This window comes from Monodelphis domestica, chromosome 3 (assembly GCF_027887165.1).
Source record: "Monodelphis domestica isolate mMonDom1 chromosome 3, mMonDom1.pri, whole genome shotgun sequence".
Lineage (NCBI taxonomy): Eukaryota > Metazoa > Chordata > Mammalia > Didelphimorphia > Didelphidae > Monodelphis > Monodelphis domestica.
In genome coordinates, this window is record NC_077229.1 from 167,395,905 (window position 1) to 167,467,993 (window position 72,089).

At 37.2% G+C, this 72,089-nt stretch overlaps 1 protein-coding gene across 2 annotated transcripts; it reads right to left on the reverse strand.

Moving 5' to 3' along the window:
• Positions 1-26,646: 26,646 nt before the first annotated feature.
• On the reverse strand, positions 26,647-48,585 carry ODF1 (outer dense fiber of sperm tails 1). Of its 2 annotated transcripts, none has more exons than XM_007488174.3 (2): positions 48,228-48,585; positions 26,647-27,674 (listed from the first exon to the last, which is right to left on the reverse strand). In XM_007488174.3, the coding sequence occupies exons 1-2, from the start codon at positions 48,419-48,421 to the stop codon at positions 27,182-27,184; spliced, it is 687 nt and encodes a 228-aa protein (XP_007488236.1). In that variant the 5' UTR covers positions 48,422-48,585; the 3' UTR covers positions 26,647-27,181. The 2 variants fall into 2 exon arrangements, with proteins under 2 accessions (XP_007488236.1, XP_001380297.1); XM_001380260.4 differs by lacking the exon at positions 48,228-48,585 and adding an exon at positions 47,610-48,052.
• Positions 48,586-72,089: the final 23,504 nt, after the last annotated feature.

The following is a 72,089-nucleotide window of genomic DNA, read 5'->3' on the forward strand; positions in this document are numbered from 1 at the left end:
TGGATAATGGTTTTTCTCGTAGATTCCTCCAAGTTGTTCAGGATCACTGCATTGCCACTAATGGAAAAGTCCATTACATTCGATTGCATCACAGTGTATCAGTCTCTGTGAACAATGTTCTCCTGGTTCTGCTCCTTTCACTCTGCATCAATTCCTGGAGGTCTTTCCAGTTCACATGGAATTCCTCCAGTTCATTATTCCTTTGAGCACAATAGTATTCCATCACCAACATATACCACAGTTTGTTCAGCCATTCCCCAATTGAAGGGCATCCCCTCATTTTTCAATTTTTTGCCACCACAAAGAGCATGGCTATAAATATTTTTATATAAATCTTTTTCCTTATTATCTCTTTGGTGTACAAACCCAGCAGTGCTAGGGCTGGATCAAAGGGCAGACAGTCTTTTAGCACCTTTTGGGCAGAGTTCCAAATTGCCCTCCAGATTCTCCAGAATGGTTGGATTAATTCACAACCCCACCAGCAATGCATTAATGTCCCAACTTTGCCGCATCGCCTCCAGCATTCATTACTTTCCATAGCTGTCATGTTAGCCAATCTGCTAGGTGTGAGGTGATATCTCAGAGTTGTTTTGATTTGCATTTCTCTGATTATAAGAGATTTAGAACACTTTTTCATGTACTTAGTAATAGTTTTGATTTCTTTAACTGAAAAATGCCTATTCATGTCTCTTGCCCATTTATCAATTGGAGAATAGCTTGATTTTTTGTACAATTGATTCAGCTCTTTATAAATTTGAGTAATTAGACCTTTCTCAGAGGTTATTGTTATGAAGATTATTTCCCAATTTGTTACTTCCCTTCTAATTTTGGTTGTATTTGCTTTATCTGTATAAAACCTTTTTAATTTAATGTAATAAAAATTATTTTATATTTTGTGATTGTTTCTAACTGTTGTTTGTTCTTAAAATCTTTCCTTTTCCAAAGATCTGGCATGTATAATATTCTGTGTTCACCTAATTTATTTATAGTTTCCTTCTTTATATTCAGGTCATTAACCCATTTTGACTTTATCTTGGTGTAAGGTGTGAGATCCAACCTCAATCTCTTCCATACTGCCTTTCATTTTTTCAGCAATTTTTATCAAATAGTGGATTATGGTCCCCAAAACTGGGATCTTTGGGTTTATCATAGACTGTCTTGCTGAGGTCACTTACCCCGAGTCTATTCCACTGGTCTTCCTTTCTGTCTCTTAGCCAGTGCCATATTTTTTTGATGACCACTGCTTTATAGTATAGTTTGAGATCTGGGACTGCAAGGCCCCCTTCAAAAAGTTTTTTTCTTCAGATAAAATTATTTTTCTAGCTTATACATGTATTATCATATGAAGTTTTATATTTCCTTATTACTCATTTTTGTAAATAAATAATTCTTATAAAACCAAAACCTGAAATCACATGCCCAAATAATCAGGATAAATTATATGTTTTCATCTGCATTTCTACTCCCACAGTTCTTTCTCTGGAGGTGAAGAACATTCTTTCTCCTAAATCCCTCAGAATTGTCCTGGCTCATAAAATTTCAAATAGCACAAACTTAAAAGTAACTACTTTATGAACCTCTCTTCCTTTATCCAATTTCTTTCCCCTGTCCCACTGTCCCTTCTGTCTCTCCTTCAGGTGATTAATAATAGTCAGCACTTATAAAGCTCATTAAGATCAGCAAAGCACTTTACATTGTTGCATATGTTATATGTAACTTAACCCTTATCACAACCCTGGGAAGTAGATGCTATTATTATCCCCATTTTACAGATGAAGAAACTGAGTTGAAAAAGTTTGGTGACTTGTCTTGGGTCACATTAATAAGTATCTGATGCAGGATTTGAACCTAGTCAGGTCTTTATGAATCTAAGTCCAAGCTCTATCTACCAAAGATATCTGGTGATCCTTATCATCTTGTATCACTTAAAGTTTTTCTGGGCTGATTCTTCTTAGGGTTCTGGCTCCATTTGTCATGCCTCCTCTAGAACTAAGATAGTTTATGCTTTAAAGTTTTGTTGTTGTTATTTTTAACATTTTTTCTTAACATCTAACACTGGAGAGGGGCAATAGAATGAGTTTCACTTTGGGAGTTGGAGCTGAAGTCAGAGAACCTGGCTTCAAATCCTGGCTTCAGTTTTTACTTTTTATTGTTTTTGTTCAGTTATTTCAGTTGTGTTTGACTCTTTGTGACCTCATTTGGAACTTTCTTCACCAAGAAACTGCAGTGCTTTGCCAGTTCCTTCTCCAGTTCATTTGACAGATGAGGAAACTGAGGCAAACAGGGTAAAGTATCTTTACCAGAGTCACACAGCTAGTAAGTATCTGAGACCAGATTTAAACTCAGGAAAATGAATCTTCCTGACTTCAGAGTTACCCATTGACCCAGCAGTCTATCCAGTGCATCACCTAGCTGTTCCCACTATTTACTAGCTGTGTGACATTTGACAAATCAATTAAACCCTCTGTGGCCCCCAAAGGATCATGGTTTTAAAACTAGAAGGGACCTCAGAACCTACCTAATACAAGTGTTCTAACCCAGGGGTCCATGAACCATGTTTTAAAAACATATTTCAATGAAATTAATTTCCTTTGTAATCTTATATATTTTACATTTTTTTTACATTTTAATTTTATATATTTACATACATATATTATGTTTTACATATAATTTTACATTGTATATTTTACATTATTTATACAAAAATATTATTCTAGGAAGGAGTTCATAGACTTCACCAGATTCTCAAAGGGATCCAGGACATAAAAAAGGTGAAGAATCTTAGGTCAACTCTAAGACCTTTATTTTATCAGTGAGGAAGCTGAGTATCAGGGAGGCTAAGTGACTTGCCCAAGGTCGCACAAGTAGCACTCATCAGATGTGGCATTCAAACTCTAAAACCAGTTCTCTTTCCACCACACCATTTCTTCATTTATAAAATGAAGGGATTGACTGAAATGTTCTCTATAGTCCCATCCACCTCTAAAGCTGTGCTCTGGGGTTTCAGCTTCATCACTGAACCAGATATTATTCCACTATGTATAGATGTGTTTTCTGGCAATCAGGACCATAACACAGCCGGCCACTAGATGGGGGCTGAAAACTTCCAATGTTTCTCCAGACTGCAGCTCCAGAACAGTCGCTCCAGGGCCACCGTAGCCCAAGGTGACTAAGAAGCCCAACCCCTGGATGAAAGCTAGCCCAGGTCATGCAACATTTATGAGAAAAGTTAATGTGAAACATATTTTACATTTATGTCCAAATAACAGGACTGCGATGAAGTAAAATGTTCATATGCACATCAGTGCCTCAAACCGAAAACAGCCAAAAAGAGCAGCCATCCATTTGGAGTCCTTCATAGCATATTATATATTAATAAATTTATGATAATGTATTTTAGGGATCCCAATGATTCCACAACCAGGCAAGTTCATACCATTTTCCCCCTCTAAATGAAACAGTGCTAAAACCTACAATTAAAATTGTTCTATCACTTTTGATGCCAGGTAAGAGATTTTATTATTGATATTTGTCCCATGACTAAAAACTGTATTTAAAAGTGCTGGCTGAAATGTAATCTATGCACCAGTTTAGTCTCTGGAAATTTGCTACTGTCTCTTCAACCTATTCCAAGGGAAACCTTAAGAATTCCATCTTAGTGTTTCTGTTCATAAAAAGCACATGCCACCTAGTGGTGGAATTCTTATGGGTTGGCAGAACTGGCAAAAGTCACTGTCCTTGCACACCGACACTTCTTTAATTTGCCACTTTAAAGATCTGACACACCTCTGCAAGGGTGTACCCTCTTCTGACAATAATAGTAGCTCTTCTGTATATTAGGAGGTGGTCGTTGGGTGTTAGTATGTCAGAAAAAATGAATTACTTGGTGGAAAATTTCCAGTGATGAGCCTCTACAAACTTAGACTTTTGTCTTCAGACTACATAAGGTCCTGAGTTTAAATCCTCCTTCTGTCATTTACTACCTTTTCCACCTTGGGTAAGTTACTTAACTTCCCTGGGCCTCAGTTTCCCCATCTCTAAAAGAAAGGGAGTAAACTAGATGGCCTTTAAGGGTCCTTCCAGGTCTAGACCCAGGCTTTTAGGATATAGCCATTATTGGGACCCCCTAAGAAGCTTCTCTAATTCTTTGTAGATGTACGTGTGAATTGGTCCAAACATTCTGGAAAAGAAAAAATTTGGAACTAAGCAAAGAAATTGGCTAAAATTATCTGTCCTTTAATCTATGAGATTCCTAAATTAGGGGTCATAATCCAAAAAAAAAAAATCAAGTATAGAATCACCCTATCTCCACCAAAACATTTACAGCAACACCTTTCATAGTAGCAAAGAACTAGAAAATAAGAGGATGCTGTCAATTGGGGAATGACTAAATAAGTTGTGGTATGTCAGCTAGGTGTTGAAGCAGAAAGAGTACCAGGATGGAGTCCGAGAGACCACAAGTAAAATCCTGCCTCAGACACTTACTAGTTGTGTGACCCTGAGCAAGTCACTTAACCCTATTTGCCTCCGTTTCCTCCTCATCTGTAAAATTAACTGGAGAAGGAAATAGTAAATCACTCCAGGATTTTTGCCAAGTAAACCCCAAATAGGGTCCTGAAGAATCAGAAATGACTGAAAAACAACATAAATGTAATGGAATATTACTGTAAGAAATGAAGAATGTGGTGACTACAAGAGAAGCTTAGGAAGACTCAGATGAACTGAGGTCAAGTAAAGTAAATAGAATCAGGAAAACAATATATACAATAATCAAAGATAAAGAAAAAAAAAGGAAGAAAAAGGTGAGAAAGAAAAGATAGTCTCAAATTTGTCAGCCAATAGGAATGACCTTCAGGAATTTAAGGCCACTTCCAGGCCATGCTGAGGAATCACAGTAGGACTGGAAAACCTCCAAAGGAATTTTTCTTTTCAGTTTTAGTCTTTCCATTTCACAGCTTTAACTTGTTTACTTGTATCTTTTTCCATGCCCATATTTAACAATGTTGAATATGGGGAAAGACAGATACTTAATAGCTGTGTGACATGGTGTGAGTCATTTAATTTCTGTCTGCTTCAGTTCCCTCATGTGTAAAGGGGAGATAATAATAGTACCTACCACCAAGGGTTGTTGTGAGGATCAAATGAGATGATATTTATAAAGCATTTTGCAAACCTTAAAGGGCTATATAAATACAGCCAATTCTCAGCTTTCATGGGAATAACATTGCTAGAAAACAGCACAAAATCCCAAAACATGAATGTTGATACACTGAACCTATAGAAAATAGAAAGTTAGGTTCCTGTGACCACTAAAATTTATAATCTTTCACTGATTACTGAAAATGTTTTTACATATGATTTTTATAACAAATCATGAATCCCAGTTTCCCTAACACACTAACATGAAATAATCCATACCATGCAATACGTAAAGTAAAATTGGTAACATACAGAACATTTTTTCCTCTAGTAATTCCCTAGAATTCTGTGACCTGCTGTCCTGGTATTGCAATTAAAAAAAAAAATTCTGATTTCTAGGGGCAGGTTGTCTCAAAATCTTCCACAAAATCTTCTTGAGTGGATCAGATATCTTTTTAGCATGCACTTTATGCAACGTGACTTATGTATAATACATTAGTTTCTAAAAGGACTTATGTTTGGGGGAAATAACTTTGAAAATGTTTATTAATGGAGGCAGCTGGGTGGCTCAGTAGATTGAAAACCAGGCCTAGAAATAGGAGATCCTGGGTTCAAATTTGGCCTCAGACACTTCCTAGTTGTGTGACTCTGGGCAAGTCACTAAATCCCCATTGCCTAGCCTTTACCACTCTTCTGCCTTGGAACCAGTACACAGTATTGACTCAAAGACAGAAGGTAAGAGTTTAGTTTTTTAAAATCTCTATTAATAAAAAGATAAAATAGAGAAAGAACAGATTGATGTATTAGATATATAATTTTAAAAATTAGAAAAAAAAGAACAAATTTAAAATCCCCAATTAAATACTAAATTGAAAATTCTAAAAATTAAAGGTAAGATGAGCAAAAATTGAATGTTATAAAAACATTGAATTAATTAATAACACCTAGAGTTGGCTTTATGAAAAAAAATAGATAAATCATTGGTTAATATGATTTTTAAAAATAGAGAAGAAAACCAAATCACCAGCATCAAAAATGAAAAGGAATTTATCATTAATGAAAATGAAATCAAAACAACTATTAGGAGTTATTTTGTCCAATTATTTACTAATAAATTTAATAATTTACATGAAAATGGATAAACACATACAAAAATATGAATTGCCCTAGACTAAAAGGGGAGAAAATAGGATATTTAAATAAACCTATTTTAGAAAAAGAAAAGTTTTGAACAAGCTATAAAAGAACAAGAAGAGTACAACAATATATCAGAAAGATTATACATTATGATCAAATAGAACTTATACCAGGTATGTAGGGATGATTTAATATAAGGAAAGCTATTAACATAATTTATTACATGAAGAACAAAAATAAGAAAATCATAAAATCATATCAATAAATGCAGAAAAAGATTTTTTACAAAATACAACATTCATTGCTATTAAAAACACTTGAAAAATTATTTGTAATGGAGATCAGTTAGAAGCTTTCCCTATAAGATCAGTAATAAAACCAGGATATTCATTATGAATATTATTTAATACTGTTCTAGAAATGCTAGCAATAGCAATAAAAGAAAAAGAAGTTGAAGGTTTAAGAATGGGCAAAGAGGACATAAAACTATGCCTCTTTTTACAAATGATTTGATTATATAGAAAATTCTAGAGATTCAACTAAAATTAGTTGAAGCTATCAATAATTTTAGCAAAGTAGAAGGACATAAAATAAACTCAATAAACCATCAGTATTTCTCTCTATCACTAACAATGGCCTGTAAGAAGAGATAGTGAGAGATGACACATTTGAATTACACATAGATAGAAAAATACCTAGAAGTATATTTTTCAAAACAAATCAAGAAACATAATTATAGAACTTTTTATACAAATAAAGTCACATTTAGATAAATGGAGATATACTAATTGTTCATGGGTAGTCAGAGTTCCAATATAATTAAAATGACAACTCTACCTAAGTAATCTAATTATTTAATGCTATCCTGATTTGATTACCAAAAAAATATTTTACCAAACTAGAAAAAAAAAACTAAATTCATTTGGAAAAATAAAATGTCAGGAATATCAAAGGAAATAAAGAGAAAAAATGTTAAGGAAGGAGGTCTAACAGTACCAGATTTAAAACTATATTATAAAGGACTAATTAATTGTCAAAACTATCTGGTACTGTCTAAGAAATAGAAAAATATATCAGTGGAACAGAATAGACATATAATAAACAGTCATAAAAGATTATAGTAATCTTGTGTTTGAAAAAGGTAAAGTTCTAAATTTTTGCAATAAGAATTCACTATTTGATAAAAATTATTGGAAAAAAAAATTATTGGAAAAACTAGAAAGCAATTTGGCAGAAACTAGGTATAGACCAACATCTTACAACACTTACCAAGATAAGATCAAAATGTATTCATGACCTAGATATTAATGTAGATATCATTTTTAAAAAATTAGATGAACAGGGAACACATTACCTATGAGATTTATGGATAGGAGAATTTATGAATAAACAAGATATAAAATGCATCGTGAAATGTAAAATAGGTAATTTAAAATACATTAAATTGAATTGTATAAATAAAACTAATGTAGTCAATATTAGAAGGAAAGTAATAAGTTGAAGAAAAATTTTATTGCCAGTTTCTCAGATAGAGGTCTCATCTCTAAAATATATAGAGAATTTTGTCAAATACATGAGAATATGTACCATTCTCTAATTGATAAATGGTCAAGAGATAAGAAGTTTCCAGATGAAGAAATCAAAACTAAATATAATGATATGAAAATTGCTTTAAATCATTATTAATAAAAGACATGCAAATCAAAACAACTCTTAGATAACATCTCATACCTATCAGATTGACTAAAGTAATAAAGGGGCAAAATGGCAAATCCTTGAGGGGATATGTAAAAATAGGAGTACTAATACATTGTTGGGGGAACTATGACCTGGCCCAATCATTTTGAAGAGCAATCTGGAATTAAACTTAAAGTTACAAAACTGTGTATACCTTTTGACTCAGTAATACCACTATTAGATTTATTTCTTAAGATGATCAAGGATAAAGGTAAATAACCTATATAGTCTAAAAAGATTTATAGCAGTTCTTTTTATGGTGGCAAATAACTGGAAACTGAAGGGATCTATATCATTTGGGGAATAGCTGTACAAGTTGTGGTGTAAGTTTGTTATGCAACACTATTGTGCCACAAGTAATGAAAAACAAGATAATCACAAAAAACCTTAGAAAGATTTCTATGTGGTAATTCAAAGTGAAGTGAGCAGAATCAGGAGAAGACTTGTACACAGTAAAATAATAATATATGATGATCAACTGTGAATGACAACTATTATCAACAAGGCAAGGATTCAGGACAGCTCCAAAGAACGCATGATGAAAAAGGCTATCTACTGCTATAGAAGGAACAGATGGAGTCTGAATGCAAATCACTATACATACCATTCTTCACTTGATTTCCTCCAGGAATTTTTCTCTAGTGTAAACAATATATATCTTCTTTCACAACATGATGAACAGGGAAATAAATATGTATTATATGATAATATATGAATTTGGAAGATTGGAGGGGGAGGAAGAAGAGAAGTGGAAGGAATGGGAAAAAAAGAATGAGACAGATTTTAGGACATAACTAATGTGATCATTTGTTTTTCTAGGATACGCATATTTATTATAATTTATTACACATTAAAATATATATTATTGTTATGTTTCATATTATATATAAAAATAAAAATGAATGATAAAAAAAACACCTCACTGATTCCATTTTGTTGTTTTCAAAATAACTTCTTGTAAAAATTGGATATGAGGGAAGGGAAGTGGCTCACTAGATTGAGAGCCAGGCATAGAGATGGGAGGGTCTGGGTTCAAATCTGTTCTCAGACCCTTCCTAACTGTGTGAGCTTATTGTTCTTTTGCCTTGGAACTAATACATAGTATTGATTCTAAGACAGAAGATAAAATAGTTATTTTTTTAAAAGAAAGAAAAAAGTTGGATTTAGTGCCTTGGAGATTTAACAATGCAAACATTTTCATGTGATTGACAACATATACTTAGTTATTTACTGTAAAGTATAGCATTTTACTAATTAAAAAATTTACTAATTAAAATTTTTTTTAAAAACTAAAAAAAATTCTTTCTTTCTTTCTTCCTTCCTTCCTTCCTTCCTTCCTTCCTTCCTTCCTTCCTTCCTTCCTTCCTTCCTTCCTTCCTTCCTTCCTTCCTTCCTTCCTTCCTTCCTTCCTTTCTTCCTTTCTTCCTTTCTTTCTTTCTTTCTTTCTTTCTTTCTTTCTTTCTTTCTTTCTTTCTTTCTTTCTTTCTTTCTTTCTTTCTTTCTTTCTTCCTTTCTGTCTTTCTTTCTTTCTTCCTTTCTTCCTTCCTTTCTTTCTTTCTTTCTTTCTTCCTTCCTTCCTTCCTTCCTTTCTTCCTTTCTTCCTTTCTTCCTTTCTTTCTTCCTTCCTTCCTTCCTTCCTTCCTTCCTTTCTTTCTTTCTTTCTTTCTTTCTTTCTTTCTTTCTTTCTTTCTTTCTTTCTTTCTTTCTTTCTTTCTTTCTTTCTTTCTTTCTTTCTTTCTTTCTTTCTTTCTTTCTTTCTTTCTTTCTTTCTTTCTTCCTTTTTTTTCTTTTTGGCAATTTTAACCATTCTCAAGGTGCTAACTATCTCCTCTTCATAAATAACTCTCAAACCTTTGACTCCAGCTCCAACCTGCCTAGTATGCGCTCTATTCTTGCGTTTTCAATTGAATGTTGGACAGCTCCACTGACTTTTCCAACAACTTAAATTTTAAAATTCCCAAACAGAACTAATTGCATTTAGAAACTGCCTCTCTCTCTTTCATTTTTCTATTTCTATCATCCTCCCAATCCTTTATGACTTTTTCCTTCTTCACATTTTATGTCCTATCAATTATTAACTTTGTCAATTCTCCTTGCAAGGTAGCTTGTGTATGTGTCTTCTCTTTTCATTCCTACTGCAACCACTCTAGTTCAGACCCTAATCTCTTCTTACATGTACACTTGAAATAACAATACTCCTAAGTGAATTTTCTGCCTCTAGGCTATTTCCACTCTCCAATTCATCCTTTGCACTTGAGTATGAAATAAACTTCTTAACTCAGTCCTCATATCATATCATTCCTCTATTCAAAAAGCTTTAATGACTTCCCCATTACCTAGTAAACAAAGTATAACTTTCAACATGGCCACTCAAGGGTCTGTTCTATATAAGTTCCAGCTTTGACCTTTATCTCATGTCCCTCCTTTTACAGAAGGCATGATAGTACAGTAAGAAAAGTCTAAATTCTGAAGTCAGAAGGTGTAGCCCCCAGTCATGAGAGTAGGTTCCAATAAAATCAGAGCCATCAGCTAGCTAGAGCCAGACACACATGATCTCACACTTGAAAAGTTCTTGGCTGTTCTTGGCTGTCCTTATTCTACCCACTGAAGCCAAACATTTCCCTGCAAAACGGGACTAGATGGTTACACATTGGCATATTGATTTAATATACTATAGAAAACTCTGTCTAAGTTTCAGTGAGGTAAACTAAGTCATTGTACTAAGATTGTAAATCATTACTCACCATTGCCCATGTAAAAAGTTTACCTAATCCCTTAGCTTATGTCACTTTCTCTATAAAATACTAGCTGTGATCAATAAACTTTGCCCCTCATTGCTACCAGCTTCATTGGCCCTCCTGATGCGTGTCATCCTCCTCACCATGTTTCATTCTCCTCGCCCCTTCGGGACCCCAAATGTTTGTCAGTAATCTGACAAGAAGGCTTTTGTTCAGGCTTTACTTTTGATGTTTAAGTAACCCCTTTTGCCCATAAGCCATCATGGGGCAAGTGCCTAAACACATAACTCCCTGGGAGGTGTAGTTTTCCTCTCCTTCTTAACTTGGGAGAAGATGAAGAAAATATTACACAGGATTTGGGATTGGGCAACATAAGATCTTCCAGCATGCTGGATGAGTTGAGGCAATCCTAGGAGAGACTGGAAAAATGGTGAGCTTTTCTTCAGGGGAAAGAACTATGGTCTTGTCTCTGAGACAGTGGCAGCTGTTCAGGAGAGCTAGAGGATGAAAAGTGAACTGAGACAGGATTGTGACACTCACCCAGCACAGAGCACAGTCAGAAGTTCACTTACTGGAGGAGGCAGCAGCAGCAGTGACTACATTAGGAAGTCAGTCTCCCAGGCATCAGAATCTAGGAGCAAGTATTATACTCATTGTGTGAAGTGAGAAATTAGTGTGTTGTTCTCAATATAATAGTTATTAGTATATCCACAATGAATATGCCTACGACCCCAGTAAAACTGATTTCTCCTAGGATTGCCCCAACCCACCCAGCATACAAAGATGAGACAGAAACAACTTATGTCTTTACTATTCTATACAAAGTATTTTTGGGAATGTGGAATGTGTCCTTCAAGTTGATACTTTAAGATGTTAATAAGTTTGTGCTTTCTGTCAGTTTCTGTAGACCCCCCACAGACCCCCCCCATATATCTATCTGCATTCTGAGTGAATATGCAGATTAGAACTTCTAACCAAATCCTGACTGGAGTGTTCCAACAGAATCTGTGTGGTTATGTAAAGTAGAACCTCTAACTGACAAGAGAGTGTTCTAATGGAATTTTGTGGGAGTTGGAGAGAGAGTTCCAATGGAGTAGGTAGCAGGTCAAGGATGTGAGGGACTTTCCCCCAGGTTTTTCTCTCTTTCTCTCTCAGTAAACAACTGCATTATAGTTGATGGCTTCCAGATCTCTTGAGTAGTGGCTAGACCACCACTGCACACATTCATTATTCCACTTTATCTGTTAGTTTGGCGGAGCTTTAAAAAAATATTAATATTTCTAATTTTCCTATTCCCTACTAGCCTACTAGTAGTTTGTTAAGTTTGTAAGTTCCCTACTAGTAGTTTGTAAGCCTGATTCTGTTTTAATAAATGTGTTTCCTCCCATTGTCTTATCTGAGAGCATGTTATTACTTGTAATCAGCATGGGTTTGGGGGGTCACCATTGTAAAGGTTAAATTTAATGGTTGGACTTGAATTATATAAAATAACGTGGTTGCTGAAATTATTATATCTCAAGTCAGAAATCTATTCACCAAAATAGAGGTGAAACAATAAAGTAGAGAAATGTGAAAGAGGTTAGAGAAAATATCTATACTAGCCCTCAGCCAAGAGGGCCAGTAATGAGTAACCATGCAGCCTTCTCCAAGATGGAAGCTATTCTCTTCAGAAATTAGGAAAGGAGTCAGCCTTTCACTCACCCAATGAAGTAGTTTAGGAGTCAGTCTAAGTTAAAGCTGAGTTCTAAGCCCATGATCCAAACCACAGTCTCTAGAGAAACTCCCTCTTCTCAGTCAGAAGACTATCTCCAGAAGACAATCTCTTCAGATTATTTTCTCAAAGACAATCTGCCTCAAACTCAAGGATTTTGTGGCTTTTATGGTGGTCTCCTCTGCTTTTCACAGGGGCCAGCCACAGTTTCCAAATTGTCTAGCACTGCCTAGGGGGGCAGTATCTGTGGGTTTGCCTTCTCACCTTCTGAAGGTTAAGTTCTCATCTAAGGGTGTGAATTTTCTAAAATCTACTTTCTGGAGAGGTGAATACTCATCCTGGCTGATTGAGTTTCTGAGGGTGTGAATTCACTAAATGGCTTGCAGAGCTCCTTCACCTAATTCAAGCTTGTGTTGATTCAATCAAAAAGTAGACAAAGGAGAGTTAATCCTGTCTTCACAATCCAGTGAGGTACTTAAATTAGTGTTAGCTCAGGATAGATAATAGAGTAAAGAATTCTCTTTCACACCAAGAAGGGTTATTTATATTTCCTATTGTATATAAGTAGAATATTCCAGATCTGGCTCTGTAAAGGTGGGAGTAAAAGATATTCACTCTTCTATCAAACTAAAATTTAGTTTTGTAAATAATTCTATAACCTTCCCCATATACATAATCATAAAAGTTTAAATTGAGGTTTCCTTGAATTCCACCTGGATAAAAGAATTAATTGCTTGTCATTGAGTGTGTCTCACGAGAACAACAAAGGCTGTGAGGGCTTCTGGGGCTAAGTCCAAGTCTCCTCCTTCACTCTGACACAATAGAAATGAGGGGAAGCTAAGAGAGACAAGAAGAAAAGACCTTGTTTCTGAAATGGCACAGCAGGTCTTCTGATGAATTCAATTGCACCCCTCTTTCTTGTTGGAAGGGGAATGTGAAGAAAATCCAGATCCCTTACCCTCCACAGCAACCCTTGGCTTTGCTACCTGTGTGAACTTGGCCAAGCCAATCCTTATATTACTACTTATAACCCTATAACCTAAAGGAAGTCATTTAACTTTTGGCAGTCAGTTTCCTAAAGCTTAAAAATGGAGGAAAAGGGTAGCTAGAAAGCTCAGTGGATAGTGTACCAGGCCTGGGAGGTCCCAGGTTCACCTGGCTCTGTGACCCTGGGCAAGTCACTTAACCCCCATTTCCTAGACCTTACCACTCTTCTGACTTGGAACCAATACTTAAGATGGATTCCAAAACAGAAAGTATTTTTTTTTATTGAGGGGAAAGGACAGAGAAAAGAAGGCTGGGTTTGAAGTTAGAGGGGTTGGGTTTGAGACCTGGTTTATCCACTTAATTGTGTGATCTTGAACAACTCTGGTCCTCACTTTTATCTATTAAACGAGGGAGCTGGACTAGAAGATCACTAAGAGCTAAACCAATAACTGTTGTATGTGTATTTCTAAGAGCTTTAACATTGAATGGTTTCTGGGAAAAGTCACCTTCTCAGGAGATTTTGTAGGAGTGTTCTGGATGTAGCCAATACAGTTGATTAAATCTAATTGTTAATTTATCAATGTAAACATTTATACCCTGAAAAATGGCCAAATGATACAAACCAGGGCTTATTTTATTCATCATCTAGACTTAATGATGGAGAAAATGTTAATTGATGCATATCAAAACTAAAAGTGTGCCTTGCATATGCAGTTTTATTCCCCAAAGAGCTTGTGGTTAAATGTCTACCAGCATATTGCTAGGTGTCTATATTTTGAAAGTGGTCAAATTTGTTTATTTTATTTCATTTTTTGTTTTCTTATTTATTTGTTTTGTTCCCACTGAAATCAGAGTTCAGTAAAGATATTAGGACTGAATTTATGGATTTGTGAATCTATTGAAAGACATATTTGAATCCATAATAGGATAACCAGCATAAAATATACCTGTAGAGAATATGAACTAGAGAATCCCTAAACCCTACTATAGAATGTTTGTAAATAAATTAAGTTAACCTTACACTAAGGTGCACTGAGTGGATGGTCAATTGTATCAACATCAGTGAAGTAGAGAGCAACACTAGGTTCTCTCCAAATAGGAAAACTTAGAAGACTTTACAAAGGGAGTTTCTTGTTGTTTTTGCTCTTGACCTTGTATTTGTTCACTGTTACGATTTTTACTACTACTACTACTAGCTAGCACTTATATATCACTTTAAGTATTACAAAGTTAGTTATGAACTTCACAGTCTAGGAAATTAGGTACTATTATTATCACCATTTTGTAGGTGATGAAACTGAGTCATGCCAAAGTGTTGGATGTATAGCTCACGATCACATAGTTAGGAAGCCAGGTGTAAGTAAGTAAGCCATAGGCTACTAGAAGAATGTTGGTTTCAAAGTCAGGCCTTTTTTCCTATCATTTCAGCCTCCAGAAGGGTATTGGCTCCTTCCAAAAACCTTTCTATTTGCCTACCGTATTATTTGTTCTCAAAATTCCTCTGTTCCTTAGGTCCTCAATCAATCAGATTGGGCATGACTGGCATCTGTGGTGTTAATGGTGTCTAAAAGCCTTTCTTCTTGTTCTGTGACGTGGAACTAAAAATAATTTAATCAAATATTTAAGGCCCTGAACATAGACAACCAGAAGGTAGGTTTAATCACTTGTCTTAACAGAGCATTGTGCTAAGAGCACTATAAATCAGAGTGTAAAGGATGTGGTGCCTGCTGGCTAGGATTTGACAATCTGGTAGAGATTTCTTGACTGTCCTCAGAAAACTATGCTTATATATCACAGCTAGCATTTACGTAAAGCTTTAAAGTTTGCAAAGCACTTTGCGAGTGGTATCTCATTTGATCCTCATAACCCCTAGAAGGTAGGTCTTATTATTATCCCCATTTTACAGATAAAGAAATGGAAGCTGAGAAATTAAATAGTAAAAGGTCTTGCCCAAGCTATAAACATATTTTTTGGCTTCATGGATCCCTCTGCAGTCTGGAGGAGCCTATGAACCCTTCTGAGAATAATATTTTTAAATTAATAAAATAAAATATGTAGAATTAGAAAGAAACCAGTTAAATTGAAATAATAGGGTTTTTTTTTCTCATTTAAATTCACAAGTCCCCTTTAATCTATCTAGGAACTACTTAGGAAGTCTATGCATCCCTTTGTTAACCACTCCAGGTATAAGGGATATTTAAACTCAAGTTTTCTTGACATCAACTCAAATACTCTATCTACTACATCACATAGCTACTATTAAGTACTATTCAGTGCTCAATGCTTAATTTAGAATTCAAAACTATTTGAAAGTGGATCAATGGATAGAGAGCTGGCCCTAAAGTTGAGAGGAACAGAGTTCAAATCTGGCTCCAGACACTTACTTACTAGATATGTAACCCAGGGCAAGTCACTTAACCCTGTTTTGTCTCAGTTTCCTTATCTGAAAAATGAACTGGAGAAGGAAATGGAAAACTACCTAGTATCTTTGCCAAGAAGACCCCAAACAGGGTCACAAAGAATCAGACAATGCCTGAAACAAACAACAAAGCCATACAGATAATAAACACTAGATAGTAGATTCGAACCTAGATTGAGACTGGAGGAGGCAGTGGGCTCCCATTTCTGGAGACCTTAGAGTGGATCTGGATGACACTTACAGAGAATTCTTTTCAGGTACAGAATGTACAAGGGAATGAGGTCCCATCCAACCTTGTGATTGGGAAAGTAGAGGGATTGGATGTCATGATAAGAGTTAACTACAATATAGCAGGAATGAGGGAGTGGGATAGATGGAAGGATAGGGACATGAGACGTTCCAAATAATGATGAGAAAAGCCTAATGAGTCATAGGACTAGGAAGCTTGAACCTGTTTGGTTTTTTGGTCTTTAGTCTTCTTTAGGGAACTGATTCAGAGACCAAGAATTGGTGGGTTGGGTAAGGAAGAAGAGTACTCCCTTCAGCTCATTTAATTTTATGCTGCCATTATTTACCTAGGGACCTAGGAAGGGGAGGCTTTGTGTGAACTGAGAGTTTGATATATAAAAAGCACTTTAACTGTTTATATTTATAAGTAAGACTGGAAAGGCAAGTAGCTCCAGCGTCTTTAAAAAGTTGCTTCATGAGGTCACTTTCATGAATAAACAAGTCAATTCCAAGATGCTACACCATAGGACTCACTGGAGAGCTATTGGGCAATATAATATGATGATGGTTTTAAAACCCCAGAGTCTAAGTGTGTCTCCTTCTCTAGCTTCAAATTCCCACCGCCATGATGCAAGCTTACCTGGTACTGGGTTTAAAATGCCCCCACTAAGCGTAAGACTTGAGTCCAAAGCTTTAAGCTAAGCCATCGTGCTCTATAGCACAGAGGAAAGGTCCAAAAGGCTAAAGTAAAGGAGAGAATATTGGGTTACGTAAGCCTTTAAAATTCTTTACCAGACCTGAAGAAAACAAAGCATGGATAAATTATTCTTGAGAACAAAAATTACTACATTTGCAGTTGTCATAATTCAGGACAAATATATTCATAGAAAGGCAATTTGGTAGAGTAGCTAAGGGGTTGATCTTAAAGAATCAGGTGGATCTGAGGTCAAGTCCTCCCTCTGACTCACATGGACTGTGTGACCAGGTTGGGTCAGTGAGCTCTTTAGTAACCTGGGACAACTCCCTAAGACCATAAATGGCATCTGAGTTGTTTGTCTGCGTCAGGGAGGGAGTTCCCTCCTCATCACTGATGAAATCACAGGCTTGGACCAAACCTATTTATATGCACACTGGAACTGTATTATATCTGTGTATTTCTATCTCTGTCTCCAGCTATGCTGATAGGTGTCAACATGGAAATCTAGAGATCCCCAGTTTATTTAGTTTGAGTGTAGAAACCCCAGGTTTTGACCTTGTCACAGGAGAGTTTCCCCCTGAGGGAAGGTCCCTCTTCACCAGACAGTGAACTTCCTGGTAGTCTGGGTGGGAACAGCTAATCCCATCCAATATTGAACATCCCTTTTGTCCCAATGGTTTCTTCCCCCTAGGCTATGGTCCATGACCAAGGTGACCCAGCCCTAGGCTGAGTCTTTCCCTTTTGAGTCCATTGTAGGGCCCCAGCCCCTCACTATTATTCCTGTCTGGAGCTCCTCATTTTCCTTTCTTACCATTGTAAAGTCAATCAACTGTCCCTCTAATCCTAAAGCCCCCAGGTCACCTAGAGTGGTATATAGGTTCCCCAAGTTCTTTTGTTCCTCGGAGTCCATCCTGAGTCAGGTGGCTCTCCCAGGGGCTGGTGACCAGTGCTTGACTCTGTGCAGTCTTGGAAAGCAGCTCTGTTGTCGTATTAGTAGCGCTAACCCCTTTTCCCTTGATTAAAGAGTGATTTTTGACTATTTAATAGTTCTGTGTTTTTTCTAGTTGACATAGGTGTAGCATAAACGTGTATAAAAGTTATGGGGATAGGGGATGGGGTGACATAGAGATATGGGTGGACAGCTAGCCTTAGATCTGGGAAGACCTACATTGAAGTTTCACCTCTAATACAGACACTGTGGGACAACTGGGCAAGTCACTTGACTTCCCAGAGTTAAGAATAAAGAGTTAACTTCTCCCTGAAACTTTAACTTGCCAGTGACAATCTGCTTTGGTGGAGGGACTTCCCTCAGCAGGAGTTCCCTAAACCTATATCTGTGATCTCTGTACCATATCTGTGATCTAGTTCAAAATATGTGCATATATGTACAAGTGTATGTATGCATAATTTACTGTTCCATGATTCCTTTTTTTTTTTAAAACCTTAGTGATAACTCTAAGACAGAAGGGCAAGGTTTAGACAAATGGGGTTAAGTGACTTGTTCAGGGTCACACAGCTAGGAAGTGTTTGAGGCCTCTTTTGAATGCTGGTTTTTCTAAATCCAATCCTGGTGCTTTATCCACTGAGCCACCTAGCTGCCCCTTGTGCCATGATTATTTTTTTAAACTCTTACCTTTTGTCTTAGAATCAATATTAAAAGTTCCAGAACAACAAGGGATAAGCAATTGGGGTCAAGTAGATTGCTCAGGGTCACAGTATTAGGAAGTTTCCAAGGTCAGATTTGAATCTAGAACCTCCCATCTCCAGACCTGGCTCTCTATCCACTGAGCCACCTCCCTGGCTCCATGATTGTATTTTTTAAAAGAGGTTTGAATTTTATTTTTATTGTCATGCAAAACACACTTCCATATTGGTCATTGTTATAATTGCTCCAGGATTCTTAAGGAATTGGACTGTAAGTTCCTTGAGAGCAGCGCACTAATATATTTATTGCCTTTCTTTATCCCTAGCACTTTGCAAAATGCCTAGCACAATGTAGGCACTTAATAAGTGTTTGTTGACTGACTGAAAAAAGAAAACAAACATAATCCTTCCTAACTACTGAGTGTTGGTATTGATTCAGCCCATTTCTAAAAGAGAAATTTTCAGCTCATGATACCATTAATTAAATAGCTCTTAAACACTAGAACATATTCAATATTCATAGAGTTGTGTGATTAACCTCCTTTCCCTCCTTAATTCTATAATATTTACCCAGCATGTTTATTAGTCAGGGTGTAGTTACTTAATTTGCATTTACATTCATTAGATTTATTCTACAACCAAGTCAAAGACTGTTTAATTTGTCTGAAATGAGGCAAAACCACCTCCCCTCCCTAAGACAATGTGAATGAACAGACCCTTAAAAGGAAGCCGAGCTCTCATATATGGAGATGGGGAAGGGGAAGGAAACACCCAAGGACACTAAGATAGTGGTAATGAAATCCTTTCTCTTACCTTTCAGCTTTGTGGGCAACTACTCGGTCAGAATATTAAATGCATTGTTAGACCCCGGCTCTGAATTGAATTTGTTTGTTTTTCTTTGTTTCAAGGGAAACTTCAATCTGAAGGGAGGTTGGTGGGAAATAACTGGTGCAAAGGCAAAAAATATCAGTAAAACATATATATGAATATATATACAAACCCTTAATGTAGCAATAACAAATCAGAATCACAAGAGCAGGTCAAATGGGATTGAGTGACTTGTCCAAGGTCACATGGATATAAAAGGTCTGAGGCTGGATTTGAACTCAAGTCCTCTTGACTCCAGGCCTGGAGGTCTATGTGGTATGTGTGGTTCTATATGTATGGATGTATATATGTGATGTATGTGTGTGTTATCTATATCTACACATCCATAAAACCTTTGCCTTCTGTTTTAGAATCAATGATGTGTATTGGTTCCAAAACAGAAGAGCAGCAAGGGCTAGGCAATGGGGGTTAAGTGATTTGTCCAGGATCACACGGCTAGGAATTATTTGAGGTCAAATTTGAACCCTGGACCTATCATCTCCAGGCCTGGTTCTCTATGTACTGATCTACCTAGCTACTCTTAAAACATATATTTTTTGAAATCCAGTCCAGTCTTTGCCTTTAATTCCAGTGGTTGTGGAAATCAACATTGCGAAGTAAGAGATATGTCTTCAAAGTCCTTCACCACCTTTTTTGACTCATTTATCCTCCTTACCTCCCATTTCCCATCATCTGCTGTCTTCATTCCACCAATTCCAACTCCTTCCCAAGCCCATCCTTTCTTTGCGGTGATTCAGAGTCCAAAATAATGCATTCTCTGCCTGTTCCTAACACACAGATTCACATTATTGCAATGCCTTCATTTTAGGTAAGTGTAGTATATGAAAATAGAATTATTAATTCACACAATGGTTGATGAACTCTTAAAAGTACTATCCACCCCCGCCCCCAAGTATTTGCTTTTTAGAGGAACACTCTGGGAAAAATCAACTTGAGCCAAAGGAATGAATCCAAGAGCTGAATTTCAGGCCACATACCAAATCAGTCAATGAGGGTGGGAAGAAGACATGATATTTAGGGGTAGGGAGAAATAAATATATGAGGTCAGGTCTGAATAAGGTGCACAGTGATTCCTCTAGAAAACTCTTTGATATACCAGGGATAAACCCCAGGAGTTGCTATATTCTCTTGGAAATTAGCAGAGCTTATTACCATGAATCGTGAAATGGTCCTCAAGAATCTGCATGAGCTTATTTGCTGTTACTGGACAATCTCCCAGGTGAAGGCTATTGCTTATGAGGCTCAGGGGTTGAAGGAGAGGGGAAAACCAATTAATCTAGTCTCTGAAATGATTCTTGAATATATCAATAACTATTTATTGAATATCTACTCTTTGCTCAGCACTATTCTGGGTTCTATAGGGAAATAGAAAAAGGATGACAAGTCTCACTTTTAAGCCTTCTAATCTATTTAGGGGAGACTAAACACCTTTGCATGTAAAATAATCAGTGGGCACGAAGTCATAGATAAGTGAAGGAGCTGTGATTTCACTGATGAAACTATAAATAAACCAGAGAGATGCCACAGGCACAAAAATTAAGGGACTCACCAATGGCCACAGAGGCCAATTTTAAATCAATATTCCTCACTCTTAAGTCCATCTATCCCCTTGATTATACTTCCTCTCGCACTATTGTATAATGATGAAATAAAGCATAGAGGAATCAGAACGAGTTATCAATGTGAGGTAGAGTTAGAGATGGCCTGGAGCCAGGCAATACCATTTCAGAAGAGCCAAATTGATAAACTTTTAGTGTAAGCATTTATGCCCTGGAAATCAGTAAACACTACAAATCAGGGCTTGATTTATTTTTTTGTTGATTAATTTGACTTCAGAAAATGATGGGGGAAATGGTAACCATGTTAATTAAACTTAAGAGTATGTCCTGTAGACATTTTTTTCTCTAGGAAATAATTTTTAAACATCTACTAGCTCACTGTTGGGTGGCATCACCAGGATAGACTGAATGGGGTACATGACATTTACAGAGACCCTTGTAGAAAGGGTGGGGTAGGGAGCAATGTGCTCTTGGGGGGTCTGGAGAGGGTAGGGAGAGAAGAAGACAGTGAGGGAAGGTAGTTCTTTAAAGACAAGATAGAATGCGAAAACCAGAAGCCAAGGAAGGTTTTGAAATGAGATGCTGTCATTATTATTACTACCCCAAATGCAGCTACTACCATTTATTACTACAATTACGTTGAGGGGGAAAGGAATATCCTTGTTTACTGAAAACAAAATCTCTAGTGAGTCAGAATCATGAAAGCAACAAAACTCCAGATGCCAAATAGGCTCTGGTATCAGATAAGGGAGGGCTATATAATTTGTTGTGAAATTGATTGCTGATTAATAGTTACAAATTTTAGTAATCACAGCAATAACCATTGTAACCAATTTCTAAAGGCTCAAGATTCAGAACTCTTTTGTACAGACCTTGTTAGTGTGGTACTTGATAGGAGACTGACTGTTCGTGCAGTTCTTGAGGCAGATAAAGATGAATGGAGGATAATTCGACCTGGTCAGAAGATGTCTTTCCTAGCACTCAGGCTCTCTGGTATAGGAAGTGGGTAGGTGGGGGAATAATCTGTCATGGGGCTTTCTAGCAAATATATGTTCACTTTGTATTTTCTGTTACTGTGGAATCTAGAAACCATGCTCTTACAAATCAGTGTAATTAGAAACCAATCAGTCTTAGTTTAGCTTGATTTTATGTAACCACCAAACTGTATAAAAAATTGCCCCGATTGTAAACTATATCTCTGGCCATTGATCGTTGGTCATTGAAGGGTCATTGATCTCTATTATTAGTAATTGCTAGCCTTGCCAACAAATATACTGTGCTCAGAACTTTTGTGCCTCAGTTTTTTACCAAAGTTAAAAAAAACAAAAAAACCTTCACCTTCTGTCTTAGAATCAATGATGTGTATTGGTTCCAAGGCAGAAGAGTGGTAAGGGCTAGGCAATGGTGGTTCAGTGACTTGCCCAGGGTCACACAGCTGGGAAGTGTCTGAGGCCAGATTTGAACCTAGGGCCTCCCATCTCTGGGCTTGACTCTCAATCCACTGAGCTACCCAGCTGCTCCCTATAGGAACCTTTTTTTGTAAACAAGATTGACTTTGTACTGTAGAATCTAACAAATATGTTTCCTTCATAGTTACTTATTCTAGTAAAGGATACAACAAACACAAGGATCAGGAAAGTGAAGATGGGGGAACACCTGGTGAAATCTTCCTGGTTAAGCAAGATAGATTATTAAATGCAAAGGAATGTGAGCTGAGTTACAATAAATGAATGAATGAAAATCATTTATGCAGCACTTACTAAGTGTACAAAACACTGGGCATAGACAGAAAAACAGTCTCTAGGTCTGGTTCTCAATCCACTGAGACACCCAGCTATGCCCCTTTATTGAAGATTTTTAATCCAACAGCTTATTTTTTGAAAAATGTTCATTCAGATATTTAGGGGGCCAGATGAAAGTTGGCTACATTTTCAATTAAATTTTTTTGTTAAAATATAAATAACTTATAAAAAAAGAGAAGGGGATCTTAAGGCTATCTTAACCTCTTTTCCCCCTTTTGTTGAAGGGTTCTTAATCTGGATAGATTTCAGGAGGTCTATTGACTTAGGGGGACAAATCATCTTCATTTCATTGACCTCTAATTAAAATATATAATTTCTTTTAATTATTTGGAAGAACTATTTATTCTAAGTTATGTCTAAATTCAAAAGACTCATCAGATGTTCTAATTTTACATTCTGGTAATTCTAAGCAATATTTATTCTAGGCAGCTAGGTGGCACAAAGGACAGAGCTTTCAACCTGAAGTGAGGAAGATCTGAATTCAGGTAAGACCACAGATGTCCAGTAACCCTAGGCAAGACACCTCTAGCTGCCTCAGTTTCCTTATCTATAAAATGGGAGCAGGACCTACCTCACAAGCTTATAGTGAGGATAAGATGAGATAGTATTTTAAAGCTTTGTAAGCCTTAAAGTGCTAGTTAAATACTAGTTGTTGTTGTCCTTCTGAGATTTTTATAGGCTTCACCAGATTGCCAAAGGGGTTCATGACCCAGCAAAGCTTAAGAACTTTTGCTCTAGGGAGATGTGCCTTTACTTATCCTCATTAAATTTACATGTGCACATTTACAAAAGGTAGGGAAAATTATTGAAAAATAGTGACCTTGGGTGGCTTGAAGATATGCTTTGAGAGGTGCTGTTTGTAGGGTGCTACAATAACAGTTGGCAATGATGATTTGGAGGAATGAGTAGAAAGCAGAGCTGCAAACTGTCCATATTTTAAAGACAGAATGTACTGTTTTCTAATAATTTTGTGTGTATCGGTTTTCTCTCCCTGACTAGATTACAAGTTCATTGGGAAGTGTTCTTCTTTGACACTCCCCAGAGGGTCTAGCACCATCCCAAAGCATAAAGCAGGCACCAAGTAGGAGGATGGATTGCTGATTGGCCAAGTCCACATCTCTGTGAATAAAGGTAACCTAACCTATCTACCTGTCAACCAAAAGAGCAGATATTTGCTTCTAACCTCAGAGGACAGAGACCCAGTTTTCTTGGATCATTTATACTTGAAGAAATATCCACAGTGCAGTCTAGATACAAGTAGGGATAATAATAATAATAACAATAATAATAAGGTTTTTTCCTATTTTACTTGCAAACAAGAGTAGGGAGGAGCTCAAAGGCAGCCCCACCCAACCACCCAACACACATGCATGCACATATGCAAACACACATACACACATATACACACATTTCTGAGGACTGTAGGCAGGTCCTCATATTCATACACATTTTATACAACAGGCTCAATTTGCCAGGGAAATTTTCTTGACTAGAAAGAGAGGCTGCAATCCAAAAGAATTCCTAAACTTCTGATTCAATTCAACAAACATTTATTAGGCACTTGTTGTTTGGGAGGCACTGTGCAAGGTGCTGGGAATACAAAGACAAAGCAGTTCTTGCCCTCAAGGAGCTTACAATCTACTTGAGGGAGTGGGATAGGACTTGTACACAAATCAGTATAACACAAGCTATACTGTTATGGGACAGGGCGGGGCGGGGTGGGGTGGGGGTTGGGAAGGGAGGTGGGGAAGAATTCCAGATAATTTGTTCAAAGAAAATGGAGAGAGAGAAAACTTTCATATGAGGGGATTGAAGGAAGGCTTATGAGAAGAGTTGACAGATGACGTGATAGTTGAGCACTGAAAGAAGATATGTTGATAAGAGATGAGGAGAGACTGAAGAGAAAAGAGACAAGATGTTGTCTTGAGATATAATTAGCATTCTAGTATGCAGGGCGTGTGATGGAAAGTAGTATGAAACAAGTAGGCTGGAATCAGCTCATGAAAGACCTTAAATACCAGGCTAAATTGTTATTATTTTTAGTCAATGAGGAGTTATTGAAAGTTTTGAAGAGGGCAGTGATATTGTCAGACCTCCTTCACAATATAAAGTTAATTTTGGCCACTATGTGAAGGAAAGTTTGGGAAGGAAAGAAACTGAAGTCAGGGGAATCAATTAGGGTATCCCAGGATCAATAGAAGTTATCTGCTCCTGAACTATATACACTGGGAGCCATCTGAGTGAATGGAAAGGGACAATTGTGAGAAATATTATGGAGAAAGCCTTAACAGCAAGTGATGGGATGGGAGGTCAGGCAAAAGAGAAGAAAGAGTCAAAAATCACTCCAATACATTAAACGTGGGTGCTTGGAAGGATGCTGATACCTTTGACAGAACTAAAGAAGTATGGCTAGTTTAGGAGGGAAAGCAATGACAGTTTTGGACTCCAGGTTGTAATCCATCAGGAGATTAGAGACCCTATAGAACTGGAATTCAGAGAAGAGGTTAAGGCCGGATATATAGAATTATGAGCTATTTGTGTAGAAGTGATCATTTGGTTTTCCAGTTACAAATGAAATCACTAAGGGAGAAAACTTAAGGAAAGGACAGATCAGGACAGGAGAGAACAGAAAAAGAACAACATACACTTAGTGGGTGAGAAAAGGGTGATGAACCATCAAAGAAGATTAAGGAGCATCCAGATAAGAAAAAAGAACCCAGAGAGGCCAATTCCTGGAAAAGGAAGGGTTTGCCAACATCAGAGAGGGTTGTAAATACATTTGACTACTGCAAAAAGAAGAAGGGGGGAATGGACTGAGAACAGGTCATCATATTTAGCCTTAATAGACGTTTATGACCTTTGAAAGAAAGGTTTTGCTAGAATATAAGGGTCAGAATCAATGAAAGGTTTTTTTGAAGGCAAGGGAGACCTGAATACGTTTGCAGGTTGAGGAACAAGAGGGATTTATGGGACAAGATGGACACAAAAGGGATGGCATTTAGAGCACAAGAAAGACTAGACTTTACAAGGAGAAGTTTCACCTCATCTTCTGAGCCTGGAGCAAAAGAGAAGAGAATGAATAAAGATACAAAGAGCTTTTGAGGTATATAGAGGAGGTAAGATAGCTGGTCCAGATGACTTTTTAGTAAAGCAGGAGGAGAAACGATCCACTAAAAGTGAGTTATGGGTAGGGAATTAGAGTGGGGCAGGGGGAAGTAACACTGGAGTGGCTGCTGTGGTTAGTGTGATATAGAGGCAATCAGAGGAATAAAAAGATTGTAAAGTAGTGGAAAGGATCCAGCTAAGGTTTAATAACATTAATCTGTAGTAGACTCAGCCTACAGGTTTTGTGACTTTCTTCAGTAGAGTTTAATGTCTTCAAGCAGGAACTGAGAAGGTAGATGATGGAGGTAGCTGGAAAGCTGAACATTAGCAAGGCATGAATAGTGGAAAGATAAGAGGCGCATAGATATGGAGCTGAAGGGCACCTTGGAAGCCATCATGTCCAAATCTCTTTTTTTAGATGTGGAAACTGGGGCTGGAAAAGGTTAGGGGACTTGCTCAGGCTTATTCAACAGCTAGTATAACTTGTCTGATGTAGGTTTTGAACTTGGCTCTTCCTGACTCCCAGTTCAGCACTTTACCCTCTGAGTCTCCTAGCTGCCTGGAGCAAGGGGACAAAGGATTCAAGATGAGAGAGTACCTTGTTGAATTTGGTGGGGTGGGAATGGGAGATGGGGCCAATAGCAGAGATAAGACTATGAAGAGAGGCAAGTCAAGACAGAAAATGAATGGGAAATTGGTAACCTTTGCAGAGGGGACAAAAACATCTCAAGGAAACTGTTGTGTTGACACCAATGCTCCTCAATCCTGGACCTGAAGGAGAAGTCAGGAGATATTCAGTTTAGGAAGACATCCTGGGTCCAGTTAGCCCATCACATCACAACTGAGACTGGCAAATAAAGATATTAATAGTGCAAACTTTATGGTTTTTGTGATATCTTCAGGGGACAGCATTGAAACAAACAACTTAATCCCTTTGTTTGGTCCCTCCCAAGTATGTCCCTTTTCATTTACTTCTTGGTTTTTTTCAGGTAGCCAACATATAATTTGGTCTGTCTTCATGATTTGGGGCCCGTGAGATATTCCACTTCTCTTTAACTTCTGGTTTGGGCTCCTAAGGACCATCATTTGGAAATATGGTGCTTGTGGCTGGCTACCTATGAGAATAATCCATGCGTGGTTCTTTGTGAACAGATCTCCCATGTCATTTTTCTTTCCTACCACTTCTTGGAACCCAGGAATTGTGTTGGGCCAACCTCACTGGGCAGCGGGCAGAACCAAAAGATTCTCACACAACACCAACAGGTTTGCAGTTATGTATTACGGGAGCCTACATATTTCAGAAAGCAGGGAAAGAGAAACACCGGAAGAGCTGTCTTGTCAGGGTAATACTAACTACTTCTAAGCATCCTATCTGTACCCCTCTATGATATCATTTTCGGCTTCCACATGGATAGCACGGACTGCAAGGACTGCAAGGACTGCAAGGATCACAAGGATCGCATGGACTGCTGCAAGGATTGCATGGATTGCATGGATTGCATGGATTGCATGGATTACATGGATTACATGGACCGCATGGATTGCATGGATTGCAAGGGTCACATCGACTGCATGGAAGACATGGAAGGCATGGGCTGCAAGGGGCTTCAACCTTCACACAACTGCCAAGTCCGTAAGAATAGGTCACATCTTTCTCATCCACACACGGGGGCAAGGAAAACTCTTTGCAGATGTTCATGTAGCTGTATTTTTTCGATCCTAGGCAATCGTATCTATTCTCTCGTTCCGCTGACACAAACACCTTCCCATCTTTCACTTTGACTTTGACTTGGTCAGGCTCAAAGCCGCATACATTCACTGACCCTAGTAAGTTACTACTGCAACAGGATGCTGCCAGAATCTTGTTTGTTGTTCTTCTTAGTCTGCAATTTAAAAAAACAAAAAACAAAACAAGGCAGCTCAGACCAGATTGTACTTTTAAGAGGGAAGCAGTACTTTAAGTGGGCAGAGGTGGTGGGATAAAGGGATCATGGGAATGTGTGCACCTGGAACTTGGGCCTGGCTCGAGACCCAGCTCTGCCACTTATTACTAGCCCAGTGGCTTTAGGCAGACCAGTTAACCTGCTGTCTGGGCCCCGGGCTTCTCGTCTGCAAAATGAGCGAATGGTGCGCTAGGATTTCTGAGGGCCCTTCCAGGGACTCATAGAGGCAACCATCAATCTGCCGATCTCAGAACCGCTTATGCAGAGCCAGAGGGATATTTGGATAAATACTATGGCCACTCAGATCCTGGACTTTATCAAATGGGATTTAAAGGGGCCCCTGAGCTCCGCTTGGAGTATTGGTTGTTCCTCCCTCTTCCATTCTTATTAAGGGCTGTTCCAGAGCTACAGCTGCTGGAATTCCCCATTCTCCCCAGAAGACAGATAAGTCACCCTTTGGAGAAGGGGGGTGGGGTGGTTTCCCCCAGTATTTCCCTGTGATATATTTTGACAATGGCCTGTGCCCCACCCACTGTCTCATTTGGTGGTGATGGGGAGGTGGGTTAGGAATGGGGAATTGCAGCAGATCACCTAGGGCTGTCCCTCACTGGTCAGTGGAGTATATTCAATTCCTCACCACTTAACAATTCTATTGTATGAAAGAAAACACTGTGCCTCCAATATGGCTTTATGTAACCCTGCATAGGCTTTCTGAGGGACAAGGAAAATCTAGCCTACGCTCATTTAATTTACACATCATTTCATTTGCCCAGGAATTTCAAGGATATTCTGATTTTAGGTATATGAAGAATTTTCATTTCCTAAAAACAAAAACTTTGAAAAAGATTGTGGCCAAGTTTAAGAAAAACACTTAGCTAGAAAAAGCATTTCTCACGTGAATTTAAATGGAAAAAAATGGAGCAATTAAATCTTTCAACAGATAGTCCAAGCCCCTAGCCTGGTAAGTAACAAACAGCTATACAGCCCTCATTTCTAAAGGGTTTTAAGTCAGAGGTTGACCTAGAAAGCTCATTTCTTACAATGTTCCTATGAATGGAAAAGGGTTTATTGGCATGAAGCTCTAGGCCAGTGATGGTGAACCTTTTAGAAATGGATTGTTGGGCCCACCCCATTTCACACCTCCCCCCCCAAGGGGGCAGGTAATGAAAGGCACAAGGAGAAGGGGAGGAGATTGGCCCCAGCCCTCCTCTCCCCTCCAACTTTGCTCCCCCCTCCAGCTATGTGCCATGATGTGAGCTATGCTTCCCTCAAACCTAGCTCCTTTCCAATCCTACCACAGAAATCACCTTCACCAGAGACTCCACAAGCTGCTATTTGCACTGCATACTCATGCAGAATCATGTGAGGCTCCCTCCTATCCCAGAACCTTACTCTAGACAGGAGAGGGAGGAAGCACTCCCATTGGGCTGCTGGACAGAGAGGCAGATGAAGTGAGGAATGTCCTCATGTGCATGGCAAGGGAGAGGGGAATAGCTCCCCCAAGTCCCTTTGGCTTTCTAGTAATGAATTCTGGTGGACAACTGCAGGCATGCCCACAGAAATGGCTCTGTGTGCCCTTTTGGCACGTGTGCCATAGATTTGCCATCACTGCTCCAGGCTCTCTTTTGAGCCCACCAAAGAGCTGATGCTCTTGGGCACTGAGGAAAAATCCAGTAGTAGTAGAATCTGCAATTGATGCAAAAGGGATGCTGTGAAACCCCTTCCTACTTCATCCTGGGCCATGTAACACTTCTACAAGGAGCCAAGTTAGGTACTGACTCACACATCCTTCTACAATGCATGGCATTAAACCCAGGCATAGAGATAGACACCTTCTATTTTCCTGGGAAACCCAGCACTTATTGATGCCACCCCAGGAAGATGGGATGAGAGGGAAGAAAGGAAGGAAATTGGGTCGATAATGCTGCAGATGCTGAAAGCATGCCTGTGAGGTAAGTAGGAGGCAGGAATAAATATCGCTGTTAAGAAAGCTGCTGGGCTAGTAAGTGAGCATGCTGACAGATAGCCAGTGTGGACAGGGAATAGCTCACGCTAGCAGCTCTGAGTCAGCTTGAAAACTCGAGGCGCCAGGCTTCCTGGAGCTGATAAGAGGATTTGAAAGGGAAAGTGCCTATTTCTTTGGTGGAGGCAGCCTAGGCTAAAGCTTCTAAGGTAAAGAACATGGTTTTTGAGGGATTTTCTCCCAGCTCTGTGAATACCTAAAGGATCCTACTTTTTGGGAAGGAGTCAGAAGACTACAATTCCATTCACAGTATTCTAAGCCAGGCTACAAGTTAGGAAGGCACCTGTTCTTTTCCTAGTTGGAAAATCTGCACAAACTGGCCTCAGAAAAGTCCTAAGGTACCAGACTACTCTGCAAGATTTCTAAGGCCTCAGATCACTGAAGCTTCCTCTCTTTAATGGGAAAAACACAAAAAAAGGACACATTATGCCTGGACCATGGGATGAATGTCAATTATCCTCATTTTACTAATTCTCAATCTATTGTTCACTTTTCTTTACTGTACCTACAAATATGTCCATATCTCATCAGCTTCAAACAAGCAAAAAACAACCCTCCCATCAACCCTTAGGCTACTTTCCTGTATTTTTCCCCTTTCATTTCCCAAGCAAACTATTAGGGAAAACTATAGTAATTTTGCCTCAATCAATCGATCAGTAAGTATTTCTTTTTTTTTTCTCAGTTATACACAGAGATAATATTTAACAACTGTTTTCTGACATTTGGGGATTCAGATCCCCTCCACACAAGGCAGTAAATAGTCTGATATAGGTTAATGCTGGTGCTTATATAGAATACTTATTTCCATATTTCAGCAAGTATTTATTAAGTGGCTACTAAGCACCACATACTACACTAAGCTCTATGGATAAAAGTACTTGCAATAGGCTTATGAATTATAATCTAAAATATATAAAGTACTTATGTTTTTATATGAATATATTAGTATATGGACAGCTAAGTGGCACAGGGGATTGAGCATTGGACTTGGAATCAGGAAGACTGCATCTTCATGAGTTCAAATCCAACCTCAGACATTTACCAGCTGTATGACTCTGGGCAAGTCATTTAACCCCTATTGCCTCAGTTCCTCATAAATAAATGAGCTGGAGAAGGAAATGGCAAATCATTCCAATATCTTAGCCAAGAAAACCCTAAAAAGTAGTCATTAAGAGTCAGACACGACTGAAATGACTCAACAACAGCAAAAATATTAATATATATACATATATCACTGTGTGCATAAATGTATGCACACACACAGTTGTTAAATATCAAGTACAGTAGGTTGGGAAGGAGAGAACTAGCAGTTGAAAGGAGGGAATGGTCAGGAAAAATTGCATGGAGAAGATGATCCCTGAATTATATCTTAAAGGGGATTTGAAGGGATGAAGGGAAAGAGGGAGTAACATTCCAAGCATGGGGGAAGTCAGTGCAAAGGCACATATAGGAGACGGAGTGTTTTGAGTAAGGAACAGAAAGCCAGTTTTTCTTGGTCACTTATTTCTCTTCTCTTCTCACTTATTTCTCAAGTCATTGCAATGGGGCTTCCAATCTTGCCTCTCAACTGAAACTGCAAAGTTACTACAGATCTCTTAAACGCTGGATCTGGTAGTTTTGCCTCTATCCTCACCCTTGACGTCTCTGCATTATATAACATCATTGCCCACACTCTGCTTCTATATACTCCCCTCTTCTCTGTTTTTTTTTTTTTTTATGATTGCTCTCTTCCTGTCTTCAGTTGAATGATCATCCATATCATAGCCCCTAATGCTGAGTGTTCACAGAGATTCTATCCTTGATCCTCTTTTCACTCTACACTTTTTTTCTTGGTGACTTCAACAACTTCCATTGGTTTAAATTGTCATCTTCTTACAGATGATTCACAGATTCTTTTAGACTGCCCTGGTCTCCTTTATTTATATATTTATTATTAAATGCTGTTTAAGCTACACATTTATTTATTTAAATTAAAGTTAAATTTAAATAAATTAAAATTAAATAGCATTAAAACAAATAAATAACTAATGATACAGATTAACACTGAGGAAATATTATTATTAAATATATTTATTTTTATATATTTGTTTTGCCCTCCCAAGCTTGTTTACCTCTAAGTTGTCAGTCTTCAACTGCCAACTGGAAATTTCTAATGAATATTCCACAAACATCATAAACTTGATGTTTCTAAAACAGAACTCATCTTTCTCTTCAAACTCACCCTCTCACCCCCTTTTCTGAACTTCCCTGTTTCTGTTAAAGATACTGCAATCATATCAGCTCTTTGAGTATAGAAAGGTGGATAATGTATAATAAGACTATAAATAGGCGGGAGTCATGTAGTGAAAGACTTTATTTGCCAGAGGATTTACTCAGATTTCACACCTTTGGCATTATCCTGGATTCCTCACTTTCTCTTTCTTCCTTCACATGTCCAATTAGTCACCAAATCTTGCTTCTATATCCACATCTTTTGTATATGTTCCCTTCTTATTTCTCACGTGGCCACTGCCTTAGTCCAGATCTTGCTTACCTCTCACCTGGACTATTACAATAATCTCCTCATTAGTCACCCTACCTCCTCCAGTGTCTCCCTGATCTTGCCTCATGCTCCACAGTGATTATCCGAAAATAAAAATTTGACCATGTCAGCTCTCCTACTCAATAAATTACAATGGCTCCCTATTATTGCCTTCAGGATCAAATATAAACTCCTCTGGCAAATAAAGTCGTTCACTACATGACTCCCATCTATTTATAGTCTTATTATACATTATCCACCTTTCTATACTCAAAGAGCTAACTAAACATACTATTAATATTCCATCTCCATGTCTCTGTACACTGTCCCTCCTACCTAGGAACATACTTCTTCCTCACTTCTACCTCTTAGAATCATGTTTCCCTCAAAATTCAGCTGAACTATTATCTTTTTCTATATGAAGCCTTTACTTGTCTATTTTCTAGCATTGGTCCCACCACCATCATTACCTTGGATTTAATTCATAAAAGTTAAATTTATATGCTGTCTCTCTCAATGAAATGTAAGCTTTGAGATCAAGGACTATTTATTTTTTGTTTTTGTATTCCCAGTACATAGATCAGTGCCTGGCACCTAGCAAGAACTTAATAAATGCTTGTTAATGATTGGAGTTAGACCTCAGTTTGATCAGAAGCTCCATGTAACTCTACATTACCTAAAGTGGGGAATGGAGAGAATATAGCTAGGTTTCCTGTCCCAAATTATAAGGGACTGGCTCTCAGTTTAGGTGGTACAGTGGATAGAGTGCTGGACCTGGAGTCAAGAAGACTTACCATCCTGAGTTCAAATTCTGGCCTTAGATACTTTCTAGCAGTGTGACCCTGGACAAGTCATGTAACCCTGTTTGTCTCCGTTTTCTCATTTGTAAAATGAGCTGTAGAAGGAAATGGCAAACTATTCAAGTTGTAAAAGGAAAGTTGGACACAACTGAAATGGATAAGCAACAGCATCTCAGGGTCAACATGTTTTTTTCTCACCAGTTGATAGGTCCTAGACTTCTTTGTTTCATCTTCTTCCTCTCCCTGAATGATTTCTTGATTCTTTCCCTTTCATGGTATACGAATCCCACAAAATCTGGGGCAATGGTTCTAATTTATCCCTTTCCAGGAAATCTGTCATCCCCTCTTCTTGTTTTCAGGTTAACACAATTGAAAAATGACTGAACAACAAAACCATAACAAAAGGCAAAGGCTGGTTGTGGGCAAGTTTGTTTGCCAGATTAAGGTTAGGGACTGGATTGTGATTATTTTATGAATCCAAGGAACTCTGACCCAATGGAAGTCAGCACTTTCTCTGCAATCTAGTTAGAGAGAGAGATTAAATTACTCTAGGGTCACTGACCAGTCTATGTTTGAGGCAGCACTTGAACTCAGATCTTCCTGGGTCTAAAATCAGCTTTTTATCCATGATGCCAAAATGCCATGATACTTCTCATTCACCAATGTCCACTATAACATAATTCACATTCACAAAGCACTTTATTAAGCTCTTGACATGCATTATTACATTTGATCCTTGCAACAAGCCTGCATGGTAGGTATTACTCTCTTCATTTTGCAGATGAGAAAACTGAAACTCACATAAGATTTGTATACTGGATGCTTGTGGTCCTTCTATTTCCCACCATATGATAGATCACAATTCTCTATGTCCCAGGCGAAAGGAGAAATCTTACATTTCCATTGCTAAGAGGGAATTCAAGCTGCAATGATCTAAGAAGACTGTACACTGGATTTAGAGTATAGATAAGAGCCTTTGAGATGATTAAAGTTTAATGCTCTCATTTACCTAATGAGAAAAGTGACTTGAACAAGATCACAACAAATAGTGAATAGAAGTCAAACTGAGCTTTGAATTCAGGTCCTCATATTCTGAAGTCAGCATTCTTTCTACTATCCTATCTTTTTTTTTCTTTTTTTTAACCCTTACCTTCTGTCTTGTAACCAGTACTATGTATTGGTTCTAAGGCAGAAGAATGTAAGGGCTAGGCAATGGGGGTCAAGTGACTTGCCCAGGGTCACAGAGCTAGGAAGTGTCTGAGGCCAGATTTGAATCCAGGACCTCCCATCTGTGGGCCTGGCTCTCAATCCACTCAGGCACCCAACCTGTCCCCTCTACTATATCCTATCTTATTCTGTTCTTTAAATGAAGGCTTACAAGAAAAGGTGGTGCTGGGAACAGAAGCATTCTCAAGGCTCACATCTCCCTCTTCTTGCCATTCCATAACATCATAGTTTTAAAGTGGGCCAATCCCCTCATTTTATAGATAAGGAAGAGAGAGGCTATGTGATATTCCCAGCCTTAGACTAAGAGACTGAGGTGAGATTTAAAGTTGTCTAGTAGATAGAGTGTTGAGTCTGAAGTAGGAAAACTCATCTTCTTCAATTCACATCTGGCCTCAGACACTTACTGGCTGTGTGTCTGTTGGGCAAGGCATGTAACCCTGTTTGCCTTATGCTCCTTATCTTCAAAATGAGCTGAAGAAGGAAATGGCAAACCACTCCAGGATCTCTGCTAAAAAAAACCCAAATGGGGTCACAAAGAGTTGGATGCAACTGAAAACAACTGAACAACAATCCAGGTTCAAGTCCAATGTTTGATTACCTACACCAAAGGATACCCAGTAAAACTTCCCAGTATGACTGAACTAGAATAAGATGGAATTAGGGAATATTAACCAGGTCAATAAAGACATAGCATAATGTTAATTTATGGTTTTCTAAGTTGATATGATCCCACCTTTCTATTTGAGTTTGGTACCACTGCATTATACTATGTTGTTGTTCAGATGTTTTCAGGCATGTCCAGTTCTTCATGACCTCATTTGGGGTTTTCTTGGTGAAGATACTGGATTGGTTTGCTATTTCCTTCTGTAGCTCATTTTACATATGAAGAAACTGAGGCAAACAGTTAAGGGACTTGTCCAGGGTGCCCTAGCTAGTACATGACTGAGGCTAGATTTGAACCGAGAAAGATGAACCCAGGACTGGCACTGGTCATTGTGCTACCTACCCAAACCTCTATTCTACTCTTCTAGCATTATACTATACTGCTCTTCATTCCTATATATAGGAATTGTTAATAGACTCTACTGCCACCCACTTTCACCTTTGTATATGGTCTGACTCCCGCCTACCTGTAGAACTGGATGGGCTCTTGGAAGCAAATTAAATCTAATCCTTTCATTTTACAGGTGAGGAAACTAAGGCCCAAGAAATCTAAGTGACTTGACCAAGATCACTCAGGTAGAAGGTATTTGATGGAGGATTTGAAGATAGGTCCTTTGAGTTCAGAGTCAATGCCCTTAACCCTGGACCATAAGGCTTCTACTGCATTCTCTCTATTTTATCCATCCTCAGGATTCATGCAGATGAGATCCAAAAGCAGTGATGAAAATGGATATAAATTTAGAATAGTAAGGGAACCCTGAGGCTAGTTAGTTTAACTCCCTCACTTTGAAAAGGGGGAAACTGAGCCTCAGAGAGCCTTAATGACATGCCTAATTTCATATAGGAAGTAGAAAAACCATGATTTGAATCCAAGTATTGTCTCTCTCTGGAAGCTAGGAGGCCCAGTGGAACTGAACTTGGAACTAAAATTCATAAGCATAAAGTAATTTTTTGGGGGTGCAGCCATTGAGTGGATGATGATGATGGGAAAGGATTAATGAGAAAGCACATAGCATGGCTCTGGTATACCAACAAATCTGGGTGCCATTTATGACATGCTAGGTATACCTCCCACCCTACCTTCTCCTTCCCCCCATTCATGGATGTAAGAAGAGCCTGACTTGAGGATTTTACTCTGGAGGTTTCTGCCAACCCAGCCTGGACTTTGACCTTTGAGGTCAGATCATTGAGCCGCCATATTATAAAAAGTAACTGACTTTTCTATATCCTTTACCATTGGCAAAGTGTTTTTCCTTATTTTATCTCATTTGATACTCTCAATGATCTTATGAGGTAGATACCATCAATGTTTCCCATTTTATAGATGGAAAATTTGAGACTCATGGATGTGAATTAACTTGCCCTTGGAGTCATACAACTAGTAATTACAGGAGCCAGGTCTTCCTGACTCCAAGTAGAGTTCTAGTAATTCTGCCTAGATGCTTTGTATAATACATGTGTGAGGAATGGCATCTGTGTATTCCTTTATCACATTTTTGTAGCCCCCACTCCCCGACAAAGCGAATTCAATATAAACCTCAAATTTAGAGCAGGATGGTTGGGGTCTAAGTATCTGACATCCAAAAATTCTCCATAATTCCTTCATAACACTAATTGTTCACCAACCTCCACTGAAGATAAAGTTAATGGGAGAGAAGAGGGAGATATCATAAAATTTGGAAGTGGGGCAATCAAAGCTTCTTAAGACTGTGAAATATTAATGTCCAATGTGTCTGAGGATTTTCTACTATAACAAAAAACAATGCTTTACACAGAAAATGTATAATAAACAGTTTAAGAAAATTTGCTTGGTAAAGAATTTTTACATAAATGAATGAATTTATGCTTGATACTGAGGTCAGCTAGAGAAATGATAGACTCCCTGGGGTCAGTCCTCAAGGAAAAAATACAATATTTATGGATATTTGAGAAATAAGTGGCACACTGTTTCATTTTTCCCAGCTGATGTTAGCCAAAATCTCTCTTATTGTGCAACTCTATCAAAGCTTACATAATAATACGTAATACATAATAACAGAGTTATTTATATACATAAGAGGAAGGGACTTCAGAAGTCATCTAATTTCACTTCTGCATTTTACAAATGAGGAGACTGAGGCCCAGGAAGTTTAAGGGATTAGCTAAATGCCATAAGAGGGAGTTAGGTAGAACAGGGAATAGAGTACCAGGCCTGCAATTAGGAAGACTCATCTTCCAGACACTTGCGAGGTGTGTTACCCTTGGTCAAGTCAATCTTGTTTGCCAATTGGAAAATGAAATGGAGAAGAAAATGGCAGACTACTCCAGTATCTCAGCCAAGAAAACTCCATATGGGGCTATAAAGAGATACAACTGAAACAACTGAACAATAATAAAAGTCATACAGCAAATAAACACTAGGCAGAAGATTTGATTCCAGGTCCTTTTATGGCACAATCCAAAGCTTGCTCCACTACACCATGTATTTCTAATTATTTAATCCTCAAGTTCATAAAGCATTCACTTATTACATTATAAATTCTGAAAGGGCAAGATTTGCATGATTGTCTTCATACATTTATCAAGTAGAGGGAAAGACACAAAATAAATGAGATGAGGGCCAAACTAGAAACCGTGATGGCTGAAAAAACAAAATCAGAGGAATACTGTATAGAGGGATTTAAAATAAATCTAGGATCAGTTGTTATTTATGGCAGAGGAAAGGTGGATGCTCAGGGACTAGAGAGGTGTGAAGTATATTTAGAGAATGTTTTGATTCGTTTTCTTTTGAGGAATGACAAGTCCATAAGGACATTCTGGGCCCATTGAGGCAAAAGCAGCCAGAAAAGACATATTTGCAGATCTGCCTCAAGATTATGGCAAGGACCAACCTGACCTTGTATGTCTACAGATCATTGTCTAAAGAGCACCTGGCTTTCTTAATTGACTCAGAACATCCTGAACAGTTAACTTACTATCACAAACCTTGAGCTCTATCTCTGGGACAAGCCTTCATGCATATCAACTATACCTTGGTGCTTTTGTACTTCTAAAGAAATCCTTATGTCAGATTTTCCTTTCATCATATTGGACATATCCACAGCTGAGCTTCTCTTAGGCTTCAGAAAGAATGAAACAACTATACCAAAGCCTAAAAGAAGTTCAGCTGTGGATATATCCAATATGATGAAAGGAAAATCCAATGTAGGAAAGCAATATTGAATAGGAAGCTGGAATGTTTAAGAGTGAGAACAAAATAAGCTGGATGTGGCCAAATGGGAGATGGAAAAATTAAACCTCAATAGCTTAGGTGAATAGTGGGTGAATTTAATTCAGGTGACCTTTACATATACTAATGAGGGCAGGAATCCCTTAGAAGACATGGAAAAGCCTTCATAGTCATTAAAAGGGTGAGAAAAGCAATATTGAGGCATAATCTTAAAAATGACAGACAATATCTATTCAAATCCAAGGCAAATTATTCAACATCACTTATCTATATTCCAAACACTGATGCCAAAAAGATTCACTTTGCTCGTTCTTTGAAGACTTATGACATCTTCTAGAAATAATACCAAAAAATATATCACAATCACCTAAGGAGATTGTAGGAAATAAAAAATAATTAGGATAGGATACAAGTTTGGCCTTAGGGTACAGAATGAAACAGGGCAGAAGCTAATAGAGTTTTGTCAAAATAAATCACTGGTCATAGCAAATAGTCTTTTTCAACAGTTCAAAAGGTAACGCTACACATGGACATCACCAGACAGTCAATATCAAAATGAGATTGATTATATACTTTGCAGTCAAAGGTGGAGAAGCTCTACAAAGTTAGTTAAATTAAAATGTGGAGTTGAATGTGGTGCAAAATTCAGGCTTAAATGGAAGAAAGTAGGAAAATAATCAGACCATATAGGTATGACCTAAATAATATTCCTTATGAATATGAAGTGGAAGTAAGGAATACATTTATGGGATCAGATATGGTAAATAGAGTACCTGAAGAACTATGGACAGATGTTCACAATATCATATAGGAGGCAGCAACAAAAAACATCCCAAGGAAAAAGAAAAGCAAGAAAGCTAAAGGGTTGCCTGCTGAGGTTTTACAAATAACTGAGGAAAGGAGATTCTGAAAGGGAAAGATATACCCAACTAAATGCAGAATTCTAGAGAATAGCAAATTGAGATTAGGTTTTCTTCAATGAACAATACAAAGAATAGAAGAAAACAATAGAATTGGGGGAAAGTCAAAAGATTTCTTTCAGAAAATTAGAGATATCAAGAGAACATTTCACACAAAAATGGGCCTGATAAGAGACAAAAATGATAGGGACTTAATGGAAATAGAAGAGATTAAGAAGAGATAGCAAGAATATATACATATAAGAAAGTTATCTTAACATCATCAATAACCACAGTTGCATGGTGATATAAAGCTAGATATTCTAGAGAATAAAGTCAAGCAGGCCTTAGGAAGCATTGCTAACAATAAGACTAGCAGAGGTGATGGAATTCCAGCTGAACTATTTAAAATCCTAAAAGATGATACTGTTGTTACAATAGAATTTAAATAAAATAGTAAGTCAAGGTAGGCTTCTCCAAACAAAGGTATGTTTCATTAATGGGGGTGCTCTCCACCAATAATTCAGATCTCTTGGTCCCTTAAGTAGTGAAAAGACCCCATCCGACCCCATGTTGGGAGGTCAGTACACTTTTATAAGCAATACATAAAGGGAGAATTACCAGAACTGCAGGTTGGTTTTCAAAGAGGCAGAGGAATTAGAGACCAAATTGCTAACATCCACTGGATGATGGAGATAGCAAGCATGTTCCAGAAAAAGCATCTATTTCTACTTTATTAACTATAGTAAAGTCTTTGACTATGGATCACAACAAATTATGACAAGTCCTCAACGGCATAAGAGTACTATACTAGTTCATCTTTCTGGTCCCCTGAGGAACCTGTTTGTGGGTCAAGAAGCAACAGTTAGAACTGAACATGGAACAAATGATTGGTTTAAGACTGTCACCTTATTTATTTAACTTATATGCAGAGTATTCCACATGAAAGACTGGAAAAATCAAAGGCCAGAATTAAGGTGACCAGGAGAAATACTGACACTCTCAAATATGCAGGCAATTTCACTCTGATGGCAGAAAGTAAAGAAGAATTAAGAAGCCTCCTAAATATTGGGGAAAGAAGAGAGTATAAAAATTGGCTTGAAGTTTAACATTAAAAAAAAAATACTAAGATCATGGCAAATGATCCCTTCACTTCCTAGCAAATAAAGGGTGAAGAAATGGAAGTAGTGTTAGATTTTATATTCTTGGGCTCAAAGATCACTTTAGATGGTAACTGGTGCCATGAAAATTAAAAACAACAACAAACACTTGTTCCTTGGAAGGAAAGCTGTGGCAAATCTGGACAGTATACTAAAAAGTAAAGACATCATCTTGTTAGCAAAGATCAAAACTATGGTTTATCCAATAGAAATGTACAGTTGAGAGATGGACTACAAGGAAAGCTGAGTGCTGCAGAATCAATGCTTTCAAATTGTGGTGCTAGAGAAAACTTTTGAGAGTCCCTTCAATAGCAAGGAAGGAGATCAAATCAGTCAGTAATTAAAGAAATTAATTCAGACTAATGAGAAGACAGAGATCATTGAAAAAGAACCTGATGTTGGGAAAGACTGAAGGCAAAAGGAAGAGAACATGTCATGGAAACAACAAACATGGGCTTGGACAGACCTTGGGAAATAGTGGAGGAGGGAAGGCCTTTAATTCTATGGTCCATGGGGCCATGAAGAATTGGACACAAAAAATGAAAGAACAACAGCACTGACAGGCAAGAGAACATTCAGAGAAAGAATGGCAGGATGGTGAATGACCTGGAATTCATGTCATATGTGGATAAGTTTAAAGAACTATTGATGTTATCCTGAAGAGAAGACTCAAAGGAGGATATGTCACTTGTCTTCTAATGTGTTAAAATCATCAAGTAGAAAACAGACCAGACTTTTTTTTTTTTGGCTTCAGAGGGCAGATCTAGGAGCAATGGGTAAAAGATGCAATAAGTTTCCCCTTGTTAAACATTTTGGGGGGTCAGCTAGGTGGTGCAGTAAATAGCATAGTAGGCTTTGAATCAGGAAGACTCATCTTCCAGAGTTCAAATCTAACCTCAGACACTTACTAGCTGTGTGATCCTAAGCAAGTCACTTAACTCTGCTTGCCTTAGTTTCCTCATCTGTAAAATGAAATGATGAAGGAAATGGTGAACCACTCTAGTACCTTTGTAGTTGGGTACTATAGTGGATAGAGGGCCAGACCTAGAGTCAGGAAGATCTGAGTTCATATTGAGCCTCAGACACTTACTAGCCTTGTGACCCTGGACAAGTCACTTAACTGTTTGCTTCAGTTTTCTTGTCTATAAAATGAGCTGGAGAAGGAAATGTCAAGCTACTGAAGTATTTTTGCCAAGACAATCCCAAATGGGGTCACAAAAAATTGGACAGTGAAATGACTGAACAACACACAACATTAATTATCTTTAAGTAAAAGCTAGTTGATCATTTATGAAGTATGTCATAACATGACTTCTTTTTCAAGTGTGGGTTAAATCAGATGGCTTATAAGACCCCTTCTAGCTCTAACATAATGCAATTCCATGAATGGGATTGACATATCTTTTAACTGCCATAGAATAAGGTTCTACATCAAAAGTTACTCTGAAACTGTCACCTTGACATTTTTGGTTTGTGTGGTCATCCTTTGGGAACTCAGGAGTAGAAAACTGAGGATAGGAATAATCGCATATTCCTTTTGAAGGAATATTTTCCAGGGGGAAAAAAGGTCTTCCAGAGGTGGGTACTAGGAACAGTTTTATTTGATTCATTTTCATAATGCTCTAGGAAAGTGAAAGAACTATTTTTGTGGGTAAAATCAAGTTTTTCTGCTTGGTAAAATGCTAACACACTAGAGACAGAGGTGAACTAGGCAAGTGAGCTTATATGTGTGCCAGGTAATGGATTTCCTACAAAGCAATTGATAAATAAATAAAAATAGTTTAAAAACTGATGAACCCAGAAATATCACCCATGAGACCTAAGGAAACTTGAGTTACTATAAGACTGGGCTTCCGTAGCTCAAAAGTGCCAACAATAACATGCTAGACATTCTCAAAATATCACCAACACCATAAGATAGAACTCATGAGCCTGCTACATGTAACATTACAGGGTAGCCACACCAGGTAATATAGCACATGGTATCTCATCCCTATACTTCAAGAAAAATGTAGCAAAGTAAGAAACAAGATAGCAGAGAACCTTCCTCCTAAGAAGAGATTTAAGTTGCAAACCCAGTTCCCTTGCCTTCCAGAATATCACATTCCAAGCCATCTGATCCTTCAATGTGGGAGTTGTCAGATGCCATGTAATCCTGACTGGGGTTCCATGATATTTGAATTGTTTCTTTCTGGATGTTTGCAGTATTTTCTCCTTGACCTGGGAGCTCTTGAACTTGCTGGGAATTGTCATTTGGAGATTTATTATAGGAAGTGATCTGTGGATACTTTCGATTTCTATTTTATTTAAGATTATCAGGACAGTTTTGATAATTTCTTTTAATATGATGTCCAGTCTTTTTTTTATCATGACTTTCAGGTAGTACAATAATTCTTAAATTGTTGCTCCTGAATCTATTTTCTGGGTCAGTTTTTTAAATGAGATATTTAATATTTTCTTCTATTTTTTCACTGTTTTGATTGTGTTTTATTGTTTCTCATTGTCTTGTGAAGTCATTAGCTTCCATTTACTAATTCTAATTTTTTTTAAACCCTTACCTTCTGTCTTGGAATCAATATTGTGTATTGGTTCCAAGGCAGAAGAGTGGTAAGGGCTAGGCAATGTGGGTTCAGTGATTTGCCCAGGGTCACACAGCTGGGAAGTGTCTGAGACCAGATTTGAACCTGGGATCTCCCATCTCTAGGCCTGGCTCTCAACCCACTGAGCTACCCAGTTGTCCCCTCTAAATTTTTAAAGAATGAATTTCTTCCATGATCTTTTGATCCTCCTTTTCCACTTGGACCATTCTACTTTTCATGGAACTCTTTTCTTCATTGGATGTTGGTGCCTCTTTTTCTACTCAAACGATTTTGCTTTTTAAACTGCTTTTTCTTTTGCATTACTTTCATTTCTTTTCCTCATTTTCCCTCAACCTGCTTTATTTGATTTTTAATTCCTTTTTGAGTTCTTCCAACACCTGAGACCAATTTACATTTTTCTTTGAAGTTTTGCATGTGGTTGCTCAGATCTCATCATCCCCTATTGACTTTGTGCCTTGCTCTTTACCTCCATAGAAATTTTCTAGTGTTGAGGGCCTCTTTTGCTCATTTTCCTAGCCTTTTTTGCCTGTGGACTGGGAATTTTGAAAGCTATTGAATTTGTCTCCTCTCCTGATGGCTTGCAGGACTCAGCACTCCTGAGCTATTTTGTCCTGGGACTCAAGGCTTTACCACAGCACAGACTTAAAAGGGACAAGTGCTAGGGACTTTTGGGTCTCATCATGGGCTGGTGCTAGGGCCTGGGACTTCAAGAGGTGGTTCTGAGGTCTGGGGTGTTCTGTGATTGGTGTAGGCAAGGTCTTGGAATCCCAAAGTTGGCATATGCCCAGGCTCAGAAGCTGAAGAAGTAGGTGGTTGGTTAGCTGATCAGCACTCCTCTGTGTGCAGTTTTGCTTCTTATTCCGCATTATCCTGTGAAAATCAATTATCTCTGCCTACCTTTCAAGTTGTGTTCAGGGGGAAAGTCCCCTCATTCCATCTTGCTATTGGTTTTTGACTCCTGCTGTTTTGAGGTCGTTTTTAAAGATTGGTGTGGAAGGATTGTCAGAGCAGTTTCAGCTTTCGCTGCTACTAAGCTGCCATCTTGGCTCCAACTCTTGCCTAAGAAGAGACTTAGGAAAATAGAGATGGAGACTGAGAACACCAAGACTGAACAAGCAAAGTGTCAAAGCTCATCAAAAGCAGGAAGAACATTTTATGTAAGATATCCAGAAGCCAGGCTTCTTGAAGAGAAGATTAACTTTAAAGTCTAAAAGATATGAGTTCAACTTCTCCCTCTAATACATAGCAGTGGTATGACTATGGGTAAATTGCCCTAGGCAGCTCTCAAATGACTATTTGTCCCTTTATTCAATGATCATTTATTTATTCAGCCCTACTCTATACTAGGTATGATATTGTAATACAAAGATAGTTATATTGCTAAGTTCTAAAGAATTTGCAGATCTAGACAAATGGGAAGCACAACACAGGCAACCTTCCACACTGATGAAAGTTACGGGTCTGTTCCTCTCCCCTCCTCCAAATCTTCATGACTATGGACTTGTTTCCATAATCTTGGGAAGGCCAGAACTGGTTTTGGAGGGATACTCCTTAGAACTTAAATGAGATACTTCTAAATTTAGAAAAAATACTCTTTATGATGGTAATAGATATTTGAGGGACAGTTTCAAAATACAAAACTAAGAAAGGTTTATGTAAAATTTTGTTTGAGTAATTAAGAAGTTATTAAGGGTTGGGGGCAGCTGGGTAGCTAAGTGGATTGAGAGGTAGGCCTAGAGATGGGAGGTCCTAGGTTCAAATCTAGACTCAGACACTTCCCAGCTGACAGAAGGTAAGGGTTTAAAAAAAAAAAGATGTTATTAAGGGAAATATATCCCTAATCTTTTCAGATGGATTATAAAAGATGAATATGCCCCTCCAGGTAAGCATCCCTTGATACTGTACTCAGAGCTAATATTAGACTGATGGATTATGTATGGATCTGACTCATTATATTTACATTGTTTATGCTTTCACATTTTTTATGTAATATAAAAAGTGGAGGGAAAAGAAATGATTTGACCAAATAGAATGTGCTAACTAATTTTTATCTTTTTAAAAACAAAGTTTGCTTGATGACATCTGGTTTTTGTTTGTTTTTTAAATGAATACTTCTGAATCTCTCATAACTGGGCCTTTCTGTTCCACCTTCATCACCATTCAATTGTTGTACCTTCCTGTGGTAGTGAATGCGATGAGTTCTATTCTCCCATATCCTGAAGTGTTTCAGACATGAGAAAGGACCTCACAGAGGCCTTCAACATATGGGAGAATGGCACTTCAGTGTGCAAGGGGGCATGGCATTGCCTACACTTCTTTCTGCTGTGCCAATGGGAAAATGGTGCTCGCTTTCTCTGTCAGTGTGTGTAACACAGGATTGCCTACACCTGCTTCTGTTAGTGAGAGCTCTTTAAGCACTAATTTCACCAATGGGAACAGCCAAACTTACACTGTAATCAAATGGATAAAAGGGAAAAAAGTTACAAATGAAAGGTTTGGTTCAAAGGCCAAAAAAATGAAAAAGAAAAAGAAAAATATAACCTCCCCCCCCAAAATTTAAGAAACTTTCAGTTTAAAATTTTGATCCTTTTATAACTGAAGCATTTTAGAGTCATCAGAAAACAATCAGTGATTTTCAATTCTTTGGATTCTAGAGCCACAAGAGATCTCAGTGGAAGGCCCTCAAGAGCCAGAGGTGTCAAACTTCCCTGCCACGAGAAAAATTAGGAGTATCCTCTATTACTTAATAACCAATATCACTCTTTGAGACACCATTTTTCTTATTTTGTTAGACTCCACTTTGGAAGGGTAGGCAGTTTCTGAAGATGTGATCAAGTAATATGACCACTCCAAGCCCCAAGACATCATCTGCTCATTGACCCGCTAGGGCTGGGTCCCCTCAAAGTAGGACCCTCACTTCTGTGCCAGCTTAAGCTAGGCCCTCCTCTGGGGTTATGTCCCTTTGTCCTTGCTTTTCCTTCATCAAAGGTAGGGGTGACCTGGTCTACAAAGGGAGACTAAGGCAGGAGATCCTGATTAGTGTCATTTTTCTAGTCTAGATTGCTAAGAGGTAGATGGGTCTCAAAATAGCTAGCATTCCTTAAAGTGTCAAGGTTGGGTGGGGGGCAGTAATGAAGTACATCTGAAGGGGGCAGACTTATCCTATCACCTAAGGCTTAGTCCTGCCTGCACTTCCCAGACAATCAAAGAGGCAGGAGCTGAGATCTATTAACCAAATTCTTCCTTAAGATGTCCATCCATTAGGATTGTCTTGCCTTTTCCAGGGGAAAGTCCAAATGATGACCTGTCAGGCCAATCAGAGGAAAAGCACAAGTAGATTTTAAAAGGTCTGTCTTCCCTCAAATCAGGTCTTTTGGGACAAAATGGAGGCAGTCCAGAAACTCCTTTTTCAATAGATTTGAAGCCCTATTAATAAACTTATCTTGTGACAAGAAAAGCCTCCATTTACCCATTTGTTAAATTTCACTCATGTCAGCCACAAGCAGCCAACAACTCCAGAGTGCTGCCTGAATTAGATTAAAACTAATTAAGAAATGTTTAACAAAATCAATAAAAATACAACTTATCAGACAATGATAATTTGTGGTTTTCTAAGCCAATATGAAGTTTCTATTTGAATTTGATCTTCTCACTTTACAGATGGGGAAAGTGAAGTCCAAAGAGGGACTTCCCTAGGATGACAGAATTAAAAGATAGAATAGGGATTTGAATTCAGATCCTCTGACTCCAACACCTATACTTTTTCTAAGCTAATTATAATGTTTCCTTCCCTCTTCAGATATAATATTGAATATTGTTCAGTCATTTCAGTTATATCTAACTCTTAGTGACTCCATTTGGAATTTTCTTGGCAGGAATACTAGAGTGGTTTGACATTTCCTTCTCCTGTTCATTTTACAGATGAAGAAACTGAGGCAAACAGGTTAAGTGACTTGCCCAGGGTCACAGAGTTAGTAAATGTCTGAGGCTATTGAATTCAGGGCTTCCTGAATCCAGGCCCAGTGCTAGATCTACTGGGACACCTAATTGCCTATTCTTGGAAAGGGAAGTAATGAAATAAATCCAAGTTTCAAGGAATGGCCTGGTAGGAGGAAAAATTATTATTGCCTATATTATCCTCTTTGCTTCACAGCCTGCAAACCCTAGAGTATACATTCAAATCTCTTTTACCTCTACTTCCTCTGTTGTCATTTCTCCAGTTTCCAATAGACTCAATTCACTTATTTCCTAGGCAGGAAAAGATACTGTTTCTTGACTTTCATCATTTGGTACCACACCCTTCTTTTCTTCATTCATAATGATAATGATAATAGACATAATATAAACTGATGTTCATATTGTACCACTATTTATTCCCTTAAAAAACAACAACAACAATCCATACCTTCTATCTTAGAATCAATACTAAGTATTGGTTCCAAGGCAGAAGAGGGACAAAAGTAAGGCAGAAGAGGGACAAAAGTTAGGCAATGAGGGTTAAGTGACTTGCCCAGAGTCACAGTTAGGAAGTGTGCGAGACGCAAGATCTCCTGTCTCAAAGCCTGGCACTCTATCCAGTAAGCCATCTAGCCACCCCGCCATCACTCAGTCCTCCATGAGCTCATTGACTCTTCCAGGTCTTTGCTAAAGCATTCTTTTTATTCTTACACATCCATCATTCCCCCTTTGTGCAAGAACCCATCCTTAGGCCACTTTCCATCTCCCATCATATCAGGTTACTATAGCAACTATAAGTATCTAAGAATAAGTTTACTTGGTCAGTTCTTTCTTTTCATCCAGAATGGCTTTAATGGCCTTCCTCTCCAAACTTCTGATTGTTGGTCGAAGACAGAAAAGCTTGATATCACACAGGCAATATGGGTATAGATCACATAGGCCACAAATGCGAGGGCACTTTGAATAGCACAGGCAAGCCGGGTATGGATGTAAGTCACAACAGCAATAAGGATGCACATATAAGTCGCAGACGCAACGTGTGCACTCGTCGAGGCATTTCAATTGCCTTAGTTCTCTGTCCACCTTCCTTATATCCCTTCTTACACTGTCCAAAAGACAACTTAGTGCAGCCATAACAGTCACACCTTATTTGTCGGTGAGTACCTTTGGAAAATGGCACTCGGAGGGGGAAAAATTGTTCTAAGCTCTTCTCAGGAGTTTCTTTTACAAATAAAGGAAACTCCCAAGATTCACTTAGTTTATAGCATTCATTCTATGACCTCACCACCCACTGAAGATGTCATAGTCTCTGTTACCATGTGAACTGAGTGGCTAGTTCATTGGCTCCAGAAAAGCTCCTATGGGAACCTAGCTGACCTCCAGGCTCCTGAAGTTCAGAGTTCATTGGTCTGGAAATTCCTCAAGTTCTTCTCACCTCTGTGGGCGGGCTTTGCCTTGGCGCCTTCTACCTCTGGGTACTTCGTGGTCACAGTGAACTTCTGTGAGATGGTCTGCTTGTGTCTCTCCCTGAATTTCTCTGTCTCCGATCTCATCTGCAAAACTCCATAACCCTACCTCGTTCTCTGGGTCCTGCTCTGAACCATGCAGAAAGCAAATATAAGATGCCATACTACATGTCTCTGGCTTAGCATCGTCAGGTCTTAATCTGTCTGTGGTTTTAAGGGATCTCTGATTCTAAATTTACTGGGATTCTATCTTTAAACCCTGATATGCTAGTAACTGGGGTTCTGCTCTCATCCTCAAGCTCGCAGTAGCTGTAGCAATGACTGTGTGAAACTCTGCCTCACTTAAATCCAATTTATGCGCTGGTCAAAAGACATCACCAGTGATGTCATTTTGGTTTTCTTTGAGTACAAAGGACAAACAACCAACCAACCAACCAGTTGCAGCAAAGTCAAGTCTTTGAGCCCTGGGGTCTCCCAGTGTATGGGGGTTTTTATCAGTGTGCCCCTAGTCTTCAAGGCTTCCCCCCCTCACCCCTGTTGTCCCTGGGACTGAGCTAGGCAAGGTAGAAAATAGAAAGGTATTCACCTTAGTCATGGAGAAAATACAGTAGTGTCCCAAGGTGAAGATTAATTCTCTATGTATGATAAAAGTCCTAGAGATGCCATTGTTTATAGATGGAAACATGCCAGTTGCATAAAGCCTCCGGAAACTGCAAGAGCCTATTGGAAGACACTGATACCCATTCAAAATACTTGGTCTAACCATCCACACAGGAAAAATGAGTGGATGAAGAAGGTCAATTGCTGATATTAGATGTTTTTCACCATAGGTACACTCATACATATATACACACAAACAGAATTACTAAGACTTTTTCAAATGCACTAAGACTTTGGGATACCCTCTATTTACATTTACACTTGTACATATCTATATTTGTGTGTACATATGCATATGCATATAATATATATGCATCTGGAGCAGATAATACCAAAGAAGAGTAAATAGGAGGAAGGGAATGGAATGGATTGGTCTTAAGAAATTGAAAAATCTACTTTTAAGCTTTCTGCCAGAACTGAAAGCACATTTTAAAAAGAATATTTTTTCCTAAATTACATGTGAAAACAATTTTTAACATTTGTTTCATATAATTTTTGAGTCCCAAATTCCCTCCTTCCCACTTCTTGAGTATGCAAGCACTTTAAAATAGATTGCACATGTGCAGTCATACAAAACATATTCCATATTAGTCATGTTGCAAAAGAGAACTCAGATAAAAAATAAAGTTTAAAAATATACTTCGATCTGCATTCATATTCCATCAGCTTTTTCTCCGTAAGTGTATAGAATTTTCCATGATAAGTCCTTCAGAATTGTATCATTGCATTGCTGAGAATAGCTATGTCATTCATAGTTGATAGTCATTACAATATTTCTTTCTCTTGTACAATGATCTCCTGGGTCTGCTGATTTCACTTTGCATCAGTTTATGTAAGTCTTTCTAGATTCTTCTGAAAGCATCCTGCTTGTCATTTCTTTATAGTGTGATAAAATTTCATCACAATCATATACTACAACTTGTTCAGCTATTTCCCAGTTGATGGGTATCCCCTCAGTTTCTAATCCTTTGCCACCACAAAAAGAGCTGCTATAAATATTTTTGTACATATAAGAACTTTTCCCTTTTCTTTGATCACATTGGGGCACAAACTTAGTAGAGATACTTTATAGTCAAAGATTATGCACAACTTTATAGCCTTTTGGGCACAGTTCCAAATTGCTCTCTAGAATAGTCAGATCACTTCACAATTGCAGCAAAAGGGTATGTGTCCTCATTTTCCCACATCTTCTCAAATAATTTGACATTTTCTTTTTCTGTCATATTGGGAAATTTGATAGGTGAAAGATGATACATTAAAGTTGCTTTAATTTGCTTTTTTTCTAATCAAGAGTGATTTTAAACATTTTTTCATATTGCTATAGACAGCTTTGATTTTTTTCTAAAAACTGCCTGCTTATATCTGTTGACTATTTATGAATTGAGGAGTGACTTATTTTTATAAATTTGACTTATTTCTTTTTATATTCTAGAAATGAGGCCTTTATCAGAGAAACTTGCTGCTTTCCTTCCAATCTTGGTTGCATTGGTTTTGTTATGCAAATCAATTTAGCATAATGAAAATTATCCATTTTATATCCCATAATACTCTCTATTTCTTGCTCAGTCATAAATTCTTCCTTTATCCAAAAATCTGACAGATAAAATATTCAGTAACCCCTAATTTGCTTATGAGATTAGTCTTTATGGCCAAGTCATCTACCCATTTTGACCTTTTCTTGGTATCTTGGTGTGAGATTGTTGGTCTATACCTAGTTTCTGCCAAACTGTTTTCTAGTTTTCCCAGCCATTTTTGTCAAATAGTGAATTTTTGTCCCTAATATGTAGATCTTTGTGTTTGTTAAACACTAACTTAATATGTCCCCTTTACTATCATGTATTGTGTAACTAATCTATTCCACTGATCCACCACTCCATTTCTTAGCCAGTACAAGATTGTTTTGATTACCACTTTGTAATACAATTTGAGATCTGGTGCTGCAAGTCTACCTTCCTTTACATTTTCCCCCATTGATTCCCTGGAGATGTTCTTGACCCTTTGTTCATCTAGATGAATTTTTTTAAAAATCATTTTTCTAGCTCTATAAAATGATTTTTTGGTAATTGATTCATAAGGCACTGAAATAAAATAAATTAGGCAAATTTGTCATTTTTTTATTAGATTGACTTGGCCTACCCACAGCAATTAATATTTCTTTGATTGTTTAGATCTGACTTTATTTGTATGAAAAGCACTTTGTAATTGTGTTCATATAGTTCCAAGGTTTGTCTTGGAAAAAAGATTCTGAAGTATTTTATGTGGTCTGCCATTATTTTAAAAGGAATTTCTCTCTTCCTGCTGGACTTTGTCGGCAATATATAGGGAATTGCTGGTGATTTATGTAGGTTTATTTTAAATCTTGTAACTTTGTTTAAGTTAGTTGCTTCAACTAGTTTTTTAATTGATTCTCAAGTATTCTCTAAGTATATACTAAGCTAATATCTACAAAGAGTGATACTGTTTTTTCTTCTTATTGCTATAGTTAGTATTTCTAGTACAATATTGAATATTAATGCTAATAATAGATGTCCTTATTTCATCTCAGATTTTATTGAAAAGGCTCCCATTACAGATAATACTTGTTGATTGTTTTAGATAGTTACTAGTACTATTTTAAGCTCCATTCATTCCTATGCGTTCTAGATCTTTTAAAGGAATGAGTTTTGTATTTCATCAAAAGCTTTTCCTGCATATATTGAAACAATCATATGATTTTTGTTGGTTTTATTATTAATATGATCAATTATGCTGATTGTATTCCTAATACTGAACCATTCCTGCATTCCAGGTATAAATCCCCCTGGATCATAAGGAATGATTTTTGTTATAGATTGCTATAATCTCCTTGCTGGTATTTTATCTAAAATCTTTGCATCAATATTCATTAGGGAAATTGGTCTATGGCTTTCTCTCTGTGTTTTTGCTGTTCCTGGTTTAAGAATCAGTGCTATGTTTATATCATAGAAGGAAATTGTTAGGCCTCCTTCTTTGCCTATTTTTCCAAATAGTTTTATGGTATCATGAGTAATTATTTTTTTTTAATTTTGGTAGAATACACTTGGAAATCTAAATGGTCTCGATGACTTTCTCTTAGGAAGCTCAGTGACAGCTTGTTTGATTTCTTTTTCTAAGATAAGGTTATTTTAGTATTCTACTTCCTTTTCTGTTAATCTGGGCAATTTCTATTTTTATAAATATTTGTCCATTTCACTTATCCATATCATTTTCAAAAGTTGTTAGATTTATTGGCATATAATTGGACAAAATAGTTCCTAATAATTGCTTTGTGAATAGTTATGAATTCCCCTTTTAATTTTTGATAGCAATAATTTGGTTTTCTTCTTTCTCTGTTTCTACCTATCAATTATCTATCTAATTATCTATTTACCTGTCTATCAATCTATCATCTATCTGTTTGTTTCTTTCACTTTCTTCCTTCTTTCTTTTTTAAAAATAAAATTAGCTGATGGTTTATCTTTTCTATTAAGTTTTTCATAGAACCAGTGACTAGTTTTATCAGTTCAATAATTTTCTTTCTTTCAATTTTATTAATTTTTACCCTGATTTTTCAGAATTCCCAATTTTCTATTTAATTGAAAACTTTTAATTTGTTCTTTTTTAAGTTGTATGTCCAATTCTTTGACCTACTCTTTCTCTATTTTATTGATGTGAGCTCATTTTACAGATAAGGAAACTGTGGTAAATGGGGGTAAGTGACTTCCCCAGGGTCACACAAACTAGTAAGTGTCTGAGGCCAGATTTGAACTCAGGAAGATGAATCTTCTTGTCTCCAGGCCTGGCACTCTATCCAATTTACTGAATTATTTATGATTTCTCTTTCATGTTTACCTTTTTCTTTTGCAATTGAGTCTTATATTTGAAAGTCATATTTTCTATTCAGCTTTAGTCTTTTCATCAAGAATGTTTAAAAGTCCTCTATTTCATTAAATATCTATTTTTTCTACTGAAATATTATACTCACTTTTGGATAGTAAGTTATTCTTGGCTATAATCCTATTCTAGGCTATAATCCTTTGCCTTCCAGAAAATCATATTCTAAGCAATCTGATCCTTTAATGAAGAAACTGCTAGATCTTGTGTTATCTTAATTATGGCTCCATAATATTTGAATTCTTTATTTTATTTTTTTTTACCTTCTGTCTTAGAATCAATACTTAGAATTAATACATTTAAGCAACTTTCCCAGGGTCACACGGTTAGGAAGTGTCTGAGGCCACATTTGAACCCAAGACTTCCAATCTCCAAGCCTAGCTCTATTTCACTGAGCCACCTGGCTGCCCCTTAATTGTTTCTTTCTGGATATTTCCAGTATTTTCACCTTGACCTGGGAGTTCCTGGATTTAGCTATAATATTCCTAGTAATTTTAATTTTGTGAATCTCAAGAGGTAGTCAGTGGGTTCTTTTAATGTCTATTTTACACTCAGTTCTAGGATATTTCCTTGTTTCCTTGATAATTTCTTGAAATATTATGCCTAGGTTCTTTTTTTGCTTTCAAATAGTCCAGTAATTCTTATATTATCTCTCTCTGATTATTTTCCAGGTCAGTTATTTCCCAATAAGATATTTTTAATTTTCTTTTAGTTTTTCATTCTTTTGATTTTGTTTTACTGTTTCTTGATGTCTTATGGAGTCATTATTATTTATTTTTATTGCCATTTTTATATATAACATTTTATTGCCATTTTTATATATAACATAATATGTAACATAATATATATAATATGTAATAATATGCATATCCAAGAGAAATAAATTCTCACATTAGCTATGTCCAAAGGAATGATTTCTTTAGCAAGCTTTTGTACCTCTTTTTCTATTTGGCTAATTCCACTTCTTAAGAAGTTCTTCTCTTCAACAGATTTTTGTGCCTACCTTACCATATGGCCAATTCTATTTTTTAAAGCATCTTCTTCAGTATTTTTGGTGCTTCCTTTTACCAAGATGTTGATCATTTTTTCCTAATTGTTTTGCATTACTCTCATTTTTCCCCCAATATTTCCCTTACCTTTTTAATTTGATTAAAAAAAATTTTGAGCTCTTCCTAGAATTCTTTTGGGGCTTATGAGAATTCACATTTTTATTTAAGACTTTGTGTATAGTTGCTTTGATTTCATTGTTTTCTTCTTGGTTGGCGTCTTGATCTTCCCTGTTTCCATAGCAATTTTCTATGGCTGAGTTCTTTTTTTGTTGTTGTTTGCCATCTTCCTGCCAATTTCTTGACCTTAAAAGTTAGGCTTTACTCTCAAGGTAGAGGAGACACTGTCCCCAGTCTTAGGTTTTTGAATTCTCTTTTCAATTCTGAGGGTCTGAAAGTTTTCAGTTCTTCTAAGGTAGTATGATCTAAGGAGAAGTATGTGTGGTCACTGCTTTCCTGTTCTGTGAGCCTCTACAAATACTCCTCTATGCCTTAGAACCAGGACCAGAGTCCCTGCTCCCCTGTGACTGGTAGAGCTCTCACTTCCTCTTAGTCCCTATAATTGTAAATCAGGCTTCATTTTCCATAGCCCAAAGCTATAGTGCTCCTCTCCACCTTAGACCTGAGGCAAGGGCCCACACTCTGAAAGTCTATTTTTTAAAGTACCATTATTCTACTAGTGTTATACATCATGGAATACCACAGACTCTAAAGTGAGTATTGAACATCAGGCATTAGAGAGGTACATGGTAGGTAGGAGCAGGTTACAACATATAACAAATGAAGAACTTGTTCTTAGAAAAGAACACAGACTTGTCACATGGCAAAAGCAAAAAGATATCAAGAGTATAGCTTGAGCATTCCACTGGCATCATTATGATATTAGGAGAAGGGGGGAAAGACCCCAGAACAAAAAATGAAATTATAGGAGGACATGGACAATAACAGGCAGAGATAATTTATAATCTTCATCACTGGAGGGAATAGCCAAACATATGAAAAAATAGATTCAATTGAGTCATTGAATATAATAACAAGGCAAAATCTAGGGTTTTTTTTTTTTTTTTACTATTCTTCCTCCAGGTTATGGTATGGTCCCTTACTGATCCTCCAACTCCAGGGTCCATTGTCATGTCTTGATCTTATCTCTCTAAGAGTCTAGTACTCCTAGGAACTCACTCTCCTCTACCCATGAGCCTAAGATTCAATAATTCCTACCTTTTGGCCATGTGATTCCGTTCTCTGTGATTAACATTTCTCTAATTGAAAGGTTATGCCACTACCTCTATGAGTATGGCTCTATAAACTCTCTGTGAGATCATTCGCAATTCCCATGTTCTTTGAGCCCCTTTTCCCCAGACCTCAGATCTTCTCCTACCTCTCCTACTCAGCAAGACCTCTCTGGGTGGAAAAAAGAAATAGAGAAAAAGGGTTAATCCATACAAAGATTTCCTTTTTATAGGCTAGCACAAAAAAATAGCTCCAAACTACAATAGTTGAGCTAATAATATTGTCCCTATTCAGTGCTGAGATTGGTCCAGAACATGCTTGCCTCCTCAAAAAAAAAATGTTTCTGAGCATGTTCCAGAAGATAACCACCTCCCCCAAATCCTCTTGGGGAGACTGTCAAAGGGACAGTTATTCACACACATTCTCTAAAGGTAAGTGTTTCCAAAGTTCCAAATAAAGACTACCCTACAGCTCATAGAATTGATACCTGCAGCTTTTTTTTTATGTTGTCCCCAAATCTTCTAAAAATCGTCTGAAAGACAAGAACATTCAGCAGTGCACCAATACAACAATATGTCTCAGTAATTCATTTCCTAATACCCTCTCTATTTTTTATTTGACAATTTAATTTGAAGTGCCAAATTCTCTCCTTTCCTCTACTCTTTCCCCTACCAGTTGAGAAGGCAAGAAATAAGATATTCATTTTACACACAAAGTTATGCAAAACATATTTCCACATTAGTCTTGTTCAACTACCTTCTCCAAAAGTCATTGAAAAGTGGCAAGAGAATCCAAAATTCCTTCGGGGTATATACTCAAAGTTGTTGAACCCTGCTGAGCTATATTTTTTGTCTTTCTTTGCAGTGGGGAATCTGATCAAATCACTGTGCAAATCTAATGTTGAAAATGCCTGGTTATTTAGTAAACAGTCTAGAGTAGTGATGGTGAAGCTTTTAGAGATGAAGTGCTAGGTTCCTCCCCAAGACCATGTGCTGTGTCCCTTTCCCCCACCATATGTTGGGTACACTGGAGGGAGGAACCCCCCTCCCACCCTTACTCCATACAGGGGAGGGAGAAAGTTCTCCCATTGGGCTGTTGGACATGGGTGAGGTGAGGAATGTCCTCAGCGAGTGTGGAGAGGGCAAGGGGAGTAGCCTGAGTGCTCTGCTCTCCTCCAACTCTGCCACTTGTTAGCCACTGAATCTTACCCCCTGTGCACTTCCATTGGGCTGCTGGGCAGGTGGGTGGGGATGTAAAAAAATGCCATTAGGCATGGTGAAGAGGGGGAGGGGAGCAGCTCCACCAAAGTCTCTCTGCCTTTCTAGTAACAAACTCTAGGAGTGGGGGTGGGGGGTGGGGAAGGTGTGTGGATGAGAGCCCACAGAGAGTGCTCTGTGTGCCATCTTTGGCACCTATACCTTGGGTTTGCCATCACTGGTATAAAGTATCTTGAAAATATAGTATGGTATATTAGTATACTTTAATTCTCTCTCTTAAAGCCTAATAGCTCTCAGATATTTACATTTTCTAAGCTTTTTTCTTGAATACCACTTTAGTTGAGGCATATAGACTGTAAGACCCTAAAATTATGCCACTGAATTAGAGATAATGTGATTGCTTCCTGATTTCTACAGCCCCAGTAAGAAAAATCTTCTGAGATTTCTCTCTAAAGGACTGGGAAACATTAATATCAATTCTCCATATTGCCCCATGGACACATCCTATTTTTCAAATGAAAACATACCATTCCTCAAATTGAACCCTCAAATTGAATTGAAGAATTCCATTCTTCAGGCACTAAGGAATCAAGAGGCTAAATATCTCTGGATTCTCTCTCTAAAGATGGAGGATTTAATGTTCTTTAATGTTCCTTTCTATCAATTGACTTTTTTCTTAATTATCTGAACAAGACACAAGGATTGCCAAATAGTCTAGGTATTGATCCTCAGTTCACATCCATAATATTCTGTTAATTCTTTGGAAAGGCTGGAATAGTCTCAATCTATACTAGCATACCAGATATGTCCAGGCTCACTTTCTTATCCACTATTGTCTGAGGGACCTAAGCTGACACTGGGTATGTATGGAATATTTAGAGAGGATTAGCACCAATGGTATGAGAACTTACTGAGCCTTTTCAGAGCTGCTCACCCAACTTTGGTGTCCACCTTTTACTCAACTTTCACCTGTGGCTCCAAGAAGCTATGGTATGTCCATGATCCAGAATGCAGTAAAACTTTCTCCACAGACAGATCAAGCTAGGTTGAAGGTAAGTGATTGGCCTCAAACTCATTGGTGGGTTAGTCTACTTCAAGCATGGGAAGATTTCCTCTGGCAGAAAGGGTGGGTGAGAATAATTTGTTCCAGTGGCCATGAAGATGGTGGAAGCAGTCACTGTAGAACTCTTAGACATGGGATATTCAAAGAAGCCAAGGTCATTCACTGCATCTGGGACCATCTCCAGTCATCCTGACTTTTGTCTTGCCCTTGGACTTGGATGTCTCTGGAAGAGAGAGTGAGGCTGATGACTTTGTGCAACTCTGTCTCACTTAAATCCAATTCACCTGTAAGTCAAGACATCACTCCAATGATATCATTGATTCTCTTAAAAAACCAAGGACAAACAACAAGCTGACTCTGATAGAATCCTAACATAAGTATGCCACAGACATCCAACCCCTAGATAGACTACAAAGGTATCTTTCATAAAGAGACCATAATTCAAATGTCACTTGATACTCACTGTCTAGCCCAGCAAGGCACTCTGCATATCCAAGTTTCACTATCACTGTGTATCAGCTTTTATGACTTCAATTAGGAAGGCAGCTATGTGGTACAGTGGGTAGCCAGGCCTGGAGACAGGAGACCTAGGGTTCAAATTTGGCCTCAGAGATTTCCTAGCTGAGAGACCCTGGGCAAATCACTAAAACCTCATTGCCTCGACTTTACCATTCTTCTGCCTTGGAACCTATACTTAATATCAATGCTAACACAGAGAGACAGACAGACAGACAGAAAGGATGAAAGACAGAGAGACAGAGAGAATTTAGGAAAGGGTGAAAAGTCATTCATGGCATATATTTTTTAGGCTCTGATGCGGCAGAGAGCATTGTAGAATCCCTAGTTTCCTTCAAAGCATTGCTTAGGTTCCTTTTCATGCTAAGTGACTTTGCTGGATTTCCCTATTAGTTTTGCCTCTTTACATTGTACTTTTTTGTACATGTATTGAATTTGCTTATTTCCCCAAGTAAGCAGATATTATAACTGCCCTTCAGAAATGTTCCTTGAGGAAACAGACTTTCATTTTTGCCTTGTTATTTCCCTCTCTTCCCATCCCTACACAAACACAGAGTCTTGCCTATAGTAGGTGCTTACTAAATGTTTGTTGAATTACTACCACCTATATCTGCACCAAGTACAAATGGGCCTGCTTCATAGAAGAAAAAGTGAAAGAGATTTGGTGGAATACATCTCTACTTTTTAGGTTAGCAGAGAAAAAAAATGTATTCCATAAAAAAATGGAAGAATTATGTCAAGAAAGGAGAAAAAGGATGTGGGGGTAGCTTGGTGGGTCAGTGGACAAAGAGTCAGGCCTAGAAATTGGATACTTAGTATTGATTCTAAGATAGAAGGTAAGGGTTAAAAAAAATGAATGGTAGCAATGAGAGTAACTGCATGATATGAACATGAGTTTATATTATGACTATTATTATAATTATGAACGAAGAAAAAATGGCTGGTGTACCAAATGATGGAAGTCAACAAACTCAGTATCTTTTTCCTGCCTAGGAGATAAGTGAATTGAATCTGTTGGAAATTGGAGGAATGAAGATGGCTGAAGTAGCAATAAAGGTCTTAATGTGTTCTCCAAGAAGAAGGGAAGGGAAAGAGACAGAGATATATGAGGATGGAAGGAAAGAAGGAAGGAAAGATAGACAGAAGGAAGAAAGGAAAGACAGAAGGAAAGAGAAAAAGAGCAATTTTCATCTTTAATAGGCAAATAGAGGAATGTAACATATATGCTTAATGAAATCATAAGCAACAAATCAGTATCAATACTAAACATGCAACCAATGTCATAGCATCTAAATTCACAGAAGAAAAATTAACTAAATTGCAAAAAGATTTTAATAGTAGCATAACTGTAGGAGGTTGTGTGTGTATATGTGTGTGTGCGCGTGTTTTTTTTTACCCTTACTTTCTCTTTTAGTAACAACTCTAAGACAGAAAGGTAAGGACTAGGCAAACAGAGTTAAGTGATTTGCCCAAGGTCATACAATTAGACAGTATCTGAGGTCAGATTTGAACCGAGGTCCTTCCAACTTCAGGTCAGGTCTGGCTCCCTAACAATTATGTCATCTCCCTTCCCTGTTATAAGTGATTTCAATATTTCTCTGAAGATGGTGGATAACAAAACAATAGAAACATGAACAAAAAAGAAAATGAAAAACTGAATGAACTATTAGTGAACTTGGAGCAAGACTTATGATATCTTCTGAATGGGAATATTAAAGAATATTCCTATTGCTCAGCACTACATGTTACATGTACAAAAATAGACTATGTTCTAGGACACAGAGAAATTATAGATCAAAGTGAAAAAACAAATACTTAAATCCTTTACAGACTGCAGCACAATAAAAATAGTAACTCAGGGAACATAAACAAAAAATAGAGACCTAAATGGAAACTTAATAATGGCATCCTGAATGATGAGTGGGTCAAAGTACAAATCATAGAAACAGTAACTATGTGAAATAGAATGAAAATGATGAGACAAAATATCAGAATTTCTGGATGTAGCAAAGCAGTCCTCAGAGGAAGTTATATCTCTAAAAATAAATTTGAACAAAATGGGAAAAGAGGGAATTAATGAACCAAATATGCAATTTTTAAAAATAGGAAACCAACAAATAAACTAACCCAAAGTAAGAACAAAAAGACGATAGAATTGACAAAGTTCTAAAAGCTAGTTCTTTGAACAAATTAACTGAATTGATAAAAGTTTAGCTAACCTAAAAGTTTAGCTAAAAAGAAGAGGAAAATAAAATTAGCCCCCCAAATTACAACAGAGAAGAAATAAAAGCAATTACTAAAACCAACTATATATAATTCTGTACCAGAAAAATGAAGAATTTAAAAGAAACTAATGATTAGCTATAAAAATATAAAATGTTCATATTTAACAGAACATGAAATAGAACTCTTAAGCATTATAATCTCAGAGAATTAAACTAAATGAACTGTTAAAAAAAAACAGCCAGAAAATATCATAGTCCAGATGGATTTATATTTAAAGAAAAATTGATACCTGTATAATAGAGATTATACTCAAAGATGGAGAAAGACAACACTCTACCGAGAACATTTTGTGACACAAATTTAATCCTACTACCTAAACCAGAAAAGGGTAAAGCAAAGTAACAAAACTCTAGTCTACCATCATTAATACATATTGATTTTTAAATTTTAAATAAAATGCTAATAAAAAAGTTTTAAATAAAACTCTTCCAAAAAGACTAGAGGAATATGCTATTTTAAAATTTTATTTATTCGTTTGTTACATTAAAATTCTAGGTATATCCCACCATCCCTCCCCCTGTTACAGAAGGTATTATTTGACAAAAAGAGATATATGAATATATAAAACTATGTCTTTCCTGTTTCTATATATCAGTTCTTTGTTTGGAGGTGTTTATATACAAGTCATTCTTCAAACAATATTTCTGTTGCTGATATAATGTTCTCTTGGTTCTGCTTGTTTCACTCTTCATAATTTTATATTGGTCCTTCCATGTTTTTCTCAAATTAACCTGCTCATTTTTTCTTATGGTGCAGTAGTATTTCATCACAATCGTATGCTACAACTTGTTTATAGTCATTCACTAGCAATGCTAGTATGTCTAAAAGGGACCAGGGTCCCTTCCTGGTTGAAAACCAGAGCAAAATCCAGGAAAGCAGGGACCACACCTCTCTTTGATCACACCACTTTGGAAGACCTACTAGAATTGGCAGACACAACCATCCCTCCCAAGAACTAGCTCTGAAAACAGCAGCACAAAAAGCCTGAAGCTTGATATAGTGTCTTCCCAATCCCAGGTGAGCAGAGCCCAACTTTAACATAAAGTGAAAAATCAAGAAATAAGCTAGAAAAGGGAATAAATAACAACAAAAAAATGACCATAAAAAACCACTACAGTAGCAGAAAAAACCAAGATGGAGAAAACAGCAATGTAAACAAAACCTCAGGGACCCAAACCAAACAAGAATTCTTAGACCCATCAAAGAAAGAGATAAGAGTGGTAGAAGAAAAAATGAGGAAAGAAACGAGAATGATGCAAGAAAATTATGAGAAGAGAATTAATAGATTGGCAAAAGAGATACAAAAATACTAAAGAAAATAGTACCATGAAAAACAGACTCATACAAAGAGGAAAAGAAATGGAAATTATTAACTGATGAAGATAATGCCTCAAAAAGTAGAATTGGCCAAATTGAAAAGCAAGTATAAAAGCTGATTAAAGAAAACAATTTCTTAAAATTTAGAATTAAACAAGTGGAAGCTAATGATTCATTGAGACAACAAGAAAAAAATTTATTTAGGTCAAAAGAGTGAAATAATAGGAGAAAATATGAACTATCTCATTGGATAAAAACTGTAAAAATGGAGATTTGAACTCTGGACTCCATTCCCCAGAAGTCCTTGCTCACTTCCCAGAATGCCTTGTAACCTCACCTGGTGGAGAGAGAGATGGAGTATTTAACCTGGTTGTAAAGGCTACTGGGCCCTCTTTCCTACTTCTGCTTCGGAGCAGACGGGTCTTTCATCATGTAGGTGAGGTTGAATTGGGCCTCTCGGCCCACCTAGACACATGCTTTCTTATTTTGTATTTTCTTTATATTTTAATCTTCAACAAACCTCTAAAAATATAAAACCTCTACCAGAGAGAAACTAATTTCTACCTTGCTTTAGTTTCCCTAAATTTTAATCTTTACAAAATTGATGGGAAAATAGATTGAGCGAGAGAATTACTGGACTACCTGAGAGTCATGATCAAAGAAAGAACCTAGATATCATATGAAAAGAAATTATCAAGCCAGTTAGGTAGGACAGTGGAAAAACTGGGAGGTCCTGGGTTCAAATATGGCCTCAGACACTTCTTAGTTGTATGACCTTGGGCAAGTCATTTAACCCCAAATGCCTAGCTCTTATTATTCTTCTGTCTTGGAACTGATACTTAACACTGATTCTAAATCAGAAGGTAAGAGGTGTTTTTTTTTTTTTAATTATCAAGGAAAACTGCCCTAATATCTTAGATTCATAAGGTAAAATAGAAATTGAAAGAATCCATTGATCATCTCCTGAAAGAGATCCCAAAATGAAAACTCCCTGGAATATTATAGCCAAACTCCAGAACTCCCAGGTCAAAGGGAAACTATTTCAAGCAGCTAGGAAGAAGCAATTCAAATATCATGAAGTCACAATCAGAACCACATTAAAGAAGCAGAAATATGTTATCTTGAAATATGTTATCCAAGAAGCAAAGGAACTAGGATTATAGCCAAGAATACTAGAAAATACTGGAAAACAGGAAAACTGACTGTAACGCTTTAGGGGAAATGGATATTAAGTGAAATAAAAAACTTTCAAGCATTCTTGATTAAAAAATAGAAAATCTGACATTCAAACATAAGGCTCAAGTGAAGTATGAAAAGGTAAACATGAAAGAGTAATATTAAGGGACTCAATAAAGTTAAACTGCTTTTACTCCTATATGAGAAGATGATACATGTAATTTCTAAGAACTCTATTATTATTAGGATAGTTAAGAATTTACATAGACAGAGAATATGAGAGGAAGTCAATTATGTTGGAATGATCTCCAAAAAAACTGAAGTTGTTAGAAAGAAGGATGTACTGGGAGAAGGGAAAAGGCAGAGATAGAATGTGGTAAATTATATTACATAAAATAGGTGCATAAGGAAGAGGTCTTATAATGGAATGGAAAATGGCAGGGGATGGTAGGCAATGCTTGAACCTCACTCTCATCAGAATTAATTCAAAAGAGAAAGAAATAAAGGAAGAAAGAATAAAAGAGAGAGAGAGAGAAGAGAAAGAGAGAAAGGAAGGAAGAAATATATATATATGCATACTTAGTTATATATAGAAATGCAACTTACCCAGTAGGGAAATAGGAGGGGAAAGGGATAAGAAGAAAAGCAGAAGGTAGATTAAGGGAGGTAGTAATTAGAAACAAAATGGAATTTTGAAGGACAGAATAAAAAGAAAGAGGAAGAAATGGAAGAAAATGGGATGGTGATGAATACACAATTAGTCATCATAACTGTGAATGTGGATAGAATGAGTTCATTCATAAAATGAAAGTTGATAGAATGTATTAGAAACCAGAATCTAACAATTTGTTACTTAAAACATAAGGACACACACAGAGTCAAAATAAAGAACTAGAACAGAATCTAATATGCTTCAGCTGAAATATAAAAAGAGGTAGCAATCATGATCTCAGACAAAGCAAAAGCAAAAATAGAGCTAATTAAAAGAGATAATCAGGGAAACTACACTATGCTAAAAGGTAGCATGGGCAATGAAATAATATAAAAATTTACAGCATTTTTCCTCTGATAGAGACCTCATTCCTGTGTATAGAACCAATGTGGTTTGCTATGCAGACGGGTTGGTAAATGGATGTTTACAGGGTACTATAAGGATGTAGACATGAGCTCTGCAACCAGCCAATCACCATAGGCACAGTGGATTAGGGACTTTCCTCTCTTGGAGCCTTCACAGAATGAACCAAAATTTGATAGGGTTGTCCTGGGGCATTTAATATATCACTAGGATCTATTTGCATTTTGATTTCCACCCTTGATTTACCAACAAGGCAAACCATGGGTAATATGACATCAGTTTCTTGGGTATGGCAGGACTGTAACCATCCAAACAATTGACTCCTTTCCTGACAACCAAGCAAGATAAAAAAAAAACATTCCTGAAATCTCCTCAAGGCCTTTCCATCCCTGAGGCCAATCCATCACCCTGGCCTTTCTATCATTAGGGTCATTCCACCTCCTTCCTTTCTCTTTCTCTCAGTAAAACCTGTTCTCTCACCATGGAGATTACTTGAGTTACCAGTTCTTTGGACAAGACTTTAATTTCACTACCCACATCAGATCTAAGAGTCAAATTTATAAAAATAAGAGCCACTCTCCAATGGATAAACAGTTAATGAACATGAACAGGCAGTTTTCATAAAAAGAAATTAAAGCTATCTTAGTCTTGCAAAAAAACTGCTCTAAATCACAATTGGTTAAAAACAATGAAAATTAAAACTCTGAAGCATGATCTCATATGTGTTAGAAATGACAAATTCTGGAGGGGATGACAGGGAAATAGGTATATTAATAATTGGTTCAACCATTCTGGAGAACAACTTGGAACTATAACAAAAGGGCTATACAGCTGTGCATACTCTTTGACCCAGGAAAAATTAAAATAAATGCCAATAATAAAATATTATATTTTAGAATTATTAATGATAGTATGATGTCATATCAATAATGATATTAATGATCATTAGAAATAAAGGAATAAAAGGGATACAAAATAAAGACCACATGCCCATGGCTGATCAGCCAATTCAAATTCCCGCCTTACCACCATCAAGCTCACTGTCATCAAGCCAAAGAGGTGTTATGGAGGGAGAGAAATTGAGTCTCCCATCACTGAATTCAGGACCAGAGTATGGTAGAAACTGAATGGAGCCAAAAAGATGGAGAGAGGGGATAGATTGTTTTCTTTCTCTCTTTCCTTGGTAAATCCCACACTGGTTGCCTTCAGAATCACAGGTTACTGTTCCCTCAGAGACTTGGTTGAAATAAAGTACAGGACAGATAGCTTCTCCCTCTCTGAGGGAGAAGTATAACTGTCCTCCCCCCAAACTCCAAGTCTTCCTTCTTGGATACTATGAAGCAGGCACTTGCTCTAGTAAACAGCTATTTATTCTAAAGGAACACATGAAATGTAGAGCAAGTGAATTTGTGGGATAAGGTAGTGGGAAGGCGGGAAAGAGGAAGTCCCTAAAGATAACAATTGAACTCCTTCTTCCCAAGTCTCACAGGGTCAGGCTTTGCCTGCCTGACCCTCTGGGGTCATTGTGAGAGTTGTTCTGACTACTAGCTCTCCTAGCTATGATATTGAGTTCAAAGACTATTTAGAAGGATAAAGAGGAAATCTTCCTGTGGTGGATAGCTTTCTGGCAAAGTCTTATCCACTCTTGTTTTTCTTCCACTGGATACTGGGGTCTGGCTTCACAGGAGGATGCTCCAGGCTCAGAGGTTAGCTCAGATCATCCTCCCTGGTGGGCTTCCCAAAGAGAAGTGAGTTCAAATGTTTGGATCTTCTCAATTCCTCTATCCCTTCTCCAGAATTATCTCTCCTTCCTGCCCTTCTCCTGCTTGAGTTGGTCTTCCAGCATGATGAGTCTGCTTTCCTCTCTTTCAGAGGGCAGGATCCTCCACATCCCCGCCTAATATCCCCTGTCTACAGGAAGTACGTAATGACAGGAAGTCAGTGGACTCCAAGGAAATGTAGTTCTTTTTTAGGGTAACAGCTTTTCAATTATACATCCCCACCAAGATCTGTGGAATACTAGTCTCTCCAATGGATCTTGTAAACATTACCAACCTTTAAATTAAAATAATTTGAGGATAAAAGGAAAAGAGAACAAAACCAGTGATTGCTAGGTGCATTGACAAAAAGCCAGTTAGGGGGAAGGCCCCTTTGGCACAAGAGTATACATACAGAACAAATGCATTCAACCCCACACAGTTCAAATCACCACATCCCAAAGTTCACTCTGGATCTTCTGGTGCAGCATATTGTCTGTGCAAACATCTTCATGGTGTCTTTTCCAAACAGTTTACTTTCTGGAATTGGAGAGGTAGCATGTTTCTTATCCTAAAATTACTCTCAAAAGAATTTAAACTTTGCAATTTAGAATAATAATGCATTCTCCCCTGAAGAGGGTGTTGAAAAACAAAGGGATCACTTAGGGATGATGGCTGAGTTATGAGGTATATGAATCAATTGGAAAGAGAAATAAAAAACATAAAAAAATCCAAATAAAAGAGAAAAGATGACTTCTGAATGAAATATAGACTATCAAAGTCTTATGTGAAAAAAAATTAAGTAAAGGAAAATAAACCTATAACAGGTCCTTGAATCAGGGCCCAATTTAAGTGATTTCTGACCTGCAAGTCTGTAGGATAAAATGCAGTAATATTTCACTTACCCATTTGCAGCCAAGACTACAGGAAGTTGCCATACTATAAGAAAGAAAAAAAAAGACTATTGAAATTTTTAAAGTATACTATGTCTCCTGGTTTGATGTTGTGCAAATTGTAATCCAGGGGTTTTGTTTGTTGTATCAAGCCCATTTCATGCAATTCTGCTATTCTTGTCTGTAAAGCTTGTATATATTTTGTTAATTGACAATCTCCACCTATCATGGCAATGTAAGCTGGTTTACAAGTCCTTCCTTACCAAATTGCGTGTCCATATAGCATCTCAAATGGAGAGATGTGCAAATCTCCACTGGGTCGTGTTCTAAGATGGAACAGAACTAATGGCAGAATGTTTGTCCATTTTTGGTGTGTTTCTGCACAAAATTTTCCTATCAATGTTTTAATGTCTTTATTTAATCTTTCCACTTGCCCTGAACTTTGGGGATGATATGGTGTGTGGTATGTTGCTTCTATTCCTAGATTTTTATAAATTTCATTTAATATTGACTGAGTAAAGTGACTTCCATGGTCTGAGTCCAATTTTGAGGGAATCCCAAATCTAGGTATGATTTCTTTTAATAGGATTTTGACCACAAATGCTGTGTTGTTCTTTTTGGAAGGAAAAACTTCTGGCCATTTAGTCAGTCTGTCTATGATGACAAGGCAATACTTAAACCCTTTGTCTTTTGGCATATTGATAAAATCTATCTGTATGCATTCAAATGGAGTATATGTTAAGGGACGACCTCCTAAGTCTTTGGTCTTATAAACTCCCTGATTGAATTCCATACACATTTTACATTTTTGACAAATTCTTATGGCATATGAGGATATTCCTGGTGCAGTCCAAAATCATCTCACTGAATCGATCACAGCTTGGGTTCCACAGTGTCCTTGTGCATGTATTGCATTGCACACGTGATAAAATAAATTTTTAGGCAGGATGGGCTTGCCTAGTTGAGAAAACCATATTCCTCTTATTTGTTTTGCTCCTAAGTTCTTTATCCATGATTGCATTTCCTGCTCATTATAGGCATCAGTTAGATTGTCCTGTTCAACTATTGAGAAATTCAATACATGAAAAGGTCCTTCTCTAGCTCCAAATTTTGCTATAATGTCAGCTCTATGGTTTCCTAAAGACACATAATCATTAGCCCCTGTGTGTGATCTACAGTGGATTATTGCCACTTCCTTGGGAAGTTATACAGCCTCAAGAAGTTGCATTATTAGTTTGGCATATGCGATCTCTTTACCTGCACTTGTCAAAAATCCTCTATGTTTCCAAATTTCTGCAGTGGCATGAATTACTGAAAATGCATACTGGGAATCTGTGTAAATATTGACCCATTTATCTTTACCGATTTGCAAAGCATTTAATAAAGCAACTAGTTCTGCCCCTTGAGCGCTCATGTGATTTGGTAAGGACGCATACCATAATGTCTCTGTTAGTATTACTACTGCTGCTCCAGTATACCTTTCTCCATTAACTATCCTGCTTGAACCATCGGTATACATTTCAGTGTCAGGTTGTTCCAGGGGAGTATCTTTTAAATCATTTCTTGGCTTTTCTACTACTGATATTGTTTCTTGGCAATTATGTATGGGTTCCCCTTCTAAAGGCAGATCTGGAATCAAGGATGCCAGATTCAATGGTTGGCAATGGTTTAAAGTGATGTTTTCGTTGCTTAGTAACACAATTTCATATTGAGAAAGTCTTTGCTGTGTGAAAGCTTGTAAATGACATTTCTTCAATATGGATTCTAGTTGGTGTGCAGAGTAGACATTAAGTTTTGATCCTAATACCAAATCAGATTACTTTTGGATCATGGTTGCTGTGGCTGCAATTGCTCTCAAACAGGGAATCATTCCTTTCTCAATTATATCTAGCAATGTACTATAATATGCCATTGGCCTAAAATTAGGTCCTAAAGTTTGGACTAACACTCCAGAAGCTATGCCTCTTGCTTCATGTACCAAGAGATGGAATTCTTTGTTGTAGTCTGGAATACCTAAGGCTAGAGCTATTATGATTGCTTCTTTGAGCTGTGCCAAGGCTTGGAGATGCTCTTTCATTAGTCTCAAAGGTTCTGTGACTGTGTTTTTGGTTAAGTCTGTAAGGCATTTTGTTATTTGGCTATAGCCTGGGATCCACTGTCTAAAGAAACCTGTCACTCCTAAAAAGGCTCTCAATTGTTTCTTAGTCTTTGGCACACTGAGCTTCAGTATGTCTTCTACTCTTTTCTTGGAAATTTTTCTTGTCCCCTTTTCCAAGATAAATCCTAGGTATTCCACTTTAGGCATGGCCCATTGTAGTTTTGATTTGGAAACTTTGTGACCTTTCTTATATAGCTCTAGGAGGAGTTTTTTACTGTCCTGGTAACAAACTTTAGCAGATGAGGATGCAAGAAGAATGTCATCCACATAGTGCACAATTTTGCTTTCCTTGAATCGGATGTTCTGTAAATCTTGTTGCAAGATTTGGCAAAAAGCTGTTGGGCTATCACAGAATCCCATTGGTAATCTTCCCCATGTCCCATTCCAAGTGAAAGCAAAGATTTTTTGGCTTTCCTTTGCAATTGGAATGCTAAAATAAGCACTACACAGATCAACAACAGTATAATATCTAGAGTTACTTGGGATTTCTGAAATTATTTTAGATGGGCTTGGAATGGGTAGTTCTATTGTGCTATAAGAAATGATGGGTGGGGTAGTTTGTATGACAAGACCTATATGAACTGACATAAAAGCGAAGTGAGAAGAATCAGGAGATCACTGTGCACAGTTAGAGCAATATTGTAATGACAATCAACTGTGAAAGACATGGCTATTCTAATCAACACAATGATCCAAGACAATTCCAAAGAACTTATGATGAAAAAGTACTTATCATCCTCCAGATCAAGAACTGATGAATCCTAATAAAAATTGAAGTATATTTATCTTGCTTTCTTTATTTTTCTTGCTTTTTAGGGAAACAATAGAAATATGTTTTGCATGATTCCATATCTATAATTGATATCATATTGCATTCCTTCTCAATGTGCAAGTGAGAGAGTAGAAAAGAGGGAAAGAATTTGGAACACAATTTTTTTAAAGTTTGTTTAAGATAAATAATAAATTGGGCAAAATAGAAAACAGATCAATGAATTATGCCTGCAACTAAAAATACAACTAAAAAAATCAAGAAATCAAATAATTCAACTAAATACAAAATATAAATGCTAAAAAAAACCCCAAATGATCCACAAATTTGAAAGCAAAAAGTCCATTGAATTGGTAAATAAAGCTAAAAACCATTTCTTAAAAAACTAATAAAATATCTGATAAATAGAACAAAATTGTTAGTATCAAAGTAAATAATAAATCATGACAAATAAAGGAAATTACCAGAAATGATTTTGCCTAACTATAAGTCAACAAAATTGAAAATTTAGATGATTTTTTGCAGAAAAATAAGAGATACCTAGACTAACTGGATATGGATTACCTGAAAATATATCATTTTAATAACCCAATTTCAGAAAAATAAATAGAACAAAGCATAAGTGAACTCCCAAGTTAAAATAAAAAACAACCTAGGACCATATGGATTTATAAGTGACTTTTGTCAAACAGTAAAGAACAATTAATTTTAAAATTATATAAACTGTCTTAAAAATAGGAAAATAGGGCATCATCAAATTCCTTCTGTAAATCAAATATGGTTTTTAAAAAATAATTAATTAATTTAGAATATTTTTCCATGGTTACATGATTCTTTCCCTCCCCTCCTAAAGCCAATGCACAATTCCACTGGGTTTTACAAGTATCATTGATCAAGACCTATTTCCATATTATTAATATTTGTAATAGAGTGATCATTTAGAGTCTACATCCCCAAACATATCTCCATTGAACCATGTGATCAAGGAAATATCTTTCTTCTGTGTTTCTACTCCCATAGTTCTTTCTCTGCATGTGAATAGCATTCTTTATCATAAGTCTCTCAGAATTGTCCTAGATCATTGCATTGTTGCTAATAGAGAAGTTCATTACATTTAATTGTGCCACAGTGTTTCCATCTCTGTGTATAATGTTCTCCTGATTCTGCTTCTTTCACTCTGCATCAATTCCTGGAGGTCATTCCAGTTCACATGGAATTCCTCCACTTTATTATTCCTTTCAGTACAATAGTATTCCATCACCAACAGATACCACAATTTGTTCAGCCATTCCCCAATTGAAGGGCATCCCCTCATTTTCCAATTTTTTGCCCTTTGGGCATAATTCCATTGCTTTCCAGAATGGTTGGATCAATTCACAACTCCACCAGCAATGCATTAGAGTCCCAATTTTGTCACATCCCCTCCAGCATTACTTTCCTTTACTGTCATCAAATATGGTTTTAATAACTAAACCAGGGATAGGGAAAACCAAAAAAGATTATAGTAGACCAATATCATTCATGAATACTGGTGAAAATATTGAATAAAATATTAGCAAAGTGGTTACAACATATTAGAAAAAATATTATATGCTATGATCATGTTGGATTTATATCAAGAATTCAAGATTGGCTTAAAATAAGGTAAACGATACACAAAATAGACTGTACCAATAACCAATTACAAGTAAAAATCACATGACCAAGCCATTAGATTCAGAAAAAGGCTTTGACAAAATAGATAATACATACTTATAAGATAATATCTGAAATGTTATCTGTTAAAATGCTCTAGCAAATGCTTTTGCTCTAAGCTAATTATATCCTCTGACCATTGTCAGATAAACCTGTTGATTGGGGTTCACAAACTATACTTTTAGAAGTATGGATTTACAAAATACCTGAACCTGAGTAATTATCATCCAGGGAACCTAAACTGAAGGGTCAAGTTGTAGGGATAGCCCAAGTGTTACATTTCCAATGTCATGTATTGGTCAAATGTCAATCATTTGTCTTCAAATCTGAATCATTAGCCTTCAAATGTTGAACATTATACACACACACACACACACACACACACACACACACACATCTCAGACACTTCTTAGCTGTATTACTATGGGAAAGTCACTTAACAATGCTTGCTTCAGTTTCCTCATCTGTAAAATGAGCTAGAGAATAGCAAACCACTCCAGTGTCTTTGCCAAAGATAAAAAAACAAAACAAAAACAAATTGGACTCCTGAAAAATTGGACAACTGAACACCACCACCTATGGCAAGATGAGAAGATGGTTTGTCTGAAAAAGGAAGATGAGTCTTTCTGACTCCAGGCCTTGTGCTCTATGCACTGCATCACCTAGCAGATGAATAAAGTGAAGTAGAAAGGTTAAATGACTCCTCCTGGGTAACATTGATAAATGTTGATAAGTGTTGGAGGTAGGTTTCTCTAAAGTCAGGGTCCAGCACACTTTTCACTCACTAAACTCTGAACTGTAATACAGATATAGTCTTTCTAATATTGTGAGGTGTACTCTATCTAGCCCAGAACTCATCATTTCAGAATCTTTATTCCTTATCCAGAAAATACAAAATCTATTTTCACAACATAGTATCTCTTTGGTCATTCCCCACATTCTCCATTATTTTCTAAGATCCTTATCTTCAGTTAGCATTTCTGCTGAAAATACCGCCTTGGTCCTTTGGATCTTTGTTTCTCATCCAAAATTTCATAGTCATTAGAGATTATTTCTTGATTCCTTATAGTACAATCAATTAT

Excerpts from the sequence above, each read along its gene's own strand:
- ODF1 (XM_001380260.4), bottom strand. The coding sequence starts at position 47,926 with ATGGCTGCACTAAGTTGTCTTTTGGACAGTGTAAGAAGGGATATAAGG. Across the intron at positions 27,675-47,609 it reads GAAAAGAAAGAACTGACCAA|ACTAAGAAGAACAACAAACA; the intron begins GTAAACTTATTC and ends TTTAAATTGCAG.